The 55706-nt window shown below is 32.6% G+C and overlaps 4 protein-coding genes and 1 pseudogene across 8 annotated transcripts; 2 read left to right on the top strand and 3 right to left on the bottom strand.

Moving 5' to 3' along the window:
* Positions 1-138: 138 nt before the first annotated feature.
* LOC125874488 (non-specific lipid transfer protein GPI-anchored 14-like) lies at positions 139-948 on the bottom strand. The gene is made up of 2 exons (XM_049555382.1): positions 598-948; positions 139-491 (listed from the first exon to the last, which is right to left on the bottom strand). The coding sequence occupies exons 1-2, from the start codon at positions 911-913 to the stop codon at positions 262-264; spliced, it is 546 nt and encodes a 181-aa protein (XP_049411339.1). The 5' UTR covers positions 914-948; the 3' UTR covers positions 139-261.
* Positions 949-12583: 11635 nt separating this feature from the next.
* LOC125872222 (uncharacterized) lies at positions 12584-14472 on the top strand. The gene is made up of 4 exons (XM_049552936.1): positions 12584-12718; positions 12858-13078; positions 13173-13239; positions 13736-14472. The coding sequence occupies exons 2-4, from the start codon at positions 12894-12896 to the stop codon at positions 14033-14035; spliced, it is 552 nt and encodes a 183-aa protein (XP_049408893.1). The 5' UTR covers positions 12584-12718; positions 12858-12893; the 3' UTR covers positions 14036-14472.
* A 2847-nt stretch (positions 14473-17319) lies between these two features.
* LOC125872221 (kinesin-like protein KIN-14C) lies at positions 17320-25586 on the bottom strand. 5 transcript variants are annotated; one of them, XM_049552932.1, is made up of 23 exons: positions 25492-25586; positions 24191-24331; positions 23931-24091; positions 23735-23845; positions 23289-23517; positions 22825-22952; positions 22645-22728; positions 22464-22541; positions 22294-22386; positions 22160-22189; positions 21638-21979; positions 21477-21558; positions 21265-21360; positions 20999-21178; positions 20790-20896; positions 20529-20707; positions 20141-20305; positions 19784-20037; positions 19529-19692; positions 18854-18978; positions 18456-18590; positions 17910-17980; positions 17324-17823 (listed from the first exon to the last, which is right to left on the bottom strand). In XM_049552932.1, the coding sequence occupies exons 2-23, from the start codon at positions 24294-24296 to the stop codon at positions 17753-17755; spliced, it is 2991 nt and encodes a 996-aa protein (XP_049408889.1). In that variant the 5' UTR covers positions 24297-24331; positions 25492-25586; the 3' UTR covers positions 17324-17752. The 5 variants fall into 5 exon arrangements, 3 of the variants coding, with proteins under 3 accessions (XP_049408891.1, XP_049408889.1, XP_049408890.1); XM_049552933.1 differs by having other exon boundaries at positions 17325-17823; positions 23934-24091; XR_007447116.1 differs by having other exon boundaries at positions 17742-17823; positions 18456-18525.
* A 1292-nt stretch (positions 25587-26878) lies between these two features.
* Positions 26879-31066, bottom strand: LOC125873537 (uncharacterized; annotated as a pseudogene).
* Positions 31067-38407: 7341 nt separating this feature from the next.
* Positions 38408-39481, top strand: LOC125873410 (uncharacterized). Its single transcript, XM_049554346.1, has one exon. The coding sequence runs from the start codon at positions 38607-38609 to the stop codon at positions 39342-39344; it is 738 nt and encodes a 245-aa protein (XP_049410303.1). The 5' UTR covers positions 38408-38606; the 3' UTR covers positions 39345-39481.
* The last annotated feature ends 16225 nt before the right edge of the window (positions 39482-55706 follow it).

Raw genomic sequence — 55706 nt, 5'->3', positions numbered from 1 at the left:
ATCGACTCAAATAACACACAGAGGATATAGCATATAATAGAGAAATCATAACATAACGGTCATAAAACAATAGCAATAACAAAATTTATTAACTTCCATTGGATAAAAATCAAGGTCAAACAAGTATTATTGCAAATTGATATTTTATTTGGACCTAAGCTGAGTGAAACAAGTTAAAACAAGAAACGAAACTAACAATAGAAATAGAGATGATCCCTAGCTAGCTAGTTTCCATAATTAATTAGCCTTGCTCAAATTATTCTAAATAAAGATGATCAATGCAATTACTGTAAGTGCCATAGTCAGTATAATGTTGGTGCTGATCTGCTTTGCAACTCCACTGGTGCTTGTAGGAGTAGTACTCTTGGTATCTGAAGTAGTACTCTTTGTTTCTGAACTAGAAGCAGGGGATGATGAGGTTGTGGTAGAAGCTGAATCAGTTATTTTAAAAATCTTTGCATCTGGTGAATCTGCTGGGATCTTCAGTAATGCTGCAATTAAAAACAAATAAGTTAATTTTAGAAGTTTGACCAAACAGACTAGACTGTGCGATAGCATGCTTTCGTATGATCAATAGAAAGGAGGTTAATTATTTACATGGGCAATCAGATACTTTGGCATCAATTTTGCAAGCAGCTGGCATTTGAAGAGCTAAAGTAGTGTTAATAGGTAGGCCTAAAGATGGATCAGTGCTCTCTTTAATGAGAACACAAAGACATTTAGGCTTAGCAGCTTTTAATTTCTGAGTATCCTCACAACATTCAGGTGTTGGCATTTTTGCTGTGCCACTAACATATGGTATGCATGATGCCAAATCTCCAAGTTGGTCTGCACAATCTTTTACATCATCTTCTATATTACCCATTGCTAATGTCACCAACACTAACATGCACAACACTGATAACTTATTCATCTTCACTAATATTTTCAACTCTTTGCTAATTAATTTTGTGTGTTCTAGCTAAGAATATGTAGATGTGTTGCTTATAGCCTAGCGGTTTATATAGTGTTATTCTTAGACTAACGTATTTATTTCTTTCTTGCTTCCCATCGATAACAAAATTTATGACGCTTGGAGAAATGTAATTCCGCTTTCCAAGAAACGACATACTTCCTTCGTTACAAAAATAATGACCTACTTTTCTGTTTTGACAACACTTTAATTTTAGTTTTTAAGGCCACAAAATCAAATGATATTTCAATACATTTGACATGGGTAAATGCTAAATGGCCTTAAAAAAACTATAATATCTTGTTTTATTTAAAAATAAACTGATCTTTTTTTCATTTTTTAGTTAAAATGTATTAAAATTAAAAAGGTAAAAATGTTTTAAAAGGTAAAATAACATTCTGGCCAAATTTTCTGGCAAAAAAGATTTTTTCAAAANAAGGCCACAAAATCAAATGATATTTTAATACATTTGACATGGGTAAATGCTAAATGGCCGGAAAATTTGGCCAGAAATTTTAAAAAAACTATAATATCTTGTTTTATTTTAAAATAAACTGATTTTTTTTCCATTTTTTAGTTAAAAGGTATTAAAATTAAAAGGATAAAAATGTTTTAAAAGGTAAAATAACATTCTGGCCAAATTTTCTAGCAAAAAGGATTTTTTCAAACCTTAATTTAGGATCACAAGATTGAAAAATCTTATTTTTTTTCTTATATTCTTTATGTAAGTCAAACTAGGTCATTTTTTCTTAAACGGAGGGAACATTTGAACTTAAATGTCATGAGATTTGGATTCCCAAGAATTCACCATAGCCTCCAAATTAATCCTCAGGGTTAATTGGTCTCTGCAGTTCATGTTCAAATGTTGGAAAATCAAATGCTCCTCTTTAATGTTCCTGTATTCCGCACTCCCATAATAATAAGAACCAAGGTGAAGTAGACGAGAGTGGTGACTAGGCTAGACACTTCATTTATATTTATTGTAGGAGTTTGATTTTACAATAAAGTTAAGGGTGTAAATGTTTTTCACCCCATTTTTAATTTATTGAAGGTTAAAACTAGTCCAATCGTAGTACAAGTCGTATACTTGTAGTTCTTCTCATATGTTGTTTATTGTGTTTTTAGTTATCACACTATTTTACTATTGTTATTGTTTCTTTTCTTATTGACTTTACATTTTTTTTTTAAAAAAAAATATCCCATCTATCTAATAATACTTGTCCATTATTAACTTTGCATGTTCTTAAGAAACTATAAATAAAGGGTAATTTTACTATATTACCCTTTGAATATAATAAATACAATGTTTTGAAAAATGTAATAGAGAAATACTATAATTAATAATAATGGTAAATTAGGAACTAAGTGTAAAATTATCCATTAATTTCATAAAGTGGCAAGTATCATTGGACATCCCAAAATAGTATAGTGGACAACTATTGTTAGACGAAGGGAGTAATGACTATACTTTCTTCATTGTTTTCTTCTTCTTTTACTTGAGTTTGATGCACTTGAGCCGAGAGTCTTTCGAGAACAACCTCACTACTTTCATAAGGTAATGGTAAGATCTACATGCACTCTAACCTCCCACTACTTAGTGAGATTTCACTGGATATATTGTTATTGAGTTTGATACACTTAAGCCAATGATCTTTCAGAAATAATTTATTTACCTCCATTAAATAATAATAATATCCGCATACGCTCTATCCTATACCCTTCCAAAACTTGAAGGAGATTTGAATAAATATCTTATTGTTGTTATGGAAGGTTAAATATAGTCAATCATATGTCAGAAGATAACTCAAAGTTTGAATTATTCATAGCTGAAAACCTAAAAGTACTACTCCTCATAACTTATACTTTCCTCGGTCTCAATTTATGTGACACTTTTCCTTTTTTTAAAATCAAATAGATTAAATTTGATCGAAATTTGTGCATGAAATCTTCATTTTTTTAAAATAAAATTATATATTTGCAAACTACGTAAAAAGTACTATAAATCACAATAATTGATATTTCAAAATGTTTAAAAGATCTATAAAAAACTTACGGTCAAAAATAGACTTGTTTGAATTTCAAAATCTGAAAAGTGGCACATAAAATGGAACGAAGGGAGTAATACTTTTTCATATGATTTTTAAATATGCACATTTTAGTATCAAACTTTAAGAATCTATTTTCAAATTCACGCCAAACATAATTTTTGTTCCTTAAAAATAAGAATCTGAAAGCCATTTAACAATAAAGAAAGGAGTTGCAGTTATTAAGCTTTGAAAATCCCATGGAGTAATTGCACCCGCTAGAAAGAGAGTACTATTTAAAATCAAGTCGACTCTCTCGGTGGATCATTATACTAAAGATAATTGTCACATATTAATTGATCACTATGAATCAAAAAAAATATTAATAATAATAAAAAATGATTAATTAATATAAAACGAGGGAATAATAAATAAACTTTAGGGAATAATAAATTAGGAAGGCTGAACCATTAAACTACGGTAGATGGCTAACCGCGTCTCATTAATCTTTTTTTCTTGTCATTAATTGTGTGAGTAGGTATACGGAAAGAAGCAAATATGTTTATTTAAAAATAAAATATGATCATGAAATTGCAACTATTTTTACTTTTTTAGGTTGTATCTTGTATTTATATTAATATATATCCAACTAAATATAAATTTGGATTGAAAATTTTCATATTAGGGCCAGGGTAAAGCGTTAATTGGAGCCGAATAAATTGTGATCGTTAGGAATTGAAAAAATGCTATTAATTTACTGTTATTGGGTTAATACATTTTTAATGATTTTATAAAAAAAATTAACAGGTTATTGGTTCAGTTTTGGTTTTTTTAATATTGGGGTATTAGTAAACATATTTTTAATGGGTTTTTTTTTTTTAAAAAAAAATTTATGGGATTATCAATTCATTTTTTATTTTTTAATATTGAGTAAACTGATAACTCATTCAATCATAGTAATTTACTATTTTAACCCTACATAAATATTAAATATTAATGTGCAACTTGCACATATAGCAAACATAAAAATCATATTTATATGTTATAGCTATAATTTGCATAATTGCGCTCCATAGCAAATTTTATGTTTGCTTTGGAGCGTTTGATTTGTATAATTCTCTAGATACATCCAATTTTATACAAATTGTTCAGTTTTGTATAAATTCATTTATACATTGTAATTTGTATAATAAAATTTGTATTTGTATAATTATAAGTGTATAAGACGAAAATATATGCATTTGTATTTGCATATACACTTTTCTCTCGCTTTATACAAACACAAACGCATTTTATATATTTTATACCGAAATGTATAAAATGGTTAATTGTATACCGAAAATGGCTAATTGTACACCGAATCAGATGGCAAAAAAATGGGACGTTTGTTGCGAGTTACAAATAAAATAAACTATGGCTACAACATTTAATTTGAATTAATAGTTTGCTATTTCATACAATTTTTCCAATATTAATATTAGTATCTTATTGGTTACTGTTTTTGTCATAGTAGGCGTTTGGCCATGCGATACCATATCACGATATGGTATCGTGAGATGGAATCAGCGTTTGGACATGCGATTTTACGCTGATTCCATCTCATGATTCCATATCATGAGATGTGATTTCATATTCTCCAAAAACTATGATATGAAATTATATGAGAATTCCACATCATGAGTTGAGATATTTTAATACAAAAATTGATCCAAGAGTTTATATTTTGTTAAAACAACCCCACATTTATAACTACTAATCATTTATTTCATATGTAAATAAAATTTATAATCACATCATTACTTTTTAAAATTTATTATTCTCACAGACATCAAATTTATTATTCTCACCAACATATAGTCGCTGTAACTCACACCAACCAATTGTTGAGTAATAAATTTATTTTATGGAATATTTATATTTAATGGGTAAGTTATTAGTATTTAGTTACATATTTCCTATCAACTTTGTTTAAAGAGATAATATTTATTTTATGACTTTGCATTGTCTTGGAAGCACTATTTTTATTACTCTTACAAACATTATTTTTACGAAGTGCATTCTATAATGCTTCCAATTTATTTTATGTTCACTAAACTAATATTGATGTATTTTTTATTTGATAGGATTGTGTTGGTGCGATTGATGGAACATATATAGAAAGGGAGGTTCCTAAAGTGGTGCAACAAGCATATCGTAATCGCAAGGAAGAACATCACAAAATGTCATTTGCCATGATATCTTGAGACATTACAACCGGAAGAATGCATCTCCTAGATGTCTTATGAAGATAGACTTGAAGAAAGCATATGATATGGTTAGCTGGGAATTCCTGGAGGAAGTACTTATTCATTTTGGGTTTTCTGGATAGTTTGTGAAGTAGATTATGTTGGAAGTAACAACTACCATGTTCTCAATCAAAGTAAATGGGGGAAGCCATGGGTTTTTTTGCAGGTAGAAAAGGATTGAGGCAAGGAGATCCAATATCTCCTTTGTTGTTTGTACTTGTGATGTAGTACTTGTCTAGAACACTACATACAATGAGTCAATTGCCAGACTTCAAGTACCACCCAATGTGCAAAAAGCTGAAACTTACACACCTTATATTTGCTGATGATCTGATGATTTTTTGCAAAGGAAATGTGGACTCAGTGAATAAAGTGATGGAATCATTAGCTCACTTCAGTGCTGCTACTGATTTGGAGGTCAACTTGGAGAAATCTAATGTGTATCTAGTTGGGGTAGATGAGAGTGTCAGAACTCAAATCCTAGCCAGAACTAGATTTTCAGAGGGTGTGTTTCCAATTAAATACCTAGGACTCCCCTTGTCACCTAAGAAATAGAAGAAGATTAAGTGTTGGTCCCTGATAGACAAGATTATTCACAGAATAAAAGTAACATACTCTAAACAACTTTCATATGCAGGAAGATTACAAGTGATTAACGCAGTACTTTTCTCAATTCATAGTTTTTGGGGAGCATTATTCATCCTTCCCCAGAGTATTCTTAAGAAAGTAGATTAAATATGCAGAGATTTCCTATAGGGAAGCAGTGCTAATAAGAAGAAGGTAGCATTGGTTTCACAGGATAAAATGTGTATTCCAAAAAGACAAAGTGGTTTGAATATTAAAAGTTGTAGCAATTGGAATAAGGCATCTGTGGGCCAATTATTGTGGCAAATTATAGTTAACAAAGAGTCATTGTGGGTTAAATGGGTTCACGACATATATNGCATTGGTTTCATGGGATAAAATGTGTATTCTAAAAAGACAAAGTGGTTTGAATATTAAAAGTTATAGCAATTGGAATAAGGCATCTGTAGGCCAATTATTGTGGCAAATTATAGTTAACAAAGAGTCATTGTAGGTTAAATGGGTTCACGACATATATATGAAGAATGACATTTCAATATGGACTCATAAAACTCCTATTGACTGTAAATGGTATTGGAGGAAAATTAATGCATTCAAAGAGCACATGCATGGCTGGTACAATCACAGAAGATATATGCTGACTCAAACTGGTAAGTATTATATTACCAAGAGCTATCAAGCACTTATGGATCCTAAGCCTAGATGGAATATTGCTGAACTAGTCTGGACGTCAATGACTATACCAAAGCATAAATTCATGACATGGTTAGCAGTTCAAGAAAGATTACTCACACATGAAAGAAAGTTGAGACTGCAAATTCAGGTGGAGGATACTGCATGTTGTTTATGTGAGGAAAAAGTAATAGAGACTAATGTTCATCTCTTTGAAGATTGCAAATAGACATCAGTTGTGTGGCAAGCTATGCACCAATGGACAGAAATACCAGTGCAAAATATTGGTATTGTACAGGTCCTAGAAAACATAAAAGGGAATCGTTGGAAGCAATTCAAAAAAGAGATCATGGTAGCTATTTGCAGAGCAATCATATACCACACTTGGCGTGCTAGGAATTTGAAGAGATTTAGAGACATATGTGTACATACGGAATAGGCAGTAACACAGATAAAGAAGGAAATCAGTGAAAGATTACACTTACTTAGTAGTTCTAAGAGAGCAAATAAATGTAGACACTTTATTCAACATTTGTTATGTAACTAGTTATTTTGTTTTGTTAGAGGCCTATTCTCTGTTTCAGAAATAGGTGCTCTTTTAATTGTATATGTTCTTTGGTGGTTATGGTAATATTTTACAGTTGTTACCAAAAAAAAAACATCACAAAATGTCTTATGTGCTTGTGATTTTGATATGCGATTTACCTTTGTTGTTGCTGGTTGGGAAGGTACTGCACATGATAGTAAAGTACTTGAGAATGCACTTGTTGAACCAACGTCACAATTTCCATTTCCTTCATATGGTAACTTTAAATTACATCCTTAGAATAAATATTATTTATTTACACAAAGCTGTCTCATTTACGTCACATATGCTTTTAGTAATTCTTTATAAAGTGTTTGTTGGTAGATAAATATTATATTGTTGATGCTGGTTTCCAAAACACAAAAGGATATTTAGCTCCATACAAAGGACTACGCTATCATTTGCAAAATTATCGAGAAAGTGAAAGAGAGCCTCAAAATTCCAAAGAACAATTTAATTATAGGAATTCATCTCTGCGCAATGTGATTGAACTGACTTTTGGAGCTTGAAAAAATAGATTTAGAATACTGAAACAAGGCATGAACCATTATGATATTGATACACAAATGAAAAATGTCATAGCTTGTGCAGTGTTACATAATTATTTGCGAGAATACCAAAGTACTGATGACATATTTATGATCTATGAGCATAAAAATATAGTTGCGGATGATATTGACCAACAAATGGCTCAAAGTAACAATGTTGGTTCGTCTTCTCGGTCACATGATCGAGAAATGCAAGTTCAACGTGAGGAAATTGTTTGTACTATGTGGGAGGATTATATTAAAGACTAGTACACTACAATTTATGTTCAATTTTTTTTATTAAATTAAAGTTAGATGAAACAATTACTCAAGTAGAGAACAAATAGCTTTGTAATAATTTATTATGCGATTTTATAAATTTTTGTTTATTTGATAAGATTGAATAAACAATTGGGGCTATTTTCATAGTTTTACAACTTATGGGATTTTTATGTTTATGAGAAAATATACAACACAAAAATTTCATATCGCATGTCCAAACAAAACTTCAATTTCATCTCATGATTCCATATCATGATACCATATCGCATGGCCAAACGGGCCCTTAGACTTCGATTCACACTTCACAATAACTCTGAGTTCACAAGTTCACATTATACAAAATGACAAAATCTAAAGTAAGTACCTTATTCCTTTTATTGTCTCGTCTTGCCAAATTGTTGGAGAAATCATATATTATTATTTTATGAATATTATTTTATTGGTTAAATCAAAAATCAAATGGTTAAAAATCAAACACCGATAAATCAAAAATTGATAAAAAATAATATTTTATTGATTAGTGTATTTAAAAAACTAAATATTAATAAACTAAATTAATAATACATAAAATTGAATCAAACTGACCAATGCACTCCGCTATCGATCATTAATCAATTCTTTTTATATTTGATAATGTTTCAAATGGGGAAATTTATGTGCTAATTTGCGGTGATGTATATTATCTTAGCTAGTGATAGATGAAATAATGAAGTATGGCATTTTGAATTTCAAATAATTCAGTTTCTTGAATTAATTTAACGTGTAGAAGTGCATAAAAGGACAATTTTATCAAATACTATTTTGGAACGTCTTAAAATGACACAGGTCATGTAGACTAGAAAAAAATTTAAAAACATAATGGGGATTAATTTCTGCCTAGCAAAAACGGGACTCAATTTTCCTGTTCCTTTAGGGGTCGTTTGGTTGGAAATAAGTTATTTCAGGATAACTAATTTTGAGATAAGTTATTCCACCATATATATATATGGGATAACATATCAATTACTATGACAAAAATTGTGGGTTAACTAATCCAATGAATACCTAATACCTCCAATCAAACATGAGATAAAATAATTCTACATTTTATTAATGTATATAGAGCCAAATAACAGTTTCTTTGCAAACTCACTTTCTGTTTTAATTTAGGTGATATATTTTATTTTTAAAGCGTAAATTTAATTAATAAAATTAAATTAAATATACTCAACTTTTTAAAATTAAAATATTAAAAAATTATATAAAATATACTATAAATTACAATTGTTTTCTTGTTTTAGATATAATAACCAAATATATTTTAAAATAGTGATCAAAGATTACATAATTTGCATCTAACGAATAAAAGAAACATATTAATTGAAACATAAGAAATATTAATTATCAGCCTAATGAATACTCCCTCTATTTCATAAATACTCCCTCTATTCCTCTCTTAACTAAATGAGGAAATGCATATTTATTAAAAGAAAAATTCATTCAAAGACCTAATGCAAGTTTTTAGATCATATTCTCTACTATTATTCTTTATGAAATTATAAATAGTACATTATATTTAGTGTAATTTATCTCCTAAAAAATATCAAACTTTAAAAGGAAAGAACTAATCTAAAAAATATTTTAATAGTCATCTTGAACAGTTTAGCTATTTTGAACAATAAAAAAACCTTAAAATTTCACTTACTATAAAATTAAGGAAATATTTGAACACTAACTTTAACTACACTAGATTACTGATAGTAAATATTTATTTTCTTTTATGTAAAAATTGATCAGATAGCAAGTGGAAAGTGTTGGATTCAATCCAAGAATATGGATCCTTGTACCATCATCAAAAAAACAATTCAATGTATTTGAAAACATCAAATTCCAACCGATTATAAACTTAACAACAAAAAAAGTTTTAAAAATAATAATAATAAAATAAAGACAAATAAAAAGTGGTGTATATAGCTATATTATTACTATTATTATTATTATTATTATTATAGGAATATTAAAATGTAAAGGACACAGAACACACATGTTATGCACATTGATTGTTTTTAAAAGAAAAAAGGGTAAAAAAATGTCCTTAAATTTGTGAAATGAACAAAAATGTCATTCGTTTACAGTTTGGCTCAAAATTGCCCTTACCATCAATACATTGACTCAAAAATGCCCTTAAACTATGCGAAAGGAACAAAATGTCCTTGCCGTGAATACTTTGGTCCAAAAATGCCCTTATTGTTATTTAATGGATAAAAAATACTCATTTTCCAAATAAATAATATTATTTTCTTTTTAACACATTCTTTTTCTAATAATGTTTTTTTTTTAAATAATAAGCAAATGTTTATCTTACTTCAATTCAGAAAAAAATAAAAAAATAATTTATTTTTATTTTTCGTCGTTATATAAATATAAATTAATGATAGATATGCTATGATCTTATATGTATGACATATATTATCTGTTGAAAAGATACATGACATTATTCTATTTTAATTGATAAAATGAGAATAAGAAGAAAAAAATATTTCCTACATTTTTATTTGTTAAAGTGATTTTAGAAGAAAGAAAACAAGAATAGTGTTATTTAATAGTAATATTTTAATTAGGTAGAAGATGTGTTTAAAAAGAAAAAAATAATATATTTATTGAGAGAACAACATTTTGACCCATTTTGTAACTATAAGGGCATTTCTGGACCAAAGTATTGACTGCAAAGGCATTTTTGAGCCAAAGTATTGACAGTAAAGACATTTTTTAGCCAAACTATAAACGGATGACACTTTTTTTTCTTTCACATAATTTAAGGACATTTTTTTCCCCTTTTCCTTTTTAAAATTAAAATTACTTTTAATAATTCTTAAAAATGTAAAGGACACCGAACAAAATATCCAAATACATATATAACTAAATAAATTGTGTACAACACACATGTTATGCACAATCAACCCACATGGAGTGAGTGAGTGATACACTTGTTTGGATTGTATTATATAGTGTTATTATTTTAAATATAATATTTATTTTAATTATTATTAAAATTTTATTGCATCGTTAATTCATTACTATATGATAACGAAAATTTTATTTTGTATAATAATTGATTTGGTGCGATGTTTATTACCTTATGATCTTTCTCCTTTTATTTTATTTTTGCTTATTGTTATTTGTTTTATTGTTCTTTTTATCATATTTTTAAAAAATAATAACTCTATTCCTGTATTATGTTTTTATTCTTTTAATTATTAATATGTAACATACATAATATCGAAAAATAATATAATCTATTTAAATATTATTTTCATTAAAATAATATAATTAAACACAATATTAATATAATACATTATAAAATGATTTATAATAATCATTCTTACAAAGTGTGAAAGGTCGTCAAATGCAAAATGCATAATACATAAACACGTTCTTTGATTAGATCTTTGATGATATCTATTTCGTCTAACTTTGAATACGTACAAAATAAGTATCAAACTTATATAAAGTTGAACAAATACACGTCAATAGGATATGATGATTCCTAATAACCATCCTTACAAAGTGTGAAAGGTCGTCAATGTAAAAATGCATAATACATAAACACGATCTTTGACTAGATCTTAGATGGTATTTATGTCCTCTAACTTCGAATATGTACAAAATAAGTATCAAACTTATATAAAGTTAAACAAGTACACGTCAGTATGATAATGATGATTCTTAATAAACATTCTTACAAAGTGTGAGAAGTCGTCAATGCAAAAAAGCATAATACATACACACGATCTTTGACTAGATCTTAGATGATATTTATGTCCTCTAACTTCGAATACGTACAAAATAAGTATCAAACTTATAAAAAGTTAAACAAGTACACGTCAGTATGATATGATGAATCTTGATAACCATCCTTACAAAGTGTGAAAGGTCGTCAATGCAAAAATGCATAATACATAAACACGATCTTTGACTAGATCTTAGATGGTATTTATTCCCTCTAACTTCGAATACGTACAAAATAAGTATCAAACTTATATAAAATTAAGCAAGTACACGTCAGTATGATCTAATGATTCCTTATAACCATCCTTACAAAGTGTGAAAGGTCGTCAATGCAAAAAAGTATAATACATAAACACGATCTTTGACTAGATCTTAGATGGTATTTATGCCCTCTAACTTCAAATACATACAAAATAAATATCAAATTTATATAAAATTAAACAAGTGCACGTCAGTATGATCTAATGATTCTTTATAACCATCCTTACAAAGTGTGAAAGGTCGTCAATGCAAAAAAAAAACATAATACATAATCACGATCTTTGACTAGATCTTACATGATATTTATGTCCTCTAATTTCGAATACATATAAAATAAGTATCAAACTTATATAAAGTTAAATAAGTACACGTCACTATGATATGATGATTCCTAATAATCATCCTTAGAAAGTGTGAAAAGCTGTCAATGCAAAAAAAAAAATAATACATAAACACAATCTTTGACTAGATCTTAGTTGACATTTATGTCCTCTAACTTCGAATACGTACAAAATAAGTATTAAACTTATATAAAGTTGAACAAAATACACGTCAGTATGACGCGATAATTGGTGTGATATTTTTATGTATTTTAATTAATTTAATAAATAAATAGTAAGTACTAATTAGTTTCTCTCTCCTAAACTCTTTCTCTCTCTTCTCTCCTATGAATAGTCTGCCCCAATCTCAATTCTCTTCTCTCTTTTTCTCTCCGCCTCACTCTCCCCACAAATCTCTCTCTCCCCTCCACAGGCATCCACTTGTTAGCCCACCAGGTAACCCCTACCTCCTCCTTCCTCATCAACCCATCTCTTTTTTTTCTTCTATGTTTATATATAGTAATTTCAATTATATATATATATGGATATGGAAGTAAAGATCTCAAGTTTTTATAAACATTTTTTTGATTTTCAGGCTTTGGATCTGTTGTGAACGTGAAAAAAGAAGTAGATGAATATGTATGCTTATCAACAGAAGGCCTTGGTGGGTTGTGTTGGAGTTGGAGAAACAGGGAGAGCAGACATTTCTGTGTCGAACGGTGTCGTTTGTCCCAAGCCCCGTAAGCTTGGGTTCTTCGATTCTGACTCTGTTAATGTTGAAGAACCCATCAGACCTTATCAACTGATGCAATTTATGTATGCCCCTTTTCTAACCAACATTCAATTTATCTCCTTTTTCTTCTTCTTTCTATCTCTTGCTTATTTGGTGTTTTTGATTTTGGGTTTTTAGAAATGAAGAAATGGAGGCTTGTGAGTTGAAAGCTGGAGCTGAGCTGCTGGATATCACCCTCACAAAGGTGACTTTTTTAATAGAAAAATCTAATCTTTTTCCTCTTTTTTGGAAGTGGGACTCAAGTAGATCTGCTTAATTTTAACTCCTTTGGATGAAAAATATAGTTTTATGTAGGTGGTTAACTGAAAATTTATGTCATACCTCTTTGTTGTTGCACATTTTTTTGGGGGAATTTCTAGTGAGCAAAGGGAGTTTGGGAAACTCATTTGAATTAAATAGCTGAGACCTAGGTTGCAGCGTTGCGCAGACTCTTCACTTTCGATGCTGCAGTTTTGACATTTTTTGAAGAGTTCGAGCAACATAAGCTGAAACTACTATAACTTAGTGATCTTCTGCTTTATAAGAAATTTTATAGTACTAGTTAATTTGAAGATGTAAGACATTCTAAACAGTGTTTTCAAAGAAAAATAGTTGATTTGTTTCTGGATGATCTAGTTTGCTTAAGTTAACAACTTATTCAGTTACTGGTAGTTGACAAGTTCTAATTTTTCTATGAACAGGGGAGCTATGAAGTTGATAGAGCCAATTTTGAGGTCGATTCATCTCCACCGTTCTTTTATGGATCTCCACCCAGTAGGGCTGGGAATCCCCTGATCCAAGATGCCCAATTTGGCAACCACAATTTTGTTCCCATACTGCCAATCCCAGAAAGAGCAGTGGCACCCTCACCACCACCACCCTCCTCCACCATCATGAGCGGAGGAGGCTGTGTTCGAGTGAAGTTTGGGAACAAGCAAGCTCCTGTGAGGATTGAAGGCTTCAATTGTCGCGGCAACTGCGGCATCTCAGCTGTAGCTTAGGTAAATCTACTGACACAGAGATGTTCGATGTTGAATAACCAACATCGTAAAAGATTAGATATAAAGAAGAGATTTTTGGGGAAAGGCGCAAGAAACCTACACCAAATTCATTTAGCATTGTATATATAGAGTGACAGAAAGAGAGTTTAGTCCAATTTGCTGATGAGTTTTGTTCTCTTATCATTCAAATCCAGTAATGTGTATATTGTGAGAGAAGGGGGTGAATGAGTGTTTTATGTCCAAAAGAATAAAACTGTAATAGTAGCCCCAAAGAAAGAGATAAGACTTTGGGAGTGACTAGGTTTCCTTTATAGGATTTAGAACAAGATATGAGTTGAGAGTACTTATTGTAGCATGAAGACTCAAAGAGGGAGGAGTTCTTACTTCGTTGTAATATTAATCTGATGGGAAAAGATGGTCTTCTTAGTTCTTACAAATTCATTTGTCTTGTATTCTACTTAGTACTAGTTTTCTATTCTTGGCCTGCCACTACTTTGTGTCATTCAGAAACAGTCTCTCTACCTCCATGAAGGTAGTGGTAAGGTCTGTGTACACTTTACCCTCCCCAGACCTCACTTGTGGGATTTCATTGGGTATGTTGTTGCTTTGTTGTTGGCCTGCTACTTGCTTTGTTAATGAAAGTGCAGTACAGATGGAGCGAAGCACGTGTTAGTGAGTATTTTCAACTTTGATAATGAATCATGTTCAAATTATTCAATGTTCAGTAGCATGATTATCGCCACTACTATGTGATTCTGTTCACAGATTTTCAACTTTTATAAAGGGTATGCCATGATTCCTTTGCTATTAAAAATAGCTTGGAAGGGAATATTTTGTGATGGGGAAACATTGGAGACTACGTGGATTGATTTTTTTTCTTATAATATATGGTTATTTGATGTAGTTGGTTGAGTTTGTCTAATTAATCTCCTCCTGAGATTAAGGAAGAAAATTAGAGGCGTGGGGTGCTATGTTTAGCAAGTTGTCGTCTGCATTTAAAGAAAAAATTGATTGCTGACTAGTTTGTCTATAGGCTAGGTTGGCTCTGTTGATGGGCTGCCCATCTCTTTCTTGACTATTATGCATTTGGTTTTTTAAACCCCTTGTGTTTGGTCAGTTTGTGTGCAGCTCGATTCTATGTTTTTAATCAATTTTATTGACTAGAAGACGACACCTTTGCCTGCATATTGTGTAAACAATATAAAGAATGACGTGAGTCTGTTAATCTGTTTGGTATGTGTTTGGTGCTTTGTGGTTGTGGGTCATTATGTATATTTTAAAAAAAAGAAGATGCTCTTAACTTAGGTACAAGTCTAATCGTTGTCACGATGGCCCCATGTTTATACAACATGGAGAACCAATCCAACTTGTGCATGATAATCTCAGACTTTAATATTTTGGTCCCCCATTATGTTATAACTTTTGTTTACAAGTATCTTTTTGGTGGATATGGCAGATTCGAGCCTGCTTTGCTTTTTCACTTTTTGAGTTTTGTTTATACTTTATACATTAGACTACATGGACTGATTTTTTTATTTTATTTTTCAGTTCTTTTTAGTCCTCCTCCAAATATTAACTTAAAAATAACAAAATTCCAATAATGGTGTGTTTTAGAGCTAAAATAAGCTTTTATCACTTTTGGAATGTTCAGATATATTTAAAATGTGCTTATAAGCACTTGATTCATGTTAAAATGATAAAAATAAGTCAAACACCATAAGGTGAAGAATTCTTGAATTTTGACTTAATCCAAATCCAAACAGGTTCAAAGAGTGAATTGTCTCTTTATGTCCTACGACCGGGGCGGCTCACTGCCTTTAAAAATGAGTCATTCGTCTTAGGGTTTTTTTTTAAAAAGTAATAATAGAATTATTATAAGTATTGTTTTAACAAAAAAAAATATTGCATCTTTCTTTTAGTTCGTTTTCAAATATTAAAGAATGTTTTTTTCTTTTTTGTCAATTTTTTAATTTAATTTCCACATGACATGTTTAAGACCGTAAGATTAAAAAATACTTTGATTTATATATATATAGTTTAAGACCATTGAAAAAATAAAGTTTTTTCATTAAAAATGAGAAATAACTTTGGATTTTAAGAATAAAAAAAATAAAAGCTAGGTCTTCGACTCATTTTTGGATTTAGGCCACTAATTAACTTGAACCACCAGTGACTAAGACGACTATAGAAACTAAAGTCTGATGGAGTTGAAGAGTTAAACCCAAAATGGAGTCAAAGTTTTATTTTATAGGTTTTATATTTTACAATAATGATTTTCAAATGTATTGAGTTCTAAATTTAAAATTTATACATATTTAATGCATTTCACTACATATATAAAAGTTTATGGCAAATCTATTGCACGCCTTATTGTTAGCCTTGTGCATTTTCCGACAGTGTCCGCGCCTTAGGAATTATGTGTACGATACTTTATTTTAAAGATTCCCTTTACATATTTCACTATAACTTGTATGCCGTTGAGAAAAATATGATATGTTATATAATAGAGTATTTGATGATTTTAAATATTATTATTACTAATATATAGATATACTTAGTTGCAACAAAACTTTTTTTTTTTGGTTGTTTTTGCTTGCTTCTAATAATCTCTTTTGGTAAGGAATTGGTGGTATTAAATTCACCATACACCAAATATATGATTTTTGCTTTAAATTGAATGTAGAATTAGGTGGGGAAGCTTATGGAAAAATCATTAATAAAGCAAAGAATATATGCCAAGTGGTCCTGATTGCCCTTAGATTTTTCATCCTTCGCTTTTACTATGTAAATAGTTCTTCGCCAAAAGTTTGAAGACATTAAGGCATTTACGTACATGGCACATTTTTGTTACAAAAAATATTTTGGCAACTTAGGTACAAAAAAGGAAAAGTTGAATTATCATTCGCGAAATAGGACTTTTGCCTATACATTATCTTTATTGAAAATGTTTGAAAGATTGAGTGAGAACGGTTAAGAGAGTGTACAGACAAGGAATGTAATTCTATGCCTTGATGCTCTCACATATAGCTCATTCACTTCTTGAACAGCATAAAAACACTTTTTTTTTCCTTCAAAAAAGAAAAAGAAAAGGGAAATTACACTTTTTTTCTCTTAGTTATTTTATATCCTAAGGAAAGATGGCCTCTTCGACTGTGTGTATGTTCACTGTCATTATGGAGGAATATTTTCATGAGTTGCTTTTGGGAGAAGTTTTTAGTGAAATGTGAATTATTTCAAGTTTCTGCAATAAAATTGTGTTTCAAACTGAATTGCAAGTCATGTCTCTTTGATGACCTTAATATTTGAGAAGCAGTGACTCGAAAGGCTGCTAGAAGTATCTCCATCAAAACAAGATGTTGAAGTATATGCTGAGTAAGAGTAACAAGAAGATAAAATTACTGATAAAACCAGTATGTTACAACTCAACAGACTTTATATAAGCTTTACTCACTGAATTCCTTATAAAAAAAAGAAACCTATGAAAAAAATTTGAGTGTAGTACATCACAACTCGGTCCTCCCCCCTGCATTTCCATATAAAAGAGAAGAAAAATAGCAAAAGGTCATGTATAGTCCTAGACTCTAAGAGGGACTCCCTGGTTAATGAAAAGAATCTGTACAGTTAAGAAGTGTAGGGAAAATTTCATGAAGTGCAAAAGCCGATTAAGGGGCTGCACAAGAAAGAAGGAAATTTGATAAGCACAACTGCTACACCATATTACTGCCACCTACTGCCACCTTTGGTAGATTTAGCCAACATATTGGCTGCACTGGTCGACTTCCGCAGACCTGAAACATATTGAAGAAGTTCCAATTACACTACTAATCTTTAGCCGAGGGGTGTTCTTTGAACATGTCATGCTTAATCAACATACCATTTGAGGCTTTTGGAGAATCCCTCTCTGATTTTTGTGGAGGTCTAGGAATCTTATGTGCAGTTTTGTGTCTGCAAAAGGCCGTGTAGGATGATAGTCAAGCAATTAGGTTAAGTTAAGCAGCAAAAATCCACTAGTTCAATACTCTTGGTCCAGAAGTTGGAATACCTTAACTCAGAGGAGTGATGTTAAGTCTACGAACTTCCTGTATCTTTTAGTTTCATCATAAGCAATAAGTATTGTTTAAATTATTGATCAACTTGCTTTACTTTTTCCCATATAATGAGTTGATAACAACATTTCAGATGACAGTTAAGTCCCTATATGAATCCTTGATCTACTTGTTTTACCTTTTCCATGTAGTTAATAACAACATCTAAGATAACAGTTTAGTTTCTATATAAAATTTCTACATTAGCCAATCAGGGTACCTGGAGTTACTTGAATAAATAAGAATAAAGCTCTAGGATCTTTATTCTCTTACGTTGACTAAAGAAATTAACGTTCTGTAGAAAGCACAAGCATGCCGAGATGATGTTTACTTACTTATTTGTATTCTCTGGTCGTTTGTATCCTTCAGGGAAAGGATTGGCACTTTCAGCACATTCATCAGTTTCTGTGCCCACAGAAAGACCACTATCAGATAGCATATCACTTAGTCTTTCCTCATTATCTGCGTCGCTGAACACAAATATATCAGCATCTGCAGAAATATTCTGACTTAAAGTCCGTCCAGCAGTCTCAGTCGAGACTTCTTTTGGTGTCCAAACTCATCAGTCATCACTATAATTCTTGAAACTAGCTAAATAATTCTGATCACTACTCTTTAAGCCCTTATCAGATGCTGCTTTCTCACTAAGTGCGGAGTCTCATCTACCAGAGAATTTCATGCTACATGCTAAGTCCCCTGAAATAAATGTTTGCCTGGAGATCAAGAGCCATACCTGAATGAGCTTGGACTGCGTTTCTCACCATTGGCTTCTGGAGAAACATTCTTTTGAACTTTGAGCAGCTGTAGTTGCTCAATCTCCTCATCTTTCTTAGCTATTGTATCCTTGAGAGACGCGACCTGGAAGATTAAAAGTTAACAAAGGACAATATTTCGCATGCAGGAAATTGGAAGTCAGACAGTAATATCATCTTTCGAAGAATAAGGAAAAGCTCCAGCGAGATAATAGAATGAAGCTGCTTAATGGAAAAAGCTCTTTCTGAAAAAATCCAGGTTATAGAAACCCAGTAGTCAAACTACACTACTCCTATGATCTTCAGTCTCTAAACAAGATCATGGGTAGTTCTACTGGTATCCTGCCTAAAACTCTTATGAAAATTGTTGCATTAGATTTTGGTGTTATAAATATGTAAGTAAATAGCTTTGAACATCTTGTTTATGGTACTATAACCGATCGCCAACTAATATATTGCCAGACCATAGCCTCGTCTTATTGCCAGCTTACTTGAATACCTAAATTCTCTTCTTTAGTCCAAAAGTAATTTACTCGAGAGGGTATACTTGCCACATGTTTAGGTAATTGGACTAAGAAAAAAGATATTGCATCATCAATTCTAGTACAGCAATTAAAAGTCTCTAATCTAGAAGAACTACAAAGTTAATAGAGCACCTGCTCCATCAATTCTCTGATATCTCTGCCATCCTTGCTACTTCGAGCAGCTCCTAGCTCTACTCCAGATGCTCTTTCAGCAAACTTTAATGTGCTCATGGTTTCTGAATATGAACCAATTTCAGGGTTAAGCTGCACAAACATAAGTGTCTTTGCCTGACCACCTGTACAACAAAATAGAATTATAAATTACTGCAAAAAGAGAATTACCGAATGAAGTGAAAGCAAAGCCTTTTTGTATAGAAAGAGAATTACCTAATGAAGCCTGAAGGACTTGAGTGAGCTTGCTGTTTCTGTATGGAATGTGAGCATTCTTTTGTGCCAAAGCAGATATGACATCTCCTAAAGCAGATAATGACTTATTTATATGTTGTGCCTCTTTTAATCTATCTCCTGTCACCTCGGAGCGATCTACCCTTTCACTTCCAGCAAGATCCACCAAATGAAGACTACTATGCATTGATGAGCCACTCTTTATATCCTTCCCTTGGACATGGATAGTTACAATACTGGCAATATATTGCAATAAGTTTATTTATATCACCTATCAAAATTTAAGGAAAAACACGTATTTTTAATTATTGAAATTCAGAGATGATTAGTTGTCTGAACCTGTGTGATCGACTACTTCTTTCATTCATGGCAGTGGAACCTTTTGCTCGATTTCTCAATCCCGTATCCATTAAATCTAAGACATCAGCGGTTCCATTGACAGGGAACATGCTTGCTTCTGGGACAGCTAACCCATTGGCTTGAGAGGTAGATAGAATCCCAAGTGTGTGCAAATCAAGGAAAACAGTTGAAGATGCATGATATATATTGCAAACATAATATCGATCTTTTGTGATTCTTTGAAATTGTAGGAAATGCAACATGGGAGAAAAGAAAGGGACAGCTAAAAATTTTGGTAGAATACTTTTTGAATTGACAATTTATTTAATGTAGAAAAATGGAGATAATGCCAAGAAAGGTAAAAAGATTGAAATTTAGTAAAGGATATCTTTTTTGAGAACCATCACTTGACAGTAAGTCACGAACTTGTTCATTATATATTTCCATCATTTGAACTTTGATTTCATACTTGAAAGTGCTCTCTCTCATTTGGGAAATTCTGAAAAGATCATTCAAAGCTCGATAATTGACTCCCCAATCCTCCTCGCTTGCTCCATCGGGACCAGTCTGGAGGTTAATTTAACTTGCTTCAGCAATGTTAAACGATGTGTAAACATATTTAACAGATTATACAGGATGTCATTCTTACCATGGTGTACGTTTTTCCCGAGCCAGTTTGTCCATAGGCAAATATACATACATTATAACCATCCAGCACAGACTGTACCAAAGGCTGAATATCTGAATACACTTGAGCTGCAGAGATAGAGATTGTGAAATTATACACTGCATGAAGTTAAATTTACAGAATATGTATAGAATGATTTTATCTGGCATAGTTTGGAGGAATCTGAAAACCTTGTGCTGAAGCTGGACTGTAGACTGTATTGAACTTGAAAGACCTACGGCCTTCTTTCCCTTGTTTGGAAGGATTTACAACAACTAGCTCCCCATTTTCTCCGATATATTCTATCACTGTCTGTTTCTCCTTTTGTCCACGAAGGAATGGCCTTATCCGACAATACACTCTAATATTTCCTAATTTAAAAAAGATTCATAAGCAACAGTAAAAGGAGAGAAATCTTCCATCCTCTTAATACTAAAATTTCGTGATATAACAACACCTTTTAACTCCTGCAGCTCATTGTGTAGTTTGCGATTCTCAGCAAGGACGACAGAGTAGTTTGCAGCTGCATGGTCTAGTGCTCTAAATTTTACACCTGTCATAGAAATTTAACTTAATAAGAAAAATCCAACACAATTACTTAACTGTAGAATCTGTTTTGACATCTTACACTTGTATGCTTCCAATAAATGTTATTCATACAGCACTGACCTAATTGATTGAATTCCTCTGCATAGCTCCGTTGTGTTTTCACTACTTCTTGCTTTATTGACTGAGAAGCAAACTTCAGTTCCTGAAGTTTATGGAGATCCAGATCAGATGTGATAAACAACTAAATATACACAAATTAAGAGAAAAAGATCAGAGCATACACGTAGTGCGCCAAGCTGGAATTCTGTGAATATTTGGTACACATTCTCCTTCTTGCTCCACTTCAGTGATTTTGATTCAGAAAATGTCTCGAGTTCTTTTGCTCTGTGTTGTGATTCTTTTAAAAGGATCTCAACGTCTTTCAACCTCTCCTCAAGCTTTTGTTGAGTATTTCTGGCCTCTTTTTCCATTTCAAGGCAGCGTTCTTCATGCGCTTTCTTAGCTATTTCTAGTTCTTGCTTCAAAGCTGCGATCTCTTGACTATGATCATCCTTCTCCTTCATCAATCTAACCACATCCTGATCCTCATTTCTCTTTTCCGCATCCATTTTGATTTTTACACTCTGTAATATGATTTCAATTCAAAAAAGGATGCTAAACTTTTAAAACCGTGGAAAAGAATCATAATCAGCTAAATATTCTTTGCAGAAACGAGTCTCATCAGATCCTTTTGAATCAATAGCAAATTTCATATAGCACAAGTAATGATAAATTGTAGGCAGAGTAGAGAGGTGGTGAACTACCTTAATCTGCTGAAGTTGGTTCATGACAATCTGAAATAAAAGACTGTGTGGGTGAAGGATGCATTAACTCTTGAAGAAGTAAGATTTTCTAAGACTTCAAGAACTTTTTCACAGAAAGGGTAGTTTTACACTACCTGCGTCTCTTCACTAGTCCCAGTTGCAAGGGCTTCCAGGACTCGGATCCGTGACTGGTATTTCTCCTCACGAGTCTTGAATAGATTGTTTTGCTACAGGCAGAGTAAATGTCATGAGCAAGGTTCATTATCAAGAGAATTTGGGGGAAAACAGCTAAGGTGTATTATACCGTTCTAAGATGTTCAGCTTGAGTAGAGATTCGCCGCTCAATTTCTTGCACTACTTTTCTCAACAAGCATGCTACACGCTGACAGAGTTAAACAACTAAATGATGTTAGGCAATGCTTTTTTTTATTTATTCGGGTAGTAAAGAACATAATCATGAATATCTTTATCTCTAGTGTGCGTACATGAGGTATCTCTCCATTCTTCCGCTCAATGCTTTCATCAAGAATCTCATTCACAACACTTAGAAGTGACTGTGTTGGGGCAATCTGGTGCAAAACAATCAGTTGCAATAAGTATGAATTCAAAATTTCAGATGTAAAATCTAGTCAAGCTTCACTGACAAAAAAGAACATGTTACTAACATCCAAGCTGTTAGATTTCATCATTTCGGAAATCTTTGAGGGGGGAAGATCAGCATAGCCCCCTTGTTTAAGCTGAAATACTTCATGGAACTTATGTCCAACGTGATGTAGTAATGCAGCTGATGGCTCTATATAAAGTTCAAAAGACAGAAGTCAACAATCTAAGAAAAAAAAAATCATAAGTGGAGTTTTGGAAAGTAGTTCGAACATAAAGATCTAAAACTAATTCACCAATAGTTTAATTCTTCAGCTAAAAAGACCAGAAGAGGATTGACAGTTTCAATACAAATGTGAAATAGAACACTTGATGAATAATGACATTGAAGGAAGGCCCTGCCATGTTATACCTATTGCATTTTCTGTAGTGAATCTTTCAAATGAAACAATTTATAAGAGGAAACCAAGTCTCCATCTTTCCCTCATGGAAAAGAATGGGTCAAGGGATGAGATTTAAACAACCAGACCTGCCATCACGGGACTTCTCAAAGCACGCTGGAACTTTGAATCTGATCCTATCTTTCGTCTCCCTTCTGCTGAGGATGGGGAAGAAAGAGTACTCGACAGTTCTTGTCTGTGAGCTACATCAGAACCAGATTTGCGAGATAATGGTGTGGTCGAACCATATCCTCCAACATCCGGCATAAATTCTCCTCGAAGTGTCAAAAGGCACTCCAGAACAATTTTCATGGACCCCTGGATAACGTATCAGAGTGAATAAATTAATTAAAAGCAGAAAAATGATGTGTAATTTGTACCTAAAGGTACAGAAAGTTACACTTCTCTGCATATTATAATACATACAACTCTATGGCCTGTGAATTAACACATTCAACCATTTATATAATGACAATGAGACAAAATAATGAACATGTATTAGAACACAAGAGCACAACTCTATATTAATGCTAACCTTTTCTAAATCTGATGCTTGAAACCTTGGCAAGCCCATTTTATCCATAGCTGACAGAAACCGTTTTACATTTTCTGAGCCTAACGATGAAGAAAGGCCTGAACCACCAAACTAGAATGAAAGATGCAGTAAGTCAGATCATCAAAACAAAACCAACCCTAGCTTCTAGTTACTGTAAAATTTGATATATTACTACTACCTCTGGCATAAAACCTGGTTTCAACTTGTTCAACAATTGACACAAGATAGTACCATCAACCAAGTATGATTGTAACTCCTCGTCAGAAGCATTTACTGGCAAACTTAAGGAAGGAAGAAGGCCGTTTATCCACGCTACCAAAGTTGCCCGTAGCTTAGCTGTAGACATAACAAAGTGCAGTCCAAGAGAAAATCAGCCCAAGCAAGAGTTTGTTCAGCAAATACATGGTATTAAATGTTTTGGATCTTCAGCCTCACCGTTACTACTTGACGAAGGCTCAAAGATGTCCCCACTAGTGGATGGACTCGAGCTATTCCGTCTACCACAGTCTTTAGCTACACGATCCAGAATTGAATCCATCATGGTAACTAGAGTGTGGTCTTCAATTCAGAGAACGTCTGAATCACATAGAAAACAGACATTATGAAATCAATATATCCCTGACCTCCATAAATCATAAAAAGGGAAACACATTTCATCCAAAAGGCTGTCTCAACAACGGAAGCAGCTTGCAAGTTAACTATACACAATTATCAGACAGATTGCCAGTTCACTATACACAATTATCAGACAATTTGTGCGTTCACTATACACAATTATTAGACAGTTTGCGAGTTCACTCTATGCAATGATCAGACAATTTGCACGTTCACTATACACAATTATCAGACAGTTTGCGAGTTCACTCTATGCAATTTTCAGACAATTTGCACGTTCACTATACACAATTATCAGACACTTAGGAAGTTCACTATTCGCAATTATCAGGCAGTTTGCAGGTTTACTATAAGCAATTATCAGACAGTTTGCAGGTTCACTATACACAAATATCAGATAATTTCCAAGTAAATATACAATTACCCGACAGCTTATCCCTTGGTAATTCGAACCAGCTCAATCATAATCCCAGGAATTCCAAATTCATCTCAACAACTCAGAAAGAGTTGCCACTCAATTTTTTTTTCCATATGCACTTCAAACAACAAGCAACATTGGAAGTGAAGGAAATAAAATCAACATTGAAGTTGCATCAACGTATACTTATACGATCTCTGGTCCTAAAAATTACTACTAGCTTCAATCTACAGCATAAAGTGATCAAGACAATGTATAAAACATCACATCATTTAAAAGGACATGAGAAAAATAGCAAAAAAATTATGAGAAGTAAACACCATAGGCTACATGGAAAAGCAACATAACCAATAATGAAACATAATCATCAAGATTGAGCACTTAACACATGCAAATGACATTAACAATTCCAATACCATCATAGAATAATTCGCGAAAAAAATCATGAAAACAGAGAGTTCTAATACCTTCAATTTTCAAGCTCTAAAATTAACCAAGACTCAATTTTGAAATCAAGAAATCAACTCTAATAATGATCACATGCAAATTAAAAGCCAAGAACAGAGAACCCCACAATACATCAATCGCCATTACGAAGAAACAACATGAAAAAAAAGAAAAGAAAAAAGACATACCCCATCAACGACAAAAATTTCGTCAAAAAGGAAAAGGACTAAAATTGTTGAAAAAGAAGAGAAAAAACCTGTAAAAGGCATAGATATGGAAAGGCATAAATGTGCACGTTCTCTAGGAGAAGACCAAAAGCAATGATTAATTAATAATTCGTCATTATTAGTATTAACAATGAATATGGAAACATTTTTTTTTCTTTCAGAAAATTTTCTCTAAAGGAATTTGAGTATTCTGTTGGTCTCCCATTTTCCGTGTATCGTTAGTCTCCTGAGGTAGGTTGATAACCTGACCGCCTACCGTTAATTTAGGACAATTCTTTAAACTTACCTTTTTATTTCTCTTTTTAAGAAAAACATCATTGTATTGTTTTTTTATTTTATAGGGAACAAAAATAATAATACTCTTACCATTTTGAAGAGAATTTAGGCGCAACTAGAACTTTGATTTTCAGGAAAAACTAAACAAATTATTTTTAAGTAGTTTTTTTAACACAATAACAAAATTTAAGTCAAAGTTATTGAGTTTTGTCGAACCTAGAGAACCATAGCTCCCAATAAGAGCTTCATAGGAATCGAAATGGTATACGGGTGTGCAAAAAAGTCAGTCAAATTTTTATTTTTTACCCTCTTGACAGTGGCGGAGCCAGTAATTTCCCAAAGATTCGAACACGTGAGCAGCCTAAGCATGAACTCTTTCAAGGCGTCTAAAATTACTAGGCTACAACACCATGTTTTGTCAAGGTATCCAAAATATGTTATTTAATCACTTCATATATCATTATACTTATATATACGATATTATTTTCCGACGAAGGGTGTCCAATAACATAGCTACACTCCTACCTCCTAAAGTAAAGATGTTTATCCGAGCAACTCCCTCTTTTGTTATGTAGATTTTATCAGGGAATTTGTAGTAGCTTTTTGTAGTCTTTAAAGATGGTTTAATTTTTTAAAAAAATTGATATTTAAATTCACACCATAAATAAAATGTGTTGAACCTTGTACTAGATGTCTGCCTTGCTCTTGAATGAGCAGTATTTTTGGAAAAAAAATTTGTTTTCCTTTGTAAAAATAATAATTTAAGTAATTTGAATGTGTTTTAAAAACTACTTTTAGGTTAGGACGCTCCCATCGTTTTCCAGAAAAACAAATTTGTCAGTCATATTTGAAACTTCTATGTACTTGGAAAGTGTCAACATGTGTCAACCTTATTTTTTTCCAATTAGAAAAAAGTGCAAATCATTCTACTTGTGTTTTTTTTAATAATAAATACCTAGTATATTGCTGCAACCTTTGAAAATGGACAATCCATAAAGAAAAAGTCAAATATCACCTTCTTAATCTTTCAAGAAAAGGCCAACTCCACTAAATTATTGACCGGAGAAAGTTGGATTACCAACTAATCCTTCATTGCATTGATATGAAACTTAATGACCGAGGAAAAAAAAGACAGAAATAAAAATATATTTAAATTTAAAAATAGAATAAATGTGAAATTAAGATGACATTATAGAAACTAAATGTAGGAACAAAAATCGGAGTAAGGTACAAGTTTACAAAATTTTCCATTTGCGCTCCACAACATTTGTGATCATTGATATGCAGTAGGCAGCACTCATTGGGTAATCAGAAACTGCAAGATACATTAGATGATTAATTAGACAAGGTTCAACTCCAGAAAAGATGCAAAAATTTCCATGATGATGGTACCCCTTTAGAGAAAATAGCATGGACCTAGTTTAGCATTTAATAGAACATGCACGCATACCTCTCGTCGAAAAGAAGTTATAATCGGGTTAAAGAGGATAGAAGTAAAGGTGCCTATACTAGAACTCGTCAAGCTTATCAGTAAAAGTGGGCTATGGTATATAGCAGTTGACATTGGAGATCAGAAGCATTATGTTAAGGTGCATACGTGCAGTGTGGAACCTCTATTGTTAATGAATACTGAACCAAACAACTCATAGAAGAGAGAACAATCTCTAACATGTTTAAGATTCGAATTTTCCAACTATATTCTACTGCAGTGAGAACCTATTTGCTTTTCAATTGCCAAAGGCATAAATGTCACTTGAATACTACTTTTACATTGAAGAAGATCAATAATATCCGTGTGATCGTGTCACCAATTGTTGAACATACAAAGACACAAATAACAAATGTTGACATTCCTAAGCATTAAAGACCAGACATGTACATTTTTTTATAACAGCAAAATCCCGAGGGCCAATGGCACACGGTTCTAAACTCAGTGGATAATGGGCCAGTCTTTCTACCTTTCTCCACTTAAACACCAGACAAACCCCTAACCGTGTGCCTAACCCACATATCAAGTGTTGCAATCTTACTACTAGACCAAAGCCCAGCCATGTAAATTGAAGACAAAGGAATAGAAAACGAACTATGGAACTCTAATTAATAAATATTAGATGAAAAATAAAGAAGAAAAATAATTAGCTAACTTGATAGATAGTCTTCAACATAATCTTTCTCAATTTTTCCACGGGCCATTGCCCCAACCTGCATATGTCAGATATAAACTGATCAAGTAAGCTATAACTTCCCACAAATTTATCAGAAAAAACAAAAAAGAAATTAAAAAAAAATGCATATATACCCACAAATCGAAGTTGTCCATAGAAAATTTCAATAGAACTGTAGAACATACCACAAAAACAAGGTTCATGTCTTTGCTAATTCCATTAGCATGGTCCTGAATATCCACGAGTTTATCAGAACTATGAGAAAGCCTGAAGCATAAGAGGAGAAGTGAAAGTATTAGTCAATTGACAAGGATATTCAATTAGAGAGGGGAGGAACTAAGAACACAAAATTATTCACCTATCTTCTGGCAGCCACTGGGTAGGTATTGTGAAACAGGGTTTTTTTATAACACGTAACAGTTTCTCTCGTTTACCTACAGCAGTAATGCTCAGCTTTTGTAGCAGCTGCACTGAATTTGAAGCAACATCAGAAAACAGCAGAATTTGACAAAACAAAGATGGGAATGAAAGCATGAATACAGATAGGGAAGAAAAGTTTTTCAATGTGATAACTTATACATGATACCAGAGGACCACTTAAATGTCCTGGGATACAAACATGAGGTTTTACTTCAAAGAGGACGGACACCTTTCTCAGTCTTCACATACAATGCTTGTAATCGCCCAGCTTTATTTACTCGGCTATCTAAAATGGCAAGCATTGCCTGTGGAAGGAAAGAAGTATCATAAATTGAGAAATGGAAAGTGTATTATAATATGGCACCAAGGAGGTGCTGTCAAAAATAATACAAGTTACCAACAGAAGAACGCTTTCTATTCTTAAAGGGATTCTATGAGTTCTATCACTGCTTCAGAATCATTTACAAATTTCTGTTTACGCAAAAAATGAAACAAAAGTAAATAGTTCATCTTAATCTTGTGAACAGAGTTTCCTTTATCTTCAAAACACCTAGCACTTCATTCCCTCCAAACTGCCCACCATATACAAGATGGAATGGTTATCCACCCAATTCCTTTGATTGGAATTTTGCCTATGATGCTCCAGCATTGCAGTAGCTCACAAGTACACTCTGCATGCTCCATTTTAGTCCCACCATATTAAGAAAGAGTTTCCATAGCTGGTCCATAAAATGACAGTGCAAAAATAAATGATTGATACTCAAAGACTTGTCTCCACATAGATAACATCTCCAAGGATTCCTTTGTTGCCCACCAGAACTCAAGCGGAAGTAACAAGACTTCACTGTGAAGTATCCCTTATTATGAATCTTCCATTAAAGCTTGTAACAGTTGTTATTGTCCTGACCATGAAAAGGCTCCAGTAATCAAGCTTTAGTCATATTGGTATGTTTCTTTGGGTCCCATGTCCTGTATGAGCCGTTTAGTCTTGTTAGATATTTACATGCTAGTAAAGGTAATACTTTGTGTTATAACCTTTTCTTTAAAGATACTGGATGGAAACAGGTTTAAATGGAGCGACATGGATAGTGAGGCTCACATTGGTCAACCCCCACTAGATTGGGACCGAGGCGTAGTTGTTGCTTGTAGATTTTTTCTTCTTTTCGGAAGGAAATGGGAGGGGAGGATTTGCTTAAAAAGTTGTTTGGAGAACTAAAAAACATCCCTTTCTTATTTCAACAAGAAAATGTATACTTAAGAAGTGTCAGTGATGCACAGCAACTCATTTGTACTACAGTTCCAACAAATACAAAGAATCTGAATCAGACAGAATTATAGCAGAAGCAAGGTGATGTAACTTACTAAAAGAACTAAGAAAATGGAACAGCGATGCACAGATCTATAGCATAGAGAGAGATTGAGTTGCAGAATACTGTAGGCCGGTGGGTGGACAAGGCATCTAACTTTTCATATTAGTTTCTCTTTTTCTTTTTTTGGTCCGTGAGACACTTAATCATTGAACGTATGTTGAAGAACTAAGTGACTCCACCTGTTCTTTTCCGTCCATAAAGATTGTCACCTTTATATATTTGAAAACTAATTTTTACACTCCATTCTCTTTTCCTACATCTTCTACTATTTCATTCGTCCCATTAACTTGACTTGTCATGAGTCCACTAGACACATAAACAGATACTTCTATACTGAGGATAGTCTTGGTACTTTATACATATTTAGGTTATGTGTCGAAACTCTTCCTTCCTTTTTAAAATCCTATCCAGACAAATACCATCAAATTGGACAGAGGGAGTATGCTTTAGTGTCAACTAATTGAGCTCCAGGAAAATCCATACACATTCAGTACAACGCTAAATTGTGTTACAGCCTACTTGTTTTAGCTTTGGCATGCCACTCTACCAGACATCTCCACAAAAAGTTAACAAACATTGAGATATCAAGTTTTGCTGGTTACCATTACGAAACGTCACAACCTATGCCCCACTTCTAAATATTGCCTCAAAGGACAAAGTTTAATCTGAACTCTACAGGAAGGTCATAGTGTTTATACTATGATGAGTAATAAAGAACAAGATTGGGCCAATAGTTTCAAAGTCGACTAACCTGATGAGCAATATCAGGCCGATAATCAGAAGGGTTTCGATTATTTTTCGTCAGAAGGTTGGAATGTTCATCTGAGTTCAGAAGTTGATATGTCTGCTTGTCCAAGAGGATATATCATTAAACATTGGCTAACTTCCTTTATTGAGCAGTATATGTGATACTAAAGACAATTTCACGAGCAATTCGGTATAAAAACATAAAGCAGTCAATAAGCTAAACAATTCTTCTAAAGCAGACATACAAAGTTAAAACAAAAAACAGTAAGTGGATGAAAATTGAAAAATGGCATTGCAAAAACAGGATGAAAATTGAAAAATGGCATTGCAAAAACAGACCTTTCCAATTTTAGCAATTTCCAGGGAAGCTCTGTCGATATGAAAATAACACCAGGTTTAGTGCTTTGATCGGTAGAAACAACTGGTATGCCAGCTAGTAAATCTACAACTCTTTCAGCTGCCTCAGTGTCTGAGGCAGTGTGCTGTGTTTTCACTCTTTTTGCTGATCCTGTTGACTCGTCGTCCACAGATTCCACTATTTCCTCTTTATCATAATTCTCTTCTTTCTTTTTTCCTTTTTTCCCCTTTTACTTTGTAAGGCCTCACCATATGTTCTCACTACTAAAAGTTGGTCAGTACTCTATACTTCAATAAAGGGAAAAAATTATCAAATATGCATACTCACAAATAATCTGCTATACATATATTGTCGCATTATGCACGAATGGCAGAGAAAAAAAGCAAATACAGTTCCCAAGTTTTTTTTATTTTTCCTACTTGTCAAAATCCAATTGTGAATGCCGAAAAAATAGAAAGGTAAAACATTGTTATAGCAACAGAGAGGGCAGGAAAAGACAGACTTACGGGCCGAAGAAGATCGTCCACACAAAGTCGCTGACGCCCTCACTGAGAGACGTCGCCGGTCGAAGTTCACAAAATACAGAAAAGGCTGCCGAATTATGGGGTTCTGGGAGAGGTTATTTTTTGACGGGTAGAGAGAGGTGTTAGGGGATTGGGCTCGAGTGGGTTTTGATTCTTTTAGAATAACTAACTAATTCGACAAACATCCTACCCTATTTACTATTCCCTTTGTTCAATTTTATGTGATGTAGTTTGACTCAACACAGAGTTTAAGAAAAAAAATAAGACTTATAAAACTTGTGGTCTAAAATAAATAATAAAAATTTGTGTGGCTGTAAATCATTCCATTAAGAATAAAATAAACATTTTATAGTTAAATTATTACTTAATATAGAGATGTGTCATTCTTTTGGGACTGGCTAAAAAGGAAAGTAAGTCACATAAATTGGAAGAGATGGAGTATAATTTTAAGAGTAAATTTTAGGTTTAGCAAACATAAAAATCATATTTGTATGTTATAATTATAGATTGTATAATTACGCTCCATATCAAATTTTATGTTTGTTATGGCTATGAATCTGTATATTTCAGTATACATATACATAAAAAATATGTATTTATATATTTCGGTATACAAACTAAAACATAGTAATGGTATATAAACAAAATTACTACATATATACAACACATATGTATATCGAATGGGTCTATTTGTATATTCGATATACAAATGGGTCCTGCAATTAATTTTTATACAACACATATGTATACTGAATGAGTCTATTTGTATATTTCGGTATACAAATGGGATGACAAAAAAATTGAATGTTTACTGCGAATTACAAATAAAAGAAACTATGACTATAACATTTAATAGTTTGCTATTTCATACAATTTTTCCTAATTTTAATTAGGTGTTTTCCTCCTAATTAATAATTATAATTTCAAGTTAAATAAATTTAGATATAATATTTTTGCTAGTAGATACATTAAAATAATGAGAGAAGCGAGTGAGGTAGTCTATGTATTCTAGATGCATACAAATTAATGAAATTATACTAGATATATATATCTGGAATACCTGATATAGGGATTGAGGTGAGCAAAACAAGAGAGTGACAAGTGAGATAGGAGGGAGACAAGTGAGAGAGTCAGATACATGCGAATCAACTTGAACACAATGTATCTAGAATAAATTAAACATAATTTTGATCTTATGTATCTAACTAAAGTCCAGTTTCTAATAGATTTCGTAATAATGAAAAGTAAAGAAAAGAAGGTAAATAGATAATAAACCAGTAAAATTTATGTAAGTTACCCGATCTTTTAAGCAAAAACTCAAAGGGTTTATTTTTAAAAAAAATGTATACCGAAAAAATGGTTTAATATCTTAAAATTAAAAAATTGTAAGATATAGGGAGGTTGATGAGACTATAAGTCATCCAGCTAAGTTAGTTACAAGAGTTAGTTAGAAGGAGTTAGTTACAATTTGTTAGTTTGTTAGCTAGCTTGAGTCTATATATATATATATAGATTTATTTGTGATTCTTAGTTTTTTAATTCACATTCAATGAAATATATTTTTCCATGCAACTCTTCTCTTCTAGAAGCTTCCATTCTGATATGATCTTTGGCTCCATTAATGAAGGAACTCGATGTTTAGTAGTTAAATATGTTGATTTTAATATGGTATTAGAGTCAGGTCCATTCCAATTTGTTGTTTATCGATGTCCAGTCTCCGTTTAGAAGTGTTCACGAGGTATGGGCGTGCGGGGAGTGTTACGAAGTCTCACATCAATAGAGGGACGGAAATTTGATCTCCTTATATGAACTTGGACAAATCCATGAGCTATCTTTTAGGATTAAGTTAGGCACAAGTTCCATCGTTATGTAACTGAACCAATGGTAAAAACAAGGGATCCTAAAAACAAAAGTAAAAATTACATTTATATGTAATGTATAAATATTGTATTGTATAAATAGTTATGTAATGTATTGACATTATATCAAATAGTGTATAACTAAATATATATTATGAATATTCTACTACTCCTATATAAGAGGGAGTTTATGATGGGACATTCTATGTGTCCCATCATAAACTCCCTATATAATGTATATAATATATATTTATTTTTCTACTATAAGGGAGTTTATATAATATATAATATAATATAATATAGAGGGAGTTTATGATTTTTTCTACTATATAATATATATTTTCTCTTATTATATAAGTGAGAGTTGAAGCTACCCATTAACTTCACATGTGAAATTACTAGAGCCCATATATATATTTATATTTTCTACTATATAATAAAAGGGGGTTTAGGCCCAAAGTATAATATATAATATTTAAAATTGAGACTTTTCCATTTGTGACATATATATTATAAATTACAATAATTAATAACTTAAAACATTTTTAAAAAAAATATGAAAATTTGGATGACTCTCCAAATTTTATTTGTGTCACATAAATTGAGACAACAAAAATAACATATATTGGGTCCATTTTAATTTATTTGTCTTTTTTTTTACTATTTTTTATATTTAAAAATTGCGTAAAAATACTATAAATCATGATAATTAACAACATAAAATATGTTTTCAAAAATGTACAAAAAATTCCACTGATTCTTGAAGTGAATCTATCGTAAAAATACTATAAATCNTTAATATCTTAAAATTAAAAAATTGTAAGATATAGGGAGGTTGATGAGACTATAAGTCATCCAACTAAGTTAGTTACAAGAGTTAGTTAGAAGGAGTTGGTTACAATTTGTTAGTTTGTTAGCTAGCTTGAGTCTCTCTCTCTGTATATAGATTTATTTGTGATTCTTAGTTTTTTAATTCACATTCAATGAAATATATTTTTCCATGCAACTCTTCTCTTCTAGAAGCTTCCATTCTGATATGAGCTTAGGCTCCATTAATGGAGGAGCTCGATGTTTAGCAGTTAAATATGTTGATTTTCACATGGTATTAGAGTCTGGTCCATTTTAATTTATTGTTTATCGATGTCCAGCCTCCGTTTAGAAGTGTTCACGAGGTATGGGCGTGCGGGGAATGTTACGAAGTCTCACATTGATAGAGGGATGGAAATTTGATCTCCTTATATGGATTTGGACAAATCTCCCCTCATGAGCTATCTTTTGGGGTTAAGTTAGGCATAAGTTCCATCGTTATGTAACTGAACCAATGGTAAAAATAAGGGATCCCTAAAAACAAAAGTAAAAATTATATTTATATGTAATGTATAAATATTGTATTGTATAAATAGTTATGTAATGCATTGATATTATATCAAATAGTGTATAACTAAATATATATTATGAATATTGTTTATATAATAGTTTATCTTCCTCAATAAATTTATTCAACAAAAATGAATGAAAGCGAGAGGACGGAGGCCCTGAGGGAAGCAAATAGGGAGGCCTCTGAGTGACTGGGAAGGTGGAGATCCAATATCTAATGAGCTGTGTTGACCCTCTCAAATTATGAGACAAGCCTTTCTTCTTTTTCTTCCTTTTTGTTATTCATCTAATATAAGTATTACTTATTAGGAAAAAGACATAAAATTCCTCCTGAACTTGACACGAAAATTTACTTCAGTACTTAAACTATACAAGTGTTTATATACCCCTTAACATCTTTTAAGTGATTAAAACACCTCCTAAGGGATGATGTGGCAGAGAGAGTGAGTGCACTCTCCTGAAAGTGCGTGAAAAAAGAGAAAAAAAAATTGAATTTTTAAAGCCCTACACATGGCTTTTTTTTATTGGCCAATATATAACAAATTATTTAAATAATTTTTTAAAAATATATTAAATCTTTAAAATATGTAAAAAATTCTTATTAAGAGGTAAATGAAATTAGTGGGTCCCCTTTTTATTTTCTTTATTTTTTTTTTATTTTTATTTTGTTGTCTTCTTCAATACACATTTTTCTCCATTGAAACATCTCTTCCTCCATCTTCTTCCCCATCTCTATCCACTATTTTCATTTCACTAATCTTTTACTAATTCGTAAAATTCAATAGCAATGTCATTTTATTGACGTTGATTTCACTCTATTATTTGTATAGATTTGGCAAATGTAAACTTTCTTAAATTTTGAGCGACCTATTTTGATTTCTAGATCATTCAAACATTTTTCATAAAATTTATATTTTTTTTGGATCAACTTTCTTATGCAATCTTCATTTCTTATTTGAGTTGTCAAAAAAAAATTGGCTTTCAAAAAAATCCATTCTCCAAGATGATAAATTCGTTGGAAGGGTTCGAAGAAGATAATGTGAATTTCTTCTTTAAAGTGACTTAAAAAATTGTTGAATAGTGAAGAAGAAGAAAAGAAAGTATTGAAGGTTGGAATAATGGTGAACAACAAGGAAGAAGAAAGAGAGAGGGAGGGGGTATGCATTTATAAATTAATCAATTGATATAATTAATTTTAAAAAGTGTTTACGAAAAAATAGTGAATAAGCAAAAAAGAAATAAAGATTAATGACATGGTGCCTACATGGTTATGATGTGGCGCATACGTGGCTATGATGTGGCGGATGAGAGTGGTGTTATAGTCTCAGGGTGAAAAAAAAATCACTTTAAAGATCTTAAAGGGGTATTTAAACACCCGTATAGTTTAAATACTAAAATAAGTTATCCGACCAAGTTAAAATTTTTTTTTATGTATTTTCTCTACTTATTAAATAAGCTTATAAGGGTAAAATGATATTACTCATCACTTATATAATCACATAATCCTTAAGTTGAAATTGTCTATTCATCCAAGGAAAAAAGGAATTATCTATCCATAAATATATTTAATTGTTAAACCGTGATCATCTCATAGTCTTTTATAGAGAATATATATTTATTTATTTAATTATATACTTGGGACATTTTTTAGAAGAGGTAAACACGTTAAAAAAAGAGTCTAGATCAGTACTTGCTGTCTTGCTCATCAAATAAGTCAGGACAGAGGCGTTAGGCGTAGAGCCACGACATGATATAGTACCACGAGGCCATTAGCTTCACTATATCATTTCCAGTAATAATATACTTCTCAACACAATAAAATATATAGTAACTAATAGTAATACTAATATGCAAATTAATGTATACTCCACTGTCCGTAATTAATTGTCTACTTTTGAGTTGACACGCTCAGTGGCGGATTCAGGATATTCGTTCAGGGAATTTAAAAAATAAAAGTATAAACGTGTAAATAAGCCTTTAGAAATGGAAACCTTGAATTTTGTTGGGTTTAAAACCACACTTTTAGCACGTTTTTTAAAGTAGAAAAAAAACACTAAAAAAAAATGAAAAACAGAACTGAAATAGAAAAAAATAAAACGCTTCCATTGAGATTCGAACTAGTGACGCACAACTTAATTTCTGGGGGACTTGTCACCGCCATCAACTTCTCTTTGTTATTTAGGGTGTTTAAAATATATATGTTTACAGAAATACAGAAAATTTACTTTATATATATCGTGTAATTTTTGACGAGGGGGTTCGGGTGAACCCTCTGGAGACCAGGTGGGTCCGCTTGGACACACCTATTAAGAAAATAATTATTGACATAGTAAATTTATCATTTTATCCCTATTAATTATGAAATAGATGAATTTAAAACTTAAAATTTTCAAGAAGTTCTATCTTTTTAAAAGTAATTAATTGAGGATATAATAAAAAAAATATTTATTATTTTTTGATTTATCAAAATGGACAAGTAATTAAGAACAATTAAAGATAAAAAATAGATATATAGTACTCCCTAGTCCGTATATTATTTCTTCTAAAATACTCTCTCTACCAAACGTACCTAAATCTAACAAAGTTCTATTAGCTTTTGACACGATAGAAAGGTTGAAAACGTATGAAAAGCAACGGCCGTTTCAATTTTCAAAGAACTAGATTAAAAAGGTGCGAGCGGAGCAGTACTATGGGCGGCGGCTATCGTGTAGGCTCCGCCACGTGGTGATATGTGCATAGACGTGGCGCCGTGCATGGGCGCAAATGCTGACCCAATTCCACTCATCCTTTAACATCTCCTCCTTTTTTCTAACAAATACTATTGGAGTATTAAATTTCTAGAATGCCATGCCGCCCACGAATACGGCTCAGTTGTTTCATCACATCACACCGTTTGAGAGTCGGGCCATACTTTGACAAATTAAATTGGTTTTAATTTAAATATACACAAAATTTTAAAAACGTTTTTGTAAAATATTACGTGCTTAAACTAAAGATACGACCAAAATATCATTTGACTTTTATGACTTAAATAAATATACTATGTAACATGTTAATTTTTTTTAATAAAAAAAGTGACACTTAAAAGATATTTACGAGATATATAGATGATGTAAACAAATAGTTTTATGATTAAAATCATTAAACTTCTTTTAAATGTATAAAACCGTTGAATGAGTTATTTAGTTGTTAGTTGAAGTAATGTAGCTATTAATAATGTAAATAATTATTTTACTTTTTTAATATTTACTAGATATCTATATTACGAGATAAAAATTTGGTTCTTTACCTAATATGACCAACTTTTCCATTATTGAAGTTGAAGTTAATATTGAGTTTTATTTCTTTTTCATGTGCGAATTCTATATATCAACTAAAATATCATCAAACATAAATAGTACTAATCATCCTGAATTTTTTTTNATTTGGTTCTTTACCTAATATGACCAACTTTTCCATTATTGAAGTTGAAGTTAATATTGAGTTTTATTTCTTTTTCATGTGCGAATTCTATATATCAACTAAAATATCATCAAACATAAATAGCACTAATCATCCTGATTTTTTTTTAATAGTATATAAAAAAATCAAACGACACCTAAATTATTAAGGGACCGGCCCTTGTTTTGTTTGACAAAAGACAATCCATTCGCCCGCCCATAAAAAAATATCAATAACCAAGCTATTGTGAACCACTATAATCCAAGAGATTTGACAACAGACCCACGACACGTCTTTAAACGGCATCCAATCGAGAAAAAAAAGGTATGGAGAGGACAATGGAAAACGTCATTGTAGATGTAAGAATAAGGAAGCATTCAAGTTGAACGTCCACCTCATATCTCCTCCTAATTTCCCGCCCATCATTTCTTCTTAAAATATCATCACCTAAATAATCCCTCCTACTCACTTCTCTCCACTATATAAATTCTGAAACTCCTTCATTTCCTCTATCAAGCATCTCAACTTTTTTACTCTCTACACTTTATAATATTTATCCCTCAACTTAGTTCATCTTCATAAGATCTTTTGATCTATTAGATACATAATGAAAGAGTATATACTACTTAAAAAAAACGGTAACAAGCGAACCCGAGAGGATTCGGGTTTGGACTCAGTGTTCGACTCGAAGCGAGTCCATATTGAGGCAACTGCAGGTTCGAGCTCGGTTGAGTTGAACCGAGTTGAACTGGAATTAGAGGTGAATTCTTATGACTCGTCCAAGTCGAATCAGGAAGGTCATGTCAGTTCGCCGGATTGTGATGAATGTGATACAGACGTAGACGTAGATTCGCCTGAGGCTAAGCAGATTAGAGAAGATATTCTGGATATACTTGATGAGCCAGAAACAGTGGGCGATGGTGTACCAGAAAATCAGGACCTTGACTCTGTAATCAAGAGTTTTGAAGAAGAGATCCTTCATCGTTCAACTCTGCCATCTCCTCATACCTTAATTGACCTAACGTTGTCAGATTCCGGCGAATCTCAATCGGATCTCGGCTACCTTCTAGAAGCTTCGGACGATGAGCTTGGCCTCCCGCCCAGCTTTTCCCCCGAAAACCATATTGATTCCGAATCGAGATTGGAAAATACGATTGGATTTGAAAACGAATTACTGAGATATGACTCATTCGACTTGGGGATGCTTGCCGGGATCATGGACGGTGATAATTACGGCAGTGAAAATGACGGTGATTTTGTCACAGAGGGCGGATTATTCGATTATGCAGATCCGTCAAATTTTTCAGAGTTGTCACTGCTGCCGGAGTCCCTACCGGCTTTGTAGACATAGGTGTGTCGCGGCGGCCTGTTTCACCTTTCCGGTCGAAATCTAATAGCTTTAGAATATTAGTTTGCTGTTTGTACATTTTAAAAAGATTGTAAAAGGAATAGCGATGCTAAATATTAGTATAAGTTGCTATTTTTTTTTAATACAAAGTCGTTATATACAATAAATATAATGTTTTGTCAACTTCAACGGTTAAATATTGGTACAAAACATTTCATTCAACAATCATGATAAAAAAGAAAATAAAATTGTTAACTTAAAAGATTATGTAATCAACTAAGCACATATCAGTAATTGATTCCAACTGTGTACCATTTCAGGTGTTTATGGTTATTGTTTGTATTGTATAAAAGATTTACTAGCTAACTATATATATATGTTTGTTCTTTTGATACTAATGTTAAAATGAATTTTGTTATCGAATCAGTTGATTTTACTATTTTATTGCTAAAATTAAGGGCATCCCAATAAAATTAGTGGCCTAAAATCAAATTATAATAAGAGGTCTTAAATATATAACACGCATAAAAATACTACTATTAATTTTGAATTCCATTTTTTTGATTCACTTGTTTTTAGTACATATTCTTAAAGATATGAAGCATATAATTTTACATAATAATATTAATATTTATAAGAATAAGAACTAGTATTAGTTAATAAGAGGTTAGATATTTGTTTGCAATACATGGTGTTGGATGTTGATATAAAAACTTTATTTATTAATATAAAGATTTCAGTTGTTTAATTTAAGTTCTAAAATTAATATTCTTGATAACAAATATTAAGTAAGTTTTCTTTATTTTTATTTAATATTTTTATAATGTTCAATATTGTTTCAAGTGAAATTAAAATCATAAAATTCACTATTAATTTTTTTTTGGAGGCATCAAAATTTTGTGGGGCCTAAAGCAAATATTTTACTAGCTTTACCCTTGAGTTATCTCAGGCTAGAAAAACACTCTGTGAAGGGCATTGGGATGACAACTGATCTTACTTTCGGATTTTATCCTATCACTATTGGGCTTATAACATTGGGAAGTATGTTTGAAAGTTAAAATTATTTTCCGTCAAGTTTCTCATTAATTTTGTCTATTAGCAAGCGATTGTCCTAATTAGAGTAAGCTAAAATATTGGAGACTTATTATGTCGTAAGGGAGTTGTTGCGTCTTTTTTTTTTTTGTCAAAAGCTTTTACAAAAATATTATTTAAAAAATGATATGAATATTAAATCTTGTACTCCATTGCTTTTAGGTATATACTTGTCAAGCAACCATGTTTATGAAAAGGGTTATACTATTATCAAATTGGTGTCTTTTATAAATCAAGTTAAGCCTGCCAATCTCCTTTTGAGAGTCTAAGTGATTAATTTTCTAAACTGAGTAAAAAATTTCGAGTTTATTATGAATTTTATAATACCATATGGTCGTATTAAAGTTAAATGAACTCACGAAGATTCCTTAAGAACTTTAAGATTTTATTGAATATCCTTAGGTTTAAGTTACCTTTCTAGAGTCGGATTAAGTGTTCATATTTATTCTTAATTCCTATGAGGTTTTATTAGACTTTACATGTTATACAGAATTAAGTGATTACAAGTTTATGAGAATAAAAGTATGAAAGAGTCAAAATTGGCTAACTTCTTGTTATGACATATTATGTGCATTAAGAATTCATATCATAAAATGTTATGCATTCATTCCGAGCTATAATCGGAGGGAAGGAAACCTATTTTCTCAAAAGAATATATATATTGTACAGATGACCACATGTTGGAAAATATGATATTAGTTAGCTATCGAAACATACCGTCATTGCTAGCATTTTGTTGGATATTTCATGCATTTGCATCTATACATACATATTCACGACATGTAATTATTTGAGCATACCATGCATAGTTGATAATATGAGGTCATATGTCAGTCATGTAAGCTATCAAAGTTTTAGTTTCAGATAGTATCTCTATTACCTTTTTTATTGCATCTATTTATGATTTCACTTTCCGTCTTATATACTAATAATTTTCATTTGTACTGGCGTTCCATTGCTTGGGACGCTGCATTTCGTGTTGCAGGTTCACAGTGGTCTTGATCGACCTTTGCATTAGGGGTGATGTCTCAGCTGAGAATTGATAAGCTTCATTCTTTGTGAAGTTGTTGCTTGCCTATAGGTTTTGCACAGTTGAATTTTGTATATAATTATTGGTATCATTAGGGACCTTTTCTCAACCATTTGTTGTAATATTTACAGAGACTAGTACTTTGTTGGGTCTTCTCAGCTTTAATTCATAGCCTTATCAGCTTATTATATATATGAGTTCGATTCCAGCCTTATTAACTTGCTAGTTCTTTATCAGTGGCTTGTCAGCCCTTTTATTATGTTGCTGATATTGTTGTGACCTCGCTGGTCTAGTTATCTTGTTTTAGCAGTTAACTATAATGGCCTTGTCAGCCCTCATTGTCCTTCTTTTCATTAATGTTTATGTGGCTAGCTTGGTCAAATAATGCACTGAGTGCCCGTTGCGCCTCCCCTAGTTTGTAGTGTGACATTTTTTTCCTTTCTAGAAAATTTCTATACTAAACAGTATATATAAAACAATAACGACATACTCAAGCGTGATCTTAATTATAGGTGAGATTTAGAATGTAGAGTACATGCAAATTTTATCTCTACTTCGTGAAGGTAGAGAGAAAGACTCACGATTTAAGTAATGCATATCAAAGCCAGTAAAAAGGAAAATATATATAGAGAATTAAAGAGATAGTAAATAATAAGAAAAATAGTACGTAATATTCAAAGAAAAAGAAACTTTTAGGAAAGTGACACAATGTACAATTAACTTTCTATTTTAATATGTGATCTCGACACCCGTTTATCTATGTCCTCATAAGTTGAAGATGCACTATATAATATGTCTAGTCATTTGATAAATTGCAGAATCTAAACTATATTCTTCACATACAAGATGCATAAATTAGATGCCCCATTAGAGAGAAAAATCCAACTTCATTACATTTCCTTTTGAATGGTCAGAATATTCTGTATTGTGTTGTTCTTCTACATTACAAATGCACTCATTATATATGAAGTGCACCGACTTATCTTTTGTAACTAACTCATGTGCAACACGTGCTCTGCCTAACAAATTTCATAACAAATAATCAGTTGGTTTATTTAACTAATTGTAAGTAAGACTTAATATGTGACTTCTTGTTTCTTTATCTATTGAATCTCAATACTCCCCTTCAAACTGGTGGTTGAAACACATCTAACACATCAAGCTTAGACAATAAGAATTCATGTTGTCCTGTGCCAAACCCCTTTCTCAATATATCAGCTAACTGCATGTTGGAACATACAAATTGAGGATCTATAAATCCAACTTTATTTTGCCTCTAATGAAGTGACAATCAATTTTAATATGCTTCGTCCTCTCATGAAATATGGGATTTCCTGCAATCTGAATGGACGACTTACTATCAGAATATAGTTTAATAGAGACTGATATAGGCACATTCAACTCGTGCAACAACCCTGAGAGTCAAATCAATTCTGAAACCACTGCTGCCATGCTCCGATACTCAGCTTCAACAGAGCTTCTACTCACAGTTTGTTATTTTTTGGACTTCGAATAAATCAAAGACCCCCATAATTTTATCATATAACTAGTTAAATATCTACTGGTGTTTGGGAAAAGAGGCCCAGTATGAGTCACAATACCCTATCAAGTCTGTAATTTCACCCTTTTTAAAAAAAAAAACACCAAAGCCATGAGACTTTTTGATATATCGCACAATTCTAAGGGTTGCATCCCAATGTGAAACCCTGGAATGTTGCATGAATTGTCTTAGAGTTTGAACTTTAAATGTTATGTCTGGCCTTGTTATTGTTAGGTAAATCAGTTTCCCTATTAATTTATGATATGTTATAACATCAACCAACTCATGATCAGAACTGTTTCCTATGTTGTGATCAAAAGTCAGACTAGTGAACTTATGATTGAATTCAACAGGAGTACTGATTGGTTTTACACCACTAAGATGTGTGTCTGCAATGAGTTGTAGTGCATATTTTCTTTGGTTTAGCAGGATTCCATCACTTCTATACCCTAAAAAATATCTCAGTTTTCCCATATCTTTCATCTTGAAGTGTTGATGTAAGGTAGACTTAGCTTCAACAATCATCTTAGAGTTTGAGCTAGTAATCAACAAGTTATCAACATATACCAGAAGCACTACAATATCACCCCATGCTTCCGGGTGAACAAAGAATAGTCATAAGAATTTTGACTATATCCAGCTTCTAGTAAAGCATTAGCGAATTTAATGTTCCACTGCCTAGAGGCTTGCTTCAAACCATATAGAGACTTTTGTAACTTGCACACTTAGTTGTTCCTTATTCTGTGAAATCCAAGAGGCAAGTTCATATAAATATCCTCATGCAGATCACCCTGCAGAACTCACATCCATTTGACATATGTCCCAGCCGTAGGAAGCAACTTAACTGATAACTAGCCTAATTGTTGCCATTTTTGCAACTGGAGAGAAAGTCGTAGTCTAGTCCTTCCCTTTGAGTGTACCCTTTAGCCACTAGCCTGGCTTTGAATTTGTCCACTGTACCATCAGACTTGTACTTGATTTTATATAGTCATTTTGAGCCAACGTATTATCTTCCAAGGCCTTGATTTCATTCTGCATAGCCGATATCTATCTGGCATCATGTGAGGCTTCTTTGAATGTTTGAGGTTCAAGTAAAGCTGAAAAAAATTGGACATAAGCCTGATAATTTTTGGACAAATGGGCATAGCATACATGGTCAGTGATGGAATAAAGACTAGATTTAGGTGATACAATATAATCTTTGATCCAGATGGGAGGCTTGGATGTCCTGCTAGTCCATCTAGGTGCAGAAGGAATAACCAGTTATAAATCTTGAGATAGTGTTGCAGGTGCCATTCCATCTTCAACAAGATGCTCAGGATGTGTCTCTTGATGTAAAGTTTCAAGAGCCATAGTATCTTCAGTAACTTGTTTCAATGTCTCTGCAGCAAGAGGAGAATCATCAGAAGATAACTTTGAAACTTCTGGTGATATCTTTGATTGTGCAACATCTGAAGGTATTGCATCTGAGGTGTGATCTGATAAAACACATGCATTTTGTAAAAAAAAGGGGGTCTTGGGATTGGTCACCTTTAAAAGGAAAAATATGTTCTCTGAAGGTCACATCCTTACTAATGAATATATTTTTGGACTCCAAGTCATATAATTTGTATCATTTTTGTCTGGAAGAGTATTCAATGAAGACAAACTTCTTGGCTCTTGCTGTAAATTTATCTCTTTTAGGCAATGCAGTGGCAAAACATAGGCAACTATACACCTTTAAGTGATCAAGATTAGGAGCCCTTTGATACATCATTTCATAGGGAGATTTCCCATTTAACAGAACAATAGGCAATCTATTTATGAAATAAACAACAGTCAATACACATGTACCCCAAAATCTATTATGTATATGTGATTGTATCTTTAAAGCTCTATGTATCTCTAAAATGTGTGTGCTTTCTTTCAACAGCACTATTTTGTTGAGGTGTATATGGACAACTACTTTGATGAACTATTCCATGATCAATCAACAAGTCAAAACTCAGTATCATTATCTGATCTCACTACTACTACTTCTTTCTTAGATTGCAACAACATGATCCAAGTGAACTTACTATAATCATCTACAATAGTCAAGAAATAGTATTTTCTATCATATGTAAGATGTTTATGAGGACCCCATACATCTAGATGAATCAATTCAAATAGACTTGTAGACATAGAAGTACTAACTGGAAATTTCAACCTATATTGTTTAGCTAATGGACAAACCATGCACTCTTGAAGTATAACATCATCTACCTTATGCTTTAAAGTCTTCATAACTCCTACAGGCGATGTCCTAGCCTTAGATTCCACAGTCTATGATTATCTTCAGCCTTGACAACAACTCCAAAGGTTGGTGTTGTGTGATTCTTTAGGATGTAAATTCCATCAACTTCTCTACCTATCCCAGTCACATTCCCATTGGAGAGCTTCTGCAATACACACTGATTTGAATAGAAGGACATCATACAATTGAAATCCATGGTGAGTTTGGAGACTGACAACAAATTGAATTTAAAATCCCCCACATGCAGTACATTTTTCAAACAATGATTTCCTAGAATCATTGTGTCTCCAATGTGTTCTATTTGGATTTTATTTCCTGCAGGGACTTGTACCTTATTGATCCTAGAATTATCTACTAATGTTAGCTCATTCAAAAGTGCTTCACAACATGTTACATGATGTGAAGCTCCTGAATCAATTATCCATTCTACAGCAAGACAACTATCACTTCTTACAACATTCATACCTGTTTGTGCATTGGCCTTGCAACTACATGTTGATTTTTATTTTTGTTATTCCTTATATTTACTCTAATAAAAATACTTCACGAATCTCATATAAATCCCCCCAGCGGCCTGTAATCAAACTAATGGGCCCTGATGAGTATGGTAAGTCAAGCCCATGTTAGATCTTCTTTCATTTCTTCAACAAAATTAATCACTAGTGCTATTATTATCTTTTACAAAATTGTTGAAAAGTGTATATATATATATATATATATTCAAGGTTTCACGAAAAATTTATCCGAAACTCATATCACCAAAATATTCATGAGTGTTACACATGAAAAAACTAAGAAAATGACCTAATTCATGTAAAGTTACCCTAAATGCCCAACTCCATACGGAGGATTCCGTAAGGTTTTCACGAAAAATTCGCCCGAAAGCAATATATTACTGAAATATTCATGGGCATTCACACACAAGAAATCACAAAAATCGCTTAATTCCTATAATTCCCCCTAAATACCCAAATCTAAAAATAGTGAGACTGAACGTATTGCTCCATCAGTTTATGAAGAGTTTCGTAAACATTTTGTTGACGCCCAATTTTAACCCTCCACGATATAAATTAATTTTCAAGCTTCTTTAGTTTCAAACGATTTGGAATAATTAGTTTTACAAAAAATTTCAAAATATTTTTTTCAAGTTTCAAAGTGATTTAGTCATTTTTATAAGTTTCACATAATAAATATATTTTATATAATTGTTTATATAATTAATAGATGTTTTGAATATTCAAAAATCATCTCGAAACGATTTTATTTAAGTTAAATATTTCATTAATTTAGTTTAGTTCAAACTATAGTTATAATTTTAAATTAATTATTTTAAAATTAAGTTAATTATTCTATTTCGTTAAGATTAAGAAGCTTGTTAGTTAATTATATTAATTCGTCCTATTTAAATTGTAGCCGAATTTACTAAATTTAATCAATTTAGCTACAACCTTAATTTCGAATGGCTAAATTGTTAATTCATTTATCCATTTCTTGAGCTTAAGTGCGAATATAACTAAATTTTTTTACTCACCCTAAACCCAATTTAAGATCGAGATTGGGCCATTTTCAATCAACCCACCAAACACACCAAAACTTGTAATTATTTTAGATTTTATGGCCCATTTATGTAGTTTTCCCAATCCCAAAAGACCCCACTTAGCAGCCCACCAAACAAGCCAAAACCGACCCGACCCATCCTTTTTCTCTTCAATATTCTAATGTGCTCAAGACCCTGCAACATACAACATTAGCTCCAACGGTCACAAAGAACCAGTTGTCCCTCGTCCATGGAAGAATTGAAATTCAAAAATTCCATAATTCTTATCCAATTTCCCCCCAAAAATTTGAACCCAAAAACCCCCTCTATAAAACCTCCCCACTTCTTCCAAAAGTTTTCTTTACAATCTTTTTCACCATAAAAGATTCATGAAATAACATCAGAAAATCAAAATGCTCTACATTTTCGACAACCACGAAAGTTTGAGTTGAAGTTTCATTGGATTTTATCTTCGTTGACTTCGAATGTTCTCGTTGGAAGAACTCACTAGTGGTGAAATAGTCTCCAGCAGCTCTAGTTCAAGTTTCCTGTCCAAAAAGAGCTAAATTCTTTTCTTAATTTTGTTCTATTTAATTCCTAGTTATTCTATGTAGGTTGTTTTTAAGTGTTCTTGGCTCTGTTTTAGTCCTTACTTTTAAGTCAGCTTCTTGATTGTCTCTGCTATTTTATATTGTGTTTCTTGTAGATTTCGTAAGTATCTGTTGATTACACTTTGTTGTAATTTGCTTTCTTGTTCGAGTTTGGTTGCTGTTTCATGGCGAGTATAAGGATTCATGTGGTTTAGCCTAGGTCTATGTATCATTAGTTTAGATTTGTGTTCTGTTAAGAACTTTCCTCAATCATGTTTTGAGCTTTATGTTTGTTTGAATTCATAGTCGTTTTTCACTTTTCTGTTCTAGTTCAACCTTTTCTTGTTGCTCGTTTAAACTAAAACTTGTTTCCGTTCTGATCTAAGGTCAATTTATTTCAAGACTCGTGGTTGTTTAAATCTCCTTTTTTGTAGTAGTCTAAGCTTTGTTTCTTTACTACTCGTTATAGGTTAGTATCTCATGATTGGCCTTCAACAAGATTTTCTCGTTCATATGCACTCTTTACGTGGTTAAGGAAATAATCAATGGTTCCGTTTTCTTTATAATGTATGATTATTAGGTTCTATAGTTTACAATTTGACAATATCATGATCTGCCACATTTAGTATCACGTGGTTGCATACATGAACTTCTTGTTGAATTATTTCGAAGATTATAGATTACATTTGTGAACACCTAATTTTTGACCAAAACATAAAGTTTTTACTCCCAATTTTAATACTTAAATATTATTATTTCAGTAGGGTTATATTTAAAATAAATGAAAAATAAATAAACTGAAAATTACAACAAATTATAAGCTCACTTTATGGTTATAGCTGTTTAATAAAGAAAGCTTGTGAATTTAATGTGTTTGTCTTAATCTTTCAACTTTTAACTAGTCTAGAAAAATAATAATAATCGTATATATTATTAAAAAAGTAGATAAAAAAACAAAATAAAATAAAAAGAAGAGTCCTAAAAATTTCAAATTACCTTACCCTTTATCCTAATTACCTTCAAACTTCCATAACTATTTTTTCCTAAAAATCCTCCCCCCATTAAGTTTTCTTTTTCTCTTTGCACGATTTTATTTTTATTTTATTTTTCTTCCTTCTTTCCCCACATGTTTTATACTTTTTTTTTTGTTTTTTGTTTTATTACTTATTCATTTATTTTATTTTTCTTCCTATATCTCAACCCTAAAATTCTCAACTAATTTTTAAATTAAATCCTATTCCCACTCCATCACGTTCCTTTTAATTAGCACCAGACTCACACCCAAAACTGTTATAAAAACACACGCTCAGTAAAGAAAAAATATACACACAGAAATACAGAGACACAGAAAAAGAAACGAGAGAAAAAAAATCACAGAGAGAAAAGATAACAAAAGTGAATTTTATTTTGATAATTAAGTCAGTGTTCAAGGTCTTTTTTTTTGCTCAAGGTTACGAATTCGTGGCTCTTTAAAGTTAATATTAGCCATTAACTTTGGAAATCAGTAGATCGTATATAGCAGTTGTTTTTGTGGTATCAATTTTCTCAGCGAGTTAACTCTAAATTCTTGCATGATTTAAATAGAATACTTGTACGAAAATTTGATTCCAATAATATGAAGTTCTTCGAATCACATGTTATTATTATGTAGTATCCGTTTGCGATGTATGTTGTGAATTATTTTGAGAATTTACGAATGCTTAGAAAAACGTAGTCGAAGACGTTTCTTGTTAAAAAAAAAAGAATAATATAAAATTAAAAATAAAAAATGTATCATACATTTTTTATTATTATTGTCTTATGCTTTTTTAGATGCAATTGATATTAAAATTAGTTTCATGATATTTAATTTTGAATAGATAATATTTCTTGGAGTTTAGTTTTCACTTAAGAAATTTTGTTGAAATTATTTGTAGACTTGTTAGCTTTTGATATAAATAAAAAACTCAATTAATTAATGATTCAGAAAAGCTATCTGGAATATGTTTTAGTCCTTTTATTTTTATTTTGATAAAAATAGTTTATCTTGATAATAAGCATAGGAAAACTATTACTTTAAGTGGAATTGTTAATTAAGAGGAGAAATAAATCTCATTTAGAAATTTAGTATTAAGAATAATAATATTATTATTATTATTTATAATAATAATAATAATAATAATAATAATAATAATAACAAAAATAAAGAGGAAATCTAATGATTTTTTTTTTCTTTTGAGAAAGTATAAAAAGAAAAGAAGAAAAATTTTAAAAAAATATATAAAAAGAAGAGCAATAACGTGAGTAAAAAAAAATGAAATAAAAAGGATTAAAAAGAGAGAAAACAAAAACATAACAAAAAAAAAAAGTAAGAAGAAGACAAACAGAATGTAAAAAAAAATATAAAAAATAAAGAAGAAAAGTAGAAAGAAACAGAACAAAAACTTAAAAAGAAAAAAAAAATTAAAAAAAAATAAAAATAAAATACGAAGAGAGAAACATAATGAAAAAGTAAAATATAAAATTAATAAAACAAAACGAAAAAAAAAAAAGTAAAGAAAAAAGACGGGCAAAAGAAAGAAAAGAAAAGGAAAAAGTAAAAACGAAAAGAAAAAGAAATTAAAAATAAAAGGAAAATCTTCCTAAAAAATAGTCCTAATCTCTTTTGAATTTCTTGCTAAAACTAATCATAAATTTCATAAAATTTTATCTCCTATTTTGAAATCTAACTTTGAAAAAATACAATCTTAAAATTATTCAAACTCTAAAGTTCTCTTCCTACATAAATTCTAATTCCTTACTATTAGATACCTATACATATTTCTACACATAATAATATTTAAAACAAAATACAAATACACGCAAAAAAAAAAGAGAGAATACTAGTGTTTCAAGTTTCAAATTAATGGACACACATCGAAAAAAAATAAGACTATTTTAAATAGATATTAATAAAATAAAGTAGTCTTAAATAAGTTTAAAATAAATCAAAAAATGAGGGTAAATAGCATTTTTATTAAGCTAATAATACAATATTCAAAAAATTAATTTAAGTCATATATGTAGTCAATAAAGCGACCGTGCTAGAATCACGGGACTCGAGGGGTGCCTAACACCTTCCCCTTGGTCAACAGAATTCCTTACCCGAATTTTTAGTTCGCAGACCAATAAAAATAAAGAGTCAAATTTCCTTTTGATTAGGGGTTTAAATAATAAGGTGACTTGGAACACCAAAACTCAATTCCAAGTGGTGACTCTGAATAATAAAATAATCCCTTTTCAAAATGTCACTTTAATTGGAGAAACTCTTTTTCTTTCAAAATATACATTTAAATTTTGAAGGAAAATAAGGGGCGTGACAACATTTGATGGATTGAGATGTATGTTTCCAGTAGCAGCACTCTAGATACATCTTTTTCTCCCTCTCTTGGGGAAATCCTAATTTTAAGTTCAATTTTAGTTGTTTGGCTGAGTTGATAATGTTGCCATGAATATTTCAATGAGTGATTGTTGTTTGATGTAACTCTGGTTTCTAGCATTTCGCTGCTACTAATTTGCACCATGAGGTACTGTAAATAGGAAAATTTGGTCGTGATTTATTAGCTTATCCATTATGCATTTTTAATTCTTCCCACAAATGTTCAAATGCTTATCCTATTTAAAATTGATTCATATCCATTAGTTCATAGCGATGTTTCCAGTGAAGTCCTTGAGTATGCATTTTAGTTGTTTGTTCTAGTCGTTGTTCTATTAATTAATACCTTCGTATGTGCGAAAGCTCGATGAACCCACGCTTTTTTATTGGTAAAATTGCTTAATGACAATCTTGGATTATTCTCGTTATTTCTTTCCTCTTCAGTTTTTTTACATGTGAATTCGTATGGAGTCCAAGTTGGACCCAAATCCATTCTCCTTGCATTTTTGATGGGCTACGAAAGCCTAAACTCTTTTATCGAAGTCAGCCTTAAATGTTGTTCGAGAATGGGAAGTTGATGTACAAGAAAAGGAAATTGAACTACAGGGAAAGCAAAACGAGTTGAAATGCAGGGTTGTATACACATAGATACAGTGATATACAATTACTATATACAATGAATATATACAGCGAAAATGGGCCAAAGCCCAAAGACAAAGCAGCAGTAGAAAGGCCTAAATCTCAGCCCAGGTGGACAGAAACTGAGATTGGGCCTATCAGATTTATTTCTGATCAAAATTAGGAATCTTTTCTCCTTATTGTTTGATTAAATGATTGTAATTTATTTTGACTCTAATGTAAATTAATTTAATTAATCCCCTAAAAGACTAACCATTTTTGTTATATTTTAAATGATTTTACCATCTCTTCACCTGATCATTTTTGTAATAAAGTTTACTTTCTGTATAAATTATTTTAGGTGCTTTAAGTTAATTTATTTTCAAGGGATTTATATTTGTCTTTATTTATTTTAAGTATTTTCTCAAAAACTTAGAAAAATAAAAATATTTTTCAAGCTTAAAAGGTAGGGTTTGCCCTAACTCTATGATATTTTCAAATGATATTTCTCTATTTTAAAGTCTTTTGAAAATTCTATGTTTTTTTTATTTTTCTTAAAAACAAAGTCCCGAGGTCACCTGCCTCAAGGACCTAGGCTCGTTAGCATCGAGGCCACCTGCCACGAGGACCCCCAACACCGAGGCCACCTACCTCTACTTCCCCCTGCCCCAAGGTCGCTTGCCTCGACCCATCTCCCCTGCCTCGAGTAAGCCTACCTCGAAACGCCTACCCCAAGTACGCATCACTGAGTACGCTTGCCCCAAGTGTGCCTGCACTGAGTACGTCTGCCTCCACTACGCCTGACCTGGGAACACATGACATGAGAACGCCTGACCTGAGAATGCCTGACCGGAGGACACCTGACCTGAGGACGCATGACCTGAGAGCGCCTGACCCAAGAACGCCTGACCTGAGGACGCCGACCTGAGAATGCCTAACCTGAGAGCGTCTGACCTGAGAATGCGTAAACTGAGAGCGCCTGACCCAAGAACACATTACCTGAGGACGCCTAACCTGAGAATGTATGACCTGAGAACGCCTAACCTGAGGACGCCTGACCTGCAAACGCCTGACCTGAAGAAGCCTGACCTGAGAACGCCTGACCCGATAGCGCCTGACCCGAGATTGCCTAACCTGAGAACGCTTGACCCGAGAATGCCTGACCCAAAAATACATGTTTTGAGAATGGCTAACCCGAGAATGCATGTTCCGGGAATGCCTATTCCGAGAATACCTGACATGGGTCTTCATTTCAAAAGGGCTTCGACATCTTTGAAATTGGAAAAATGAACACTTGACCTGAGAATGCCTGACTCAGAACGCCTGACCCAAGAATGCCTGACCCAAGAACGCCTGACCTGAGAATGCCTGACTGAGGACGCCTGACCTAAGAACGCCTGACCTGAGGATGCCTTACCTTAGGAAGCCTGACCTGAAAATGTGTGACCTGAGAAATGCCTGACAGGGGTCTTCTTTTCAAAAAGGCTTCGACATCTTTGAAATTGGAAAGATGAACACCTGACTCAGAACGCCTGACCTAAGAACGCCTGACCGAAGAATGCCTGACCCGAGGACGCCTGACCTGCAAACGCCTGACCTGAGGACACGTGACCTGAGAATGCCTGACCCGAGAACGCCTGACCTGAGGACGCCTGACCCAAGAACGTCTGACCGAAGGACGGTAGACTTGAGGATGCGTGACCTGGGAACGCCTGACCCGAGAACATCTGACCTGAGGACGCCTGACTTGAGGATGCCTGACCTGAGGACGCCTGACCTGCGGACGCCTGACCTGAGAATGCCTGACCCGAGGACGCCTGACATGAAAATGCTGACCCGAGAATGCCTATTCCGATAATTCTTGCTTCACTTCAAAAAGGCTTCGACATTTTTGAAATTGGAAAGATGAACATTTGACTCAGAACGACTGACCTGAGAATGCCTGATCTGAGGATGCCTGACCCAAGAATGCCTGACTTGAGGACGCCTGACCTAGGAACGCCTGACCTGAGAACGCCTGACATGAGAATGCCTGACCTGAGGACGCCTGACCTGAGAACGCCTGACCTGAGAATGCCTGACCTGAGAATGCCTGACCCGAGGATGCTTGACCCGAGGATGCCTGACCTAAGAACGTCTGACCTAAGAATTCCTCACAGAGGTCTTCATTTCAAATAGGGTTTGACATCTTTGAAATTGGAAAGATGAACGCCTGACTGGAGAATTCCTGACCCGAGGACGCCTGACCTGAGGCTGCTTGACCCGAGAACACGTGACCCGAGAACGCATGACCTGAGGACGCTTGACCCAAGAACGCCTAACCTGAGGACGCCTGACCTGGGAACTCCTGACCTGAGAATGCCTGACCCGAGGACACCTGACCTGAGGACGTCTAACTTGAGAAAGCCTGACCTGAGAATGCCTCGCGTAGGTCTTCATTTCAAATGGGGTTTGACATCTTTGAAATTGGAAAGATGAACGCCTGACTTGAGAATGCCTGACCCAAGAACGTCTTTCTCGAATATGCCTGCCCTGAGGACACCTGCCCCGAGAACGCCTACCCCTGAGGATATCTACACGCCTGCCCCGAGAACGCCTGCCCTGAGGACGCCTATCCCTGGGATACCTTCCCCGAAGATGCCTGCCATGAGAACTCCAGCCCCGAGCACGCCTACCCCGAGGGCGCCTACCCTCGAGGATGCCTACCCCGAGTATGCTAGCCACTAGAAAGCCTTCCCCCGATGACGCCTATCTGGAGGATGCCTTCCCCAAGGGCCCCTTCTCCTCGAGTTTTCTTGCCCTAAGAACACCTGCCCCAAGAATGCCTGCCCTAAGGACGCCTACCCCGAGAGCGCCTGCCCCAAGAATGCTTGCCTTAAGGACGCCTACCCCGAGAACGCCTGCCCCAAGGACCCCCCTTCCCGCTCCCCAAGTATGCCTGCCCCTGAAAGTACTTGAAGTGTCCTAACACGCGGTTATCCGACTTTTTAAAATATTTGGCTAACTTAGGAAAATAGGCAGGCTTGATTTCTTTAAGAAATAAACTTTTTACACTTGGGGGTCATTTGGTAGAGTGTATAAGAATAATGCAAAATAGGGTGCATTAGTTATGCAAACATTATTTTTTATACATTGTTTGGTTTGATGTATTAGAAATAACAAATCTTACATAATTTCTATTAAAAAATATATGTTTACAAATATACCCTTCACACATTATTTATTTGTACACTTTCTTTGCAACAAAGTTCTTTGCTAAAACATCATTAACTCTTCTTCTTCTTTTTTTTTGCAAAAATAATATTAAATAGTTGTACTATTGCGTCAAAAATTTTTTGTGGAAAGTTGGCAAATAACTTTTTTTTATCAAATTTATCGTCACAATAGTAAAAAAAATTGATTAAATTATATTGAAATTGGATTATTATTATTTTTTTATAAAAAAGATACTTAAGACAACAAAGAAAATGAAAAGGCTTTAAGGGTAGTTTTGTAATTATTCAATCTAATGCAAGTGTTAAAATGCTATGTATTACTAATACCTAGAATTCCTTGGTATTAGTAATACACAACTTAATACACAATAGAGTGTTTAGTTATACATGGCATGAAAAAGTGTACCAAACAACGTACTACTAATACACACACCTAATACATGCATTATATTTTCTAATACACTCTACCAAACGACCCCTTAGAATTTACTTGAAGCAAAATGAAACAAATGTTTTTTTTTGTCTTAAATATGACTAAGTAGAGACAACTGCTAAATATTTAGAAATCAATTGAAAAAGACAAGTATATACTTATTTAGATACACTTTAGTTTGCAATATTACAAATCTTACCGGCTAATTATTTAGATACACTTTAGTTTGCAATATTACGAATCTTACCAGATTTAAGTACATTCAAATACGTCGAGATACATGTAGCTCGGAATACATGAAGTTAAAATTAAGTGTAATTTATTCTGGATAAATTGTATCCAAGTGGTATATATCTGAGATACATAGATAAATATCACTCGCCTACTTCTCATCTCACTTACCACTCTCTTATGTATCTTGTATACTAGATATATGTGAATCACACCATATACTTATATCTAGTGTGATTCACATGTAACTGGAATACATGACTATCTCCCTTCCCATCACGTTCGTCCCCTCCTAATCTCATTCATTTCTCTCTATTTAATATATCTAGTAGGAAAAATACATATATATTTAAGTATATCTTCGTTTATATATATATATATATATATATATATATATATATATA

This window comes from Solanum stenotomum, chromosome 8 (genome assembly GCF_019186545.1).
Source record: "Solanum stenotomum isolate F172 chromosome 8, ASM1918654v1, whole genome shotgun sequence".
NCBI lineage: Eukaryota > Viridiplantae > Streptophyta > Magnoliopsida > Solanales > Solanaceae > Solanum > Solanum stenotomum.
This window is presented reverse-complemented; position numbering and strand designations above follow the sequence as displayed.

Bases quoted from the DNA above. Each gene is read 5' to 3' on its own strand.
- LOC125873410 (XM_049554346.1), top strand. From the start codon at position 38,607: ATGAAAGAGTATATACTACTTAAAAAAAACGGTAACAAGCGAACCCGA.
- LOC125874488 (XM_049555382.1), bottom strand. From the start codon at position 913: ATGAATAAGTTATCAGTGTTGTGCATGTTAGTGTTGGTGACATTAGCA. The intron at 492-597 runs GTAAATAATTAA...TTTTAATTGCAG, and splicing joins CAAAGTATCTGATTGCCCAT to CATTACTGAAGATCCCAGCA.
- LOC125872221 (XM_049552932.1), bottom strand. From the start codon at position 24,296: ATGATGGATTCAATTCTGGATCGTGTAGCTAAAGACTGTGGTAGACGG. The intron at 24,092-24,190 runs GTGAGGCTGAAG...TTATGTCTACAG, and splicing joins GCCTTCGTCAAGTAGTAACG to CTAAGCTACGGGCAACTTTG. The intron at 23,846-23,930 runs GTAGTAATATAT...CTTTCATTCTAG, and splicing joins CAGGTTTTATGCCAGAGGTA to TTTGGTGGTTCAGGCCTTTC.
- LOC125872222 (XM_049552936.1), top strand. From the start codon at position 12,894: ATGAATATGTATGCTTATCAACAGAAGGCCTTGGTGGGTTGTGTTGGA. The intron at 13,079-13,172 runs GTATGCCCCTTT...TTGGGTTTTTAG, and splicing joins TATCAACTGATGCAATTTAT to AAATGAAGAAATGGAGGCTT. The intron at 13,240-13,735 runs GTGACTTTTTTA...TTCTATGAACAG, and splicing joins TGGATATCACCCTCACAAAG to GGGAGCTATGAAGTTGATAG.